Genomic DNA, 72,089 nt, shown 5'->3' on the forward strand with positions numbered 1-72,089 from the left:
GAGCAAGAGCGTATGGACTTCGTTAGGGCAGGGACTTCCATGGATTTACTTCACACAAACTAGAACAGTGCCCGATACATGGAAGACATATTTGTGAACTGAATTAATAAGGATTTCAGGCAGAGGGGACAGCAAGTGCAAGCATCCTGAGGCAGAAAGGCCAGTGTGGCTGGAAAAGAGTACATGAAAGGGTCCAAGGAGAGGCCCCTGAAGGGGCAGGTGAGGGGTCTGCTTTTCCACATTGGCTTCTGTTCTATTTGTAATGTCGTGGGATGACTCGCTAAGGGAGAGGTGGATGGAAGCTCTGACTCGGGAGGGCTCACCAGATGCCATGAGATTCTTCACAAGGTAGGCATCCCAGTGTCGCTCAGGCCTCCCTGGAACCCATGGAATTGGAGGATGCCCGGGTCACGAGGAGCTCGGGGTCAGGAGTGAGGCCGGGGTGTGTGGGGTGGCACCCAGGAGTGACTGCAGTGAAAGGATCTGAAAAGGTGAGGAGGAGGAGGGATGAGAAAAGCAGGCCAGCCGATCAGTTGCAAGGAGAGCCCAAATACCCGATTGCATTGGAGAACCAATCTGTTGCAGGCATGGTGTGGGCATGGCCTTCCTCATTCCTGATTAAGTTAAAGAATCAAACTTTGCTTTCAAATAGAGGTACATGATGTCTGTTTTTGCACTTGCCTTGATCTCTTAGGAGAAAAAAAACCCCTCCCATATCCGGACTCATTGTTCAAAATGAGTATCTTTCAGGAGAAAATTAATATAATCTTAAAAAAGTTTCTTTGTTATATAACTTTAAAAGTCTTCTTTCAGAAGTGAATAAATATGGTCATATAAAGCAGCTCTGCTATGAAATAAAAAAGACAAATTGATCAAAACAGGGCTTTAAAAATACAGCTCTGTAAAATGTTTGGATTTTCACTATTTTCCAAATCGCTATATTTAAATTTCTGCCAGTATTTTATTTTGCTTTTTCCCCTAAGTCCAGGATTTGCCTAGGCAGATTCTATTATTTTTGAATTCATAGGTATGTAGGAAATGCTACATTTATAAATGGTGAAAACCCAGCTGGAAGCCATAAAACTGTGACGACAGTTAAGCAGAAAACATGATCCCTTTAACAAAAGTGGCCAAATAAAGATGATTCGGCTGTGTTATTCTCATTTCACGTTTTCTTCAGCTTTGATGGGCTCATGTAATAACCGTCCTGTTCACTGTGGAATTAAAATAAATTCTACTTGGCTAATATTCATTGTATCTCTGGGCCTTACAACAGAGCTTCAGTTTAGTAATATGCAAGCAGAGAGTGTGTGAGTTGGCTTTTAGCATCTTTCTTTGGCTAATTGGGAGGGAGTGGTCGGGAGTGGGGGCGTGAGATGGGGTGGGTTGCTGAAATGGCTATATTTCTTCTTCGTGGATGCAGGCTCTGTGGCACCTCCCACTCTGACTCTGGGCCAGGCTAAGAAAATGAGGTGGAAGTGGCAGTATGGTCACTTGGAGCCAAGGCCTTCGGGGAACTGGAGTGCTCACGCTTGCCCTCGGAGTCCAGATTATTGTGACGTGCCAGGCAGAGTAACAGCTGCCCGAAGATGTTGACCGGGGGGGGGGGGGGGGGTTGCTTTACACGAGAAAGGAGACTTCGCAGATACAATTCTGTTAGGGATCTTGAGATGTGGAGGTTATTTTGGATGATCTGGGTGGGCCCAATTTAATCCCGTGAGTCCTCCAGAGCTCTTTCCTAGTCAGTCGGTGGGAGATGTGGCTACAGAAGAATTCTCAGAGAGATTCTGACTTTGAAGGAGGAAGGGGGCCATGGACCAAGGAATATGAGTGGCCTCCAGAATCCAGAAAAGGCAAGGAAATGGATTCTCTCCTGGAGCCTCTAGAAAGGAAGCAGCCCTGCTGACACCTTGATGTCAGCCCAGTGAGACCTGTGTCAGACTTGTGACCTCCAGAACCATAATAAATTTGTGCTGTTTAAGCCATAACTTTTTGACAGTTTATCACAGCAGCAACAGAAAATCCTGCGTGGCCATAGATAACTGATACAAATGCAAAAAGGCCAACAGATTTTCTCTCCCTTCTGGTTTAAATAATCTGTCTTATATGATTCAGTCCATATTATGGGATATTCAGTCAATTCAATTTCAGCTCCCCATTAAGGCCATCTTCCTGCTTCCATCTTGGATGGAAGTTGTGGTTGGATGGGGGGTGTGCAGCTCTTCCAGCACTGGAGTGGGTGGTGGGAAACCTGGGCTGTTTCCTTTGTAAGGGTGGTCTAGTTCCTGGATGGGTCTCGCTATATCCTCTGGGGGCTTTTTGCCGCGGTTCTGGCACTGGCTGCCTTTTGACATCCACTGCCGAAGTCCACGGCTTATGGATCTTGTGGTTTCTCTTCTTGTTACAGTCAGCCATCGCTCCTCCTTCCTGAGCTCCACCTTGACTTTCTCTGGCTTTGGGCACCCTTCGCAGTTTGACTCATTCATTCCTGTGTTCATCCACTGTCTGTATCCCTCAGATGCTAGGTTACTTTCCCCTCCACAGGCACCTTCCATGGCAAGTTCCCCCGAAGATTCTCAGCTTCATTCTGGTCCTTCCCTGGGGCATGTGGAAACTTCCAGATTCATTCCACATATGGGAAATTGGGGGTAGCACAAGAGTGTCCAATTAGGCTCATGCTATGAAATGTCCTTCCTCCCCACATGCCTGCCATCTCGGAGTTCCCAATTAGTAGAGAACCCCCGAAACCACTCCACTTTCAACTTCTCGGACCAGGTAACAGACTTCTCCACTGCAGGATTCAACCCAGAGCAGGGAGGCCAAGGCACATGTTCGCATGATTTCCTTCCTCGTGTCCTCCTCCTTCTTCCACACATCCTCCCCAGGGCACAAGGAGTGGACTCCTTCTTCCTGTCCATGAGGGATTTCCAATGCATCCCAGTCTCCTCCTAAACAAGGCAGTATTTTTCCTACCCTAGGCACGGAGTTTGTAATTGTAAATGAGATGCAGAGAGAAAAACGGCGTCGCTAATAATGCAAGATCAAGAAAGACATTTCCTGTTACATGCCAGGCACTAAGCTAGGTCCTTCAATGTGAAGTACAGCATTATTCACAAGGAGACTTCTGTTAAGTCTGATATGTGTGTGTGCGCATTTGCATATGGTTGTGAAAGAAAATATGGATGGTTTTGTCTAGTGTAATGAAAAGAAAATGATCTATACAATATTTTTGAGCAAGTTAAAGAATGGAGGAAACATTTTTTTAGAATGGCATGTAAAGCTAGGTGATAGATCAACTGAATCTGCCAAAAATTGTTCTCCCAAGAGATAACTGTGGTCAAGATTCTGAACTATTATAGCAAGTGCATTTGGTTCTGGAGCATATGACAAATCATGGGTATTAAAGCCAGGAATGAGATATGAATGGAGAAGTCGTTGCTAAGTTGTGATTCTTATAAAAGTTGTCCTTTTTGCATCCAATAGTATCAGATTTAAGGCTTGATTTTGATGTACTTATTCACAACTTCAGATTTGATCAAAATGAAGAGTAACTGTTTTAACTTGTTGGACAAACTCCCAAGTCAGATTCTCAGCTTCATCCTGGTACTTGTTTTTAAAAATTATCCATTGAAAATCTGATGGGTGGCTCAGTTGCTTAAGCATCTGACTTTGGCTCAGGTTGTGATCTGGGGGTCCTGGGATCGAGTCCCATGTCCAGTTCCTCACTCAATGGGGAGTCTCCTTCTCCCTCTGTCCCTCCACCCGCTCATGCTTTCTCTTTCTCTCAAATAAATTTTAAAAAAATCTTTAAAAAATCTGATATGGAAGAAAGGACAATAAAAGCCCACAGTGGGTAACAGCCAGCGCGGCCCATGTAAGAACACTTTGCAAATGGTAGCATGCTGTCCTGGGTTGGGTTCTTTGGAAAAGACCCCGAGGCAAGGATTCCTGTGTACATGGTATATTCAGGATGTGCTCCTAGGGAAGACTGGTCAGGGAAGGGGAGAAGCAGGGCAGGAAAGAAAGGATGTCATGAAAGCTTGCAATCTTGGGCAAATTTCCCCAAAAGTTAGCTTCAGTCTGATCCTGCAGGGGTGATCTGGGACAGAAGTTATGCTCCAGGTTTTGTCTCAACTTGGAGGAAAGAAGCTAGGCTTTCAAACTCTGGCATCTATTAGTCATTGGTTCAGGGCTGCCAGGAAAACAGGGAGCAGGGTGTGTGGGGAGCATCAACCTCTGGCACCCCATGCTGGAGACTGCAACTCTGGTTACCTGTGTGGTGACCTTCAAAGAGATTTGCAGGTACAAGGACAAGAAACCAAGGCCACAGGGATGCCTGGGTGGCTCAGCGGTTAGGTGCCTGTCTTGGGCTCAGGTCATGACCCTGGAATCAGGGATCGAGTCCTGCACTGGGCTCCCTGCGAGGAGCCTGCTTCTCCCTCTGCCTAGGTCTCTGCCTCTCTCTCTGTCTGTGTCTCTCATGAATAAATAAATAAATCTAAAAAAAAAAAAAAGAAACCAAGGCCACAGTAACTGGAGGAGGCGGCATGGACATGCTAAAAGGGATCAGAAGGGATCTAGGCAGAGCACTGAGGGCGTTCACTACATGCGTCAGCTAAACTAATGTGAGGTCATCTGATGAAAAAAGACTGAGTTTCCCCAACATAGTCTTCCTGTTTTCTGAGGATTTTGTGACAATTAGTAACAGTTGATACATGATTGTGAGGTTGCTTAAACTCCAAGTTACTGTCCTGTCTTTCCTCATTCCAAGATAAAAGATTTGCTAGGTCCAGAGCTAAGCTCCCAACACCAAGCTCAAATGCTTTTCAATTCAGGAGTATTAGTTTCCCAAAGATGGCAGCATCTTCATCTTGACAGAAGACCAAGGACATCCCTTTCACTGTCCTTCCAATGGCATTGTGCTATCAGCTTAGGCTCCTTTGCCTGGCTTTTGAGGCCCTTTTTAATCTGACCCACTCTTTCTTATCCAAACCTGTGCCCTGCATCCCACTTTCCAGCCTTCATACTCCGTTCCTGCCAGGATTCCTCCTTTCTTTTCTTTCATCTGTGCAAATTCTATTTATTATTCTAAGTCTCACCTCCCTGATCATCCCTCTCTGGACAACTCCAAGCCATGCTGCTGTCACCCTTCTTTGAATTCTTATGAGTAGTTAAGTTGTCACTAGAGCATTCTCTGTGCTTTTATATCGGGCTTTCTCTGTTCACTGTGGAAGTGTTCCATGAATTATGCTCAACTGCAGTGCTATGGCTTGGGCCAGTCTTCTTGTTGGCAGCCCTAGTTGCCTTTAGAATTACCGGAAAGGTCTACAAAATACTGATGCCTGGATTCCAGCCAAACCAATTCTATCAGAATCTCTGGAAATGGAGCCCTGCATATGATTTTTGAAGAACCATGAGTGATACTAATGTACAGCCAGAGTTGAGAATCTGCTTGCAGATTGAATAGATTAAATGAATAGAATCACTATTGTAAGTACTCAACTCCCAAAAGCAGATTCATATATTGTGGCAATGGGAAATACCCAACTCCGGAAAGAGCTTCCCACGAGCATATGATATCGCTTATGGTCACAGGGCTCCCTCGAGATGACTAAATTATGCTCAGGTACACGATACCAAGGTCCGCTAAACCTGTGCAGGGAGCAGCAGTTGTTTGGAGCCATTCTGCAACCATCCTACATCAGCCCCACATCATCCTTAGCTTATAAATATGACAGAAAATAAGGAGGGAATGCCCATCTATCTCTCCAACTTCAGATCCATGTATTTGGCTTTTTAAGTCTCATTTTTGCTAACAACAATTCACAATGGCACTGCAGCTAGGCTTTCCGTAGTGTTCCCTAGAAGAAAACCCTAGGAATTTCAAGCAGAGAGAAACTTCATATAAGGAATCAGTTGCTTATGGAACTATTGGAAGGGTTAGAGGGATCTGAATCAGGAGGCTGTCTCCAGGCTGAGGTCATTCAAGGTCATTTGCCAACACGATGGCAATGCAACCAGGAAACTAACCACAGAGACTATGAAATTGAGCAGCGTCATACTTGCTGGGCCCTATCTTTATGCCAAAGAACATGGAAAAGAACAGCCTCTATCTCTTTCCCACTTTCCGTATCTCCTCTGAGTATATACAGTTGGCACAACATACAGCACATCTGAGATCTAGTGTCAAGAGAGTCTGGTAAATGTAGGTTTTTTTGACCGCAAGCCTTTTAGATACTGTGGGTGGATATGGACATGGATGCTGAATGCAGGAGACAAGATTTTGTATACATTCTTGAGCACGCTCATGTGCCAACAACCTATACAGCTCTGGTGAAAAATAATGTTTCATATCAATAGTTGTTTCCTTGTGTCAGGGTTACAAAGATGAAATGGACCCAGATCTTGAGATAGCAAGTTTCTTTCCAGGAGTTCTTACCTCCTGGGCTCCATCTGTGGCCACAGCTCCTTGGAAGGTTTGCCTTGTTATGTCAATCCCTCCTGAAGCCTTTCTTAAATTAGGTGAACTCAGGGTGCCTGAGTGGCTTAGTGGTTGAGAGTCTGCCTTGGGCTCAGGGCATGATCCTGGGGTCCCAGGATTGAGTCCTGTATCGGGTTCCCTGCAGGGAGTCTTCTTCTCTCTCTGCCTGTGTCTCTGTCTCTCATGAATAAATAAAGTCTCTTAAAAATATTAGGTGAAATCATGTCAGTTGTGTGTGCCTGGGATCATGGCTTGATCTCCCTAAGTAAAATTAGCACATGAAAAATTGGCATTTCTGAGGGCAACAGCTAAGTGCTGTTTTTCCAAAGACAACTCAAAGTTGAGGAGAAATTTTAAACACAGAAATGGTTCAATGTGAAGAGCTTTGCAAGTTTTCAGTTTGTAGTACATGTGGAACACCTAGTTAAATGTTTTTATTTTTTATTGTTTAGGCAGAAACTGCACAATAGATGACAGTTTGAAATGTCAGTGCTAAAGTAGAATAATATACCCTGAGAAGTTCAGTTTGTCCCTTATCTGCTTGTCTTATATTTATTTCTGTTCATACTAAAATTTAAACATCAGTGGGAATTTTCCAGTTAGGGGAGCTGTAACATTTTGGGCAAATTAATAACTTCTGTGAACCCTAATCTTGTAAAGTAAAGTAAAGTAGGGAACATCACACATTTGTTAGAAGTGAATAGAGGAAAGACCACTCAAATTTCTCCACTGATGTTCCTCTAATGGCAGAGAAAGTGTAAGGTACTTACAGAAAATTCAAAGCTTTCTTCTTCTTCTTCTTCTTCTTCTTCTTCTTCTTCTTCTTCTTCTTCTTCTTCTTTTTAGAGGGGAGAGGCAGAAGGAGGAGAGAGAGAATTTTTTTTTTAAGAGAGGGGGAGATAGAGATCAAGAGAGAGAAAGACTCTCAAGTAGGCCCCAAGCCCAACATGAAGCCCAATGTGGGACTCGATCTCACAACCCTGAGATCATGACTTGAGCCAAAATCAAGTCAGAAGCTTAATCGATTGAGCCACCCAGGCACCCCTCAAACCTTTTATGAAATATTTTGTTTTACCATAAAATGTCAAGCAAATTCTACATATGAACCCACATTATATTCTTTACAATTTTATTACAGAAATATCTTACATATTTTTATCAAGTAAAATGGACCTTTTAGAAGGATGTACAGTTTTATCTCATGGCTTCCAGTAGATTCTAGCATGGTCTCTTGAGAACCAAGGTTACAACAGGAAGTGTTTCACCAGTGTCTGCATGTAGAAAGCCCCTAATAACTCTTAGTTGAATTCTGACTATGTTTTCAGATATAGGGAATTTAGGACATTAACATATTGAAGAGTAGGTAGCCATTTCTAAATTTTGAAGGTTCCTGTTTTTTGTCTTGTTTTTACAACTTTGCCAGAGAATTTTTATTCTATCAGACGTGTTGAGGTATGCTCGAGCCTGCTTTTTCTATCTCATTCAGTTACAGATACTGGCCATTTTTACCTAGTGAGGTCTTCTCTGTCTAGCCACGAATTAATCCAGACCAAGACTGCTTATATGCCTTTATATTAGGAGTCCTTTCCTTACCAGATGGTGGAGTCTGGGGATGGTCCCACTGCTAAGCCCAGAAGTCTCACATATGTTGAGTGTAATCCAAGAGCTTAAATACTACAAAGGCAGCTGGGACGCCTGGGTGGCTCAGTTGGTTAAGCGTCTACCTTTGGCTCAGGTCCTGATCCCAGGGTCCTGGGATGGAGCCCCACATCCCATTGAGCTCCTTGCTTGGTGGGGAGCTTCCTTCTCCCTCCCCCTCTGCCCCTCCCCCTATTTGTGCTCTCTTTCTTTCTCATGAATAAATAAAATCATTAAAAAAATAAATATTACAAAGGCATGCGGACTATTCCCTCCACCATATTGCCAGTCAATACCAGAATTGAGCTTACTCTCCGTTTCCCTGAACGATTTCTAGGTCCTCCAACAAGGCAGAATTTTCTTGATTGACAGACTGTTCTCTTGGGGGTGCATCATGGGAACGCAAAACCGAATTTATTTTAGCTTGCAAACATGCCCCTCCTGCTCTGCTCTCCCTGCGCTGGCTAGCCAGATATAGGGGACCTGTATACTTATTAATCTTGGATAAACCAGAATTTCTCCGTTTTTGCCCACTATGCTTCCAAACCTTCATTACCCTGCTTGTGGGGTTTCCCTTGACCTGCAAAAGTTCATTTCTCCTTTGTACTTGGAAAAATTCTGCTTTTCATGTAGGACAAAATTCAAGGGGCAAATGTCTTAACTTTTCCCTTCCTTGATGTCCACTGCTTCATCTACCAGCCCCTTTCCATTCCCTAGGATCTGATATTCAAATCTAGTTTAGCATTTGTCACATCGTGTTGGCAGTTGTTACATGTTGTCCCCGTCTAAGGCTGGCTGGCCTGTGAGCTTCACAAAGGAGGGAGACCTACCTCAGCTACTCTGGCATGCCCAAAGCCTGCCAAAGGAAGGCAAATGAAGATATTTCATTTGCAAATTAAACATATACTCAGCCATTAGAAACGACAAATACCCACCATTTGCTTCGACCATGGATGGAACTGGAGGGTATTATGCTGAGTGAATAAGTCAATCAGAAAAGGACAAACATTATATGGTCTCATTCATTTGGGGAATATTAAAAATAGTGAAAGGGAATAAAGGGGGAAGGAGAGAAGATGAGTGGGAAATATCAGAGAGGGTGACAAACCATGAGAAACTCCTAACTCTGGGAAACAAACAGGGGGTAGTGGAAAGGGAGGTGGGTGGGGGGTTGGGGTGACTGGGTGACAGGCACTGAGGGGGGCACTTGGTGGGATGAGCACTGGGTGATATGCTATATGTTGGCAAATTGAACTCCAATAAAAAATAAGTTAATTAAAAAAACATACAGGAGGCATTGACTTAATACCTTAAAGTGCTTAAAAATACTTAAAAATGCTTTAGGAGGAGAGTTATTTCTGAATAAAACCCATTAGAAAGATGACTACGCTCCCCCTCCACCTCTGTCCCACTTCCGTTATAAATTGTGAAGAAACTAGAGTCTGCATATCTGAAAGTCACTAACATATTGCTTGAGTTTGTGAACTCGCATTGTATCTATGCTGTTGCTTTGTTATTTTTGAAGTGAGTGGATTAATTAGTGGTTAACCACTAAGTGACAACAATGCCCAAGCCGCTTTTCCCAATATTAAATTTAATATTTAATACCTAATTCACAGATTATTTATATGAGTAAAAGTCTCATGGAACCTCCTTTCTCAAGAAAGTGTAAAAAAAAAAAAAAAACCTTCCATTTTTAATTTAGCACTGAGATTGCTGTTTCTTTGTCATAGTAATTACGGGCCTTCCTGCCAGGGCCCCATTTTGGCTTCTCCTCTTTATAACATGGTCATGGTTGAATAGCTTTCATCAGGCACCAATTAGTCCCAAATCTATAACTCATTTAGGTCTGGGTCTTTGGTGGTTGTGCTTTCTCCTTTCAAACTGGGAGGGATATGTTAGAAAGTTTGAGCAAATGATCTCAATCCCTGATGAATAGTTTGTAGAGAGATATTTCTGTAACCTGCCCAATAAACTGGTTATCATATTAAACTCATTTTTAGCAGCTTATATTCACTTAAGCACTGCTCCAGATGGTGGCTGTCAAAATGTTTTTTATAATTAGCATCAGTAAACTTCTCCTGGGCCTTTAAAATTCATTGCAAATCACATGTTGTCTATAATCATAATAAGATTGGAAATGTTATTAATATCCTGCTCAGTATTCTGCTATACTAGTTTCTATAAAACTAACGGATCAACAGAGCCAACTCTTTTCTACTGTGCTGTCTCAAAGGCTGTTAAGTGGTAAATGTGACTATATCTAGATGCTGTTAAAATTAAATATAAAATGGAGACCGGACTTGAGAATTCCCTGAGCAGACAAAACCATTTAAGCCACATAAGCAAAACCAAATCTAGCTTATTTCATGAACATAAATGAAACTTAGGTTATTTCTTGTAAATGCCTCTGACAATCATAAAATAAAGTCATCTCCCTAAAAATGCTATGAGATAATCACTTTTAACCAATCCCCTGCCATCCGGAAACCCCCACTGTAATAACCAATCATTGTCGAGATTAAATAACTTCCTCATTCTCGCTTTATAAGCCATGCCATAACGTCATACCCCTGAGCTTCATATCAGTTCTTATTTCTGGAGGCTCCTTGTTCGTGAACTGTCCTTCTGTGCACAATAAACTCTTACTAAATACGATTTATTGATTTAGTGGTTTTAATTTTGCTCTTTCTGAATTTTTGACAATCTACAAATTGCTCTGATCATTTTTATGGAGTTGACTAATCAACTCTGAAATATAAAGACCTGCCAAACCATTTGTTTAGTCAAGCACATAACGGTTCTGTTTGTATTAACAGATTCTATAAACTAACATTTGGATCACACCATCTCCCATTGAATTGGGTGTCTCAGTTGTTGAATTAATCAGGTCTCTTTTGGTTGCAAGCGACAGAACCCCTATTCGAGCCAGTTTACGAAGAGGAAATGGGACTGGAAGAGCACCAGGCATCTGAGGAACCGAATTTCGGAGGGCTACTGAACAGTCCTAGGAATGATCGGGGCCAGGGACTCACCTGAACACCGTACTGGTTTCTGTTTCTTGTGCTCTTTGGAGAAGCCAGGAAGGGGGCATGAGAAGCAGGACAGGAAGTTGTAGAAGCCAAACAAGGATGCTATGCCAAGCCTAGTCCCGGCTTCAGGCTAATCCTGCAGGGTAGCCCAAAGTATAAACTATAACTCAGAGTTTGGTGCAATTGGAGACAAGGGAGCTTGACTTTCACATGCATGCACCAGTCAGCCACTGACTCAAGTCCCCAGCCCCCACCCCCGGGAAACATAACCCCAGGCACTTCCTGCTCCACAAGTCAGGATAAAGCTCTAGTAGCCAGAAGGATGGCGGCTTGAAGAGTCACAGGTGTGGAACATTAGAAGCAAAAGCCCACAGAAGCTGATGGAGGGCTGCGCAGAAATGGTTAAAGGGATTCTCAGAGGGATGTGGGTGGGATGCTGACCGTGTCCACTAACATGGGAAGTATTTTTTGTCTTTTAGCTTGGCTTGTTGGGAAGGAAGCACCAGCTGCCTTCAGGAGTCAGGGAACACGGGTGCTGACTGCTCTTAAGTATCGTATCCTGTAGCCTTCACTACCAAACTGGGAGCTTTGTACTTAGTGCCAACTAGAAAAGTCCTGAGGAAGAATGTGTATTGTCCTGGTTTGGGCCGAGTGCTTACTTTCAAACCAATCAACTCTGGCCTTGGGGACTGGCTGATATAAGAGTGGTGGCCCTACAAGAGCTGCACTTGATGGAAGAAGCAGTTCCTAAGAGGGGCTGTGATGTTACTGAAGAAGGTGAATATGCTAGAGAGACCAGAGAACATTTGGTTGGATGATGGTTGTCATGGCCAACATCATGTGTTTACTCCCCGAGGGACTTATCAATGCTCTACATAGACATCCTATTTCAGATCATCCTTACTATGGCTGGGGGTGGCAGGTGGCAGTCTCTGGCACAAAACTAAAAGTGAAAGAAGAGATCATAGATTGTTTTGAAAAAACTCTCAAAGGCCACCCTATTGGGACAGATATAAACATGAGTTCATATTAATAGAGAATAGATATTACACGAACATAAATTCAGTGTTCAGTAACTTATTCTTTTGGCTCCTTATGCATGGACTTCCCTCTTAGATACAAAAGGGACTTCAAATGTAGGAAATATACAGCTGGAAGGGAATTGGACCATTTAGACCATCTAAATTTATCTCTTAGCCTGATTCTTCTTTGTGAGGCTACAGATGCTTAATTGTTTAATTTGAATAGAGCTCCACCACTAGTATCTCAGAGGTGAGATACCTACTTTTATTTCTCCAGTTTTAAAAGATGCCATCTTTGCTCATTTAACATCCTCTTCAACCTATACCCCCACTTCTGTTTATCAAGCATTTTTAGTGTAATATGCTCCGATATTAGCACAGCCTCGTGTGAATATTTCAGTGTGCAGAGGAACGGCGTTGTTATCAAGCATCAGCAGCTGCTCTTTATTGGTGATAAATGAGTTTTTTCCATTAAGAGCAATTTCTCTGGCTTTTAGTCTATTATCTAGGTAGAAATGAAGGATATAATATCTGCTTAAAGTGGTATTCACGCAGTTATCCAGTTAATGAAGCATTGAGGAGGGGGTAGTGGAGAGAGACACGGTGGGGGCAGGGGGTAGAGAGACACACGCGCCCCCACACACACAGAGGTTATAGAGAGGGGGGAGAGCACAAAACAGAGGCAGAATCTCAAACTGCTCTGGATCCCCACTGTGCATCTATCTCCAGGGTTTTGCTGTGCTCTATTTTGTAAAGAAATATTATCTCGCAGGGCAAGGTAGCGAATCATTAGTATTTATGGTGAACAAGTTTCCAGCATTGTATTTCATAGTAATATGGTGCTGTTTGGAGCATCTCTAGTATTGAAAGCAGAGGCTTAATTCTATGAGTAAATCTGAGTAAATTCCTAGCTATACATTAGTGGAGGCAGCACTGTGTGTCCCTCTGCAGAACATGGAATCGAGAGAATTAGGTGGAAACGGTTTGTCGGCCTGGGCATTTGGATCCACCGCGTGCAGGGCAGGAAGGCCAAACCAGCTGAAGGAAAATGGAAATCTGGCTGCTAGGAGTCGTTCTACGATTTTAGGTCTTATTTAAGGAACGGCACTGATTCAGATCAATTCAACACACATTTCTTGAGCATGTACCAGAATGCCAGACCCCGTGCTACCTGCTAGGGATTCCAAGGTAAATCGTAGTTTCTGCTTTCAGCAATGTTAATAGATTATTTCAGATCATTGTGGTGCATGCCGTGGTAGGAATGAACTCATGATGTCATGGAAATACAAAAGAGAGTGACCTCATGCCTTCTGAGTGTTGAATGTAGGCAAGGAACATTTGTAGTTCAAAACATAGCAAACATGGGGAGGTTGACTGGGCTGCATGGAGACCACAAACCCAAGATCTGAGTTGTCTGGCCTGAAGGCAGATCCTGTATGGTTATCCTTAGTTGTTACCCTCAGTGATGGTCCAGGTAAAGTGTATCCTTAGTGGGTATCATTAATGTGGGCTCACGTGGTTATCCTAATGCTGGTTAATATAATGCTTAGCCTGAAAACACTGGCCAATAGTAGTTACCCTTACTACTGGTCAACATAATGGTTATACTTATGGCTATTCTAAATGTTGGTCAAAAATGGTTATCCTTAGTGGTGGTGAACGATGTTTATCATCAATTTTGGCCAACAACAGTTATCCTTAATGCCTACCCTTAATGATTATATTTAATGCTGGTCAACAACTGTTTATGACTTCTTCTACTTTCTGATCACATGATAGGTCTGCATTTCCTGGCTTCCTAATAGATGGGTGGTCTCACATGACAAATTCTGGCCAAGGCATTATGACAAGAGGTGATGTGTGCCACTTTCAGACCAGAGGAACATTCAATCCCTGGAGCAAGAGCCTTCCCTCTTGGACAATGCCCAGCAGCATCTGGGGTGGGAGCTGCTCCATTACCATGAATAGGATGAGCAGAGTCACCCTGTAGCCTGGCAATACATATGCAACATGAAGCAGAAATAAACACGTTTAATTTTAAGCCACTGAGATTTGAGTGCTATTTATTTCTGAAGCAGAACATAACCCATCTTGACTGATCTGAGCACAATGACTCTCACTGGACTCTCCAAGGGAGCCTTGAGAAGATGTGAATATCCATGTTTCACTGCAACTCAGCTGGAATAGAATCAATAGGTCTGAGTCCTGGATGTCATTATTTTTTAAATTGAGTTTTAATGAAATTAAAAAAAAACTCAGATAATGAGTGACTAGAATGTAAACTTCACAAGGGCAAGGTCACATTGTCTTTGTTGCTGCTCTATACCCAGTGCATGGAATACTATCTGACACGTGGCAGACATGAAGTAAATAGTTGTTAAATGAATTAATAAGTGAATAAATGAATAAATACAATCAAGCTTAGTTTAATTTTCTGCATCCTGCTCCCTATGCCATCTACTCAAACCAAAGGCGTTACCTAGGGTCCTCTTCCAGATGCTTTGCCCCGGTTGCTTCACCTCCTTTCTACCTAGATTTCTGCATCTGTGTCATCCCCCTCCCCCCATTCTGAGTCTTGTTTATATGGAAGGCCAGAATTTTAAAAAATGCTTTCTTTTATCCCATTGTTAGCTCTCATCATCTTATTCATCTTGACTGCTGATCCATCTCTGATCACAGGTGTGAGAAAGGAAAAGAAAATGATCCTTGTAACAATCTTCAATGCCTAGCTGAGCTTCCCCTTCCACCAAACCTTTCCCCAGGCTTCCCAAATCACAGTGACCTTTTAATTTTCTGTATTCTCAAGAACCTTCTGTGACCTTAACTAATCATCTTGGCACATGGGTTATGTCTGATTGTGTGTCTGGATGTGTGGATAAGTTCACTGAAAAATTAAAGAGTTTCCTAGTAATTACTGCATATCCTCCATAGTGCTTGGCAGTAAAGGAGAGTTGATATTCAATACTTTATTTTACTCAATAAATACTTGAATGAGTATATATTATTATATTAAAGTATATATTATGATACTTGACTGGTAGATTGAATAAGAAAATAAATTATATGTGTATATATGTATACATATGAGTACACACAGATATGCCTTAATTACATTCATCAATTGGAAATTTATGGCTTATATTAAGACCATAATTATAGTGAAATGATTCTAAATCTTGAAGCTCATATTAGAGTATTTAGTAACTTAAAAAATTAAGAGTTTCCAAATTCACACATCTATCATATTCTGTAGCATCTCACCATAGCTGTTGGTTATGAATTTTAAGCAATGCTCCTAGCAAGACTAAAGCCTGAAGTGTCAAACATAATCAAATATTGCCTAGTTGCATAGCTCTGCTAAACACTTAAAGGAAAGAGCTGCAGGTGCAGTTCTATTAGAGAATGGTTAGTGTTAATGACTTTTCCACCAGAAATATAAGTGCACGGCCCACAGCCAATCACTTCTTTCTTTTTTTTTTTCAATCACTTCTTTCATTCGTAAAGGATATTGTGCTCTAAACCAAGTGAGGGAAACTGTATAGGATTATTGGTTTTAAGATCTTTGGTAAAACTTATTTTTGCCATTTAATATAGCAGTTGTATTAATATATTTTAAATATATTTTTAATTTAAATTCAATTAGCCAACATATAGTACATCATTAGTTTTAGATAGAGAGTTCAGTAATTCATCAGTTGCATATAACACCCCGTGCTTCTGTTGGTGGGAATGTGAGCTGGTGCAGCCACTCTAGAAAACTGTGTGGAGGTTCCTCAAAGAGTTAAAAATAGATCTGCCCTACGACCCAGCAAATGCACTACTGAGGATTTACCGCAAAGATACAGATGCAATGAAAAGCCGAGACACTTGCACCCCAATGTTTATAGCAGCAATGTCCACAATAGCCAAACCGTGGAAGGAGCCTCGGTGTCCATCGAAAGATGAATGGATGAAGAAGCTGTGGTCTATGGATACAATGGGATATTCCTCAGCCATTAGAAATGACAAATACCCACCATTTGCTTCGACGTGGATGGAACTGGAGGGTATTATGCTGAGTGAAGTAAGTCAATCGCAGAAGGACAATCATTATATGGTTTCACTCATATGGGGAATATAAAAAATAGTGAAAGGGATCATAGGGGAAAGGAGAGAAAATGAGTGGGAAATATCAGAGAGGGAGACAGAACAGGAGAGACTCCTAACTCTGGGAAATGAACAAGGGGTAGTGGAAGGGGATGTGGGCGGGGGGACGGGGTGACTGGGTGACGGGCACTGAGGGGGGCACTGGACGGGATGAGCACTGGGTATTATACTCTATGTTGGCAAATCAAACTCCAATAAAAAAATATAAAAAACAAAAATGAGGAAGCTGTGACCTCCTTGCCCTGGGGGTTCCTGCAATATATTCTTAATTTTAAAAAATATTATCTTTCTGAGTAAATTGTAAACTTCTTGAGAGAAAAAGCAGTAAATTCATTGCGAGTAAGGATAAAATTGTCTTAATCACATAGAACAATACTTTAAGAAGTATGTTTATTCTTTGTTGATCTGATAATTTATTGAATTAAATAATTAAATAAGGTTAAATGTGTGTGCAGCATTGATTATACATTATGTATTATAAAACAGAGATTCATTAAATCAGATTGTTTTTTCTCATATCATGGACTTCTTTAACAATCTGGTGAAATCTTCTCAGAATCAATGTTTTTAAATGCGTGAGATAAAATCCATAGAATTTTATGGTATCAAGTTTATGGATGCTTTGAATTCTGTCCATGGATCCCCTAGTTGATGGACTTCAGGTTATGAATCCCTCCACTGGGGGCATGAAAGTCCAATAAAATGTATGGATCATAATTGATAAATAACTGTTGCTACCATGTGTACACATTCCATGGAAAATTCTAGGTAATTTACTTGTGATAAAAATCTTAGAGTGGAATAAGCTTTTCTAAAAGTGTCAATAATATTAAAGACCTTTATAATGAAATATACATGTTTGACACAAGTAAATGAGAGTATGACCAATGAACAAATGATTTGCATAGATTTTTATGGGAAAAGGAAAACTCACCATAGATATTCTTCCCTGAAGACATATTCAGTCTTTTTATGTGTCACACAAAATAAACAGAAAAGATAAAAATACTACTGATTCATAATTGATATTTTTATTATATGGAGTTTCTATTTGTCCATGTGTTCGCAAAGATTCCCTGGTAACTCAGTGGATATATTGGCATGACTCAAACTAAAAACTGATAATAATTGTAACTGGTTACAATTCATTATTGCTTGCTTAAGTTAGCCATTATTTATAGTAATCATCATTTAACAGTATAGAGCATGATACTGGTATGGCTTATATGGGTGTGTACATACACACACACAGGTACACATGCACTGGAGACAATGTTGCATAACAGAATGAAGTTGGGTTTGAAATCAGATGGATATGGCTTTGAATCCTGTCTCTTCCATTTAGTATTTTTGTGACCTTCAGGGCCTCCCTTTCTCATTTCTTTCCTTTTTGCTTCATTCAGAAATATTTAAAAATAGTAGCTGGGTATGTCGTGAGCAAACAAAGTTAGGTGAAATCTGTCTCTCTTGGCCCCAATCTGTTCATCTTTAAAACAGACAGCATTTATTTTATAAGATTGAGAGGAGGAATATAATTAGAGTACAAACTGAGAAAATTTTATGGAATTTTGGACACATAAACAGGCTCTCCAAGGAAAACCTTTACGGGATGGGTTAACTGGGTGATGGGTTAAGGAAGGCAAGTGATGTGATTAGCACTGGGTGTTATATGCAACTGATGAGATATTGAAAACTACATCTGAAACTAATGATGTACTATATGTTGGCTAATCGAATTTAAATAAAAAAAAGAAAACCTTTATGGAAAAAAGAGTCATTAAAAGGAAATTGGGAGGGTGGCATTGGGGGAACAAGAGGGTGTCAAAGGCACAAACCTCTAGTTATAAGAGAAGTAACTTCTGGGGATGTTATAATATATGGCGTGTGATCATACAGATAACTACTGTATGATATAGAGGAAAGTTGTTAAGAGAGTAAATCCTAGGAGTTCTCATTACAAGGAGAAAATTTCCCCCCTTTTTTTCTTTCTTTTTTTTTTCTTTTTCTTAGATCTATATGAGAAACTGAGTGTTAGCTGAAGCTACTGTGGTAGTCATTTCACAATTATGTAAATCAAATCCTCATACTATATGCCTTAAACTTACACAATGATGTACGTCAATTATTTCTAATAAAACTGGAAAAATTTAAATAAAATAATATGTTAAAAAAAGAAATTAGATGCAATATGAAATAGCTTTCCCATAAGATCATGGTGTATTTTGATTGCATTGCTCTAGCAAAAGAGTTCAAGGCCTACTCACCTAATACTTGCATCTTTGCTATAGCTGGTAAAGCTTACTAGAACTAAGAAGATGTAACTAACACTGATGTTAAAATAATGAAGGCTAACATAAATAATACATATGAAAAATGTAAGTCTCAACCAAGGATTCCCAGACTTAAGCATGAATCACCACGTGATTGCTGGGCCACATTCCCAGAGCTTCGGCTCTTGCCCAGAAATTTGTATTTCTAACAAGTCCTGGGTAATGCCGATCTGCTTTTCCATACATCGAGGACCACACTTTGAGGTCTAGACTTTGCTTTGCTACAAATAGCAGTGTAACAGAAGTTCTACCAGAGTTCAGAGTCTTGTGGTTTGCCAAGGGGCCACAGAACATTGCTTGAGACCCCCAGTTTTTAAAAGGAATGAGGAAGAAAGACAGGAATTATGGTAGACAGGATAATGGCCCCCAAAGAGGCCCATGTCCTTTTTTTTTTTTTTTTGAGGCCCATGTCCTAATCTTTGGAGCCTATAAATAAGCCCCATGCTATCTTAAATGACAAAAGGGACTTTGTAGATGTGATTAATTTAAGGACTATGACATGAGAATATTATCATGGATTATCTGGGTGGACCCAGTGGAGTCATAAGGGTTCTTATAAGGAAAAGAGAGAGACAAAAGAATCAGAGATAGGGAAGGAGACGTGATTACAGAAGCAGAGAAGGAGAAAGAAATGTAACAATGAAGAACAGGTTGGAAAAATGTGAGGAAGGGGCCATGATCTAAGGAATACAAGTAATCTCCAGACACTGGAAAAAGCAAAGAAAACAAATATTCCCCTAGAACCTCCAAAAGAAATTCAGCCCTGTTGACACCTTATTTTAACCCACCGGGGCCCATTTCAGACTTGTGATCCCCAAAACTGTGAGATAATAAATTTGTGTTCTTTATAGGAACTAAGTTTGCGGTAACCTGTTAGAGCATCAATAGGAAACAAATAGAGCGAGTAAGAGACAACCTAACTCCATACTCAATTTACCCTGTCAAGAGATTATTGTCAGTGCTTCAGAGTGCAATTATTTATTATCTCCTTTAAGGAAGTTGGTAAAAAAGTTTAAAAAATGAAGTTTCTAGACATGGGTCTTGAGATATGGTACCAACCACCACTCCATTCAGTAGTACCCGTCCTTATCATCTTTACTTCATCTACTTCTGTACCAAGTCAGCTGACTGTAGGCTCTTGACTCAAGCATAGCCATGTGAGCCTCAATGTAAAATCAGGTTTGTTCTGATTCACCAACAGGAACTTCACATGTGTTGGTCTTACTACTCCCAAACTACTAAGATAAATGAAACCCAAATGTATTGTATATAGTCAGCCAAAGAGATTGAATAAACTGTCCTTGGTTAAGTTTACAGAGACTTCTCTACCTATTTCTAAACGTAGATTGTACAGATCGCTGTGAAAACTAAGGAAAAACAAATGTACATATATTCTTCTATCATCGTTTGGTTCACTATAATGTGTCTGGACACCTGGACCAGTGAAGTGTAGGCTTTCATAATTTTTGTATGGTACCCACATCCTTCGTATTTACAAACATTGGTAGGTATTCCTTTCTCTTAGCAAATGCAAATTCTCATAATTCACATTTATCAAACAGATGACATTGCCTTCATACTAAGTCATATGCCCCCCACTAATATTTTTATGGTTTTTTTTATTTTTATTTTTATTTTTTTAATTTATTTATGATAGGCACACAGTGAGAGAGAGAGAGAGGCAGAGACACAGGCAGAGGGAGAAGCAGGCTCCATGCACCGGGAGCCCGACGTGGGATTCGATCCCGGGTCTCCAGGATCGCGCCCTGGGCCAAAGGCAGGCGCCAAACCGCTGCGCCACCCAGGGATCCCTATTTTTATGGTTTTGAAGTAATTATATACAATCAATATAATACTCTATTTTTCTGCCAAAAAGTTGTTATTGACTCAATGATAAGGTTTACAATTCATGGTGTCCTAGATGAACAGAAATACAGGAGTGTTGTTATTTTTTTGCTTGGCAAAAAGATTTATAATATTTTTAAACATGCATTTGGAATCTCCTGTGAACTTTTAGAACAAACCTAAACTAATAAAATATATATGTGGGCTTTTAATATTCATAGTGAAGATGCACTTTACAAACATTGGAAAGCTTTCCTGGGTCATACAATTGTTGAAGATGGTCTGGAGGTTTTTACTTCTGGGGCCACTGCTGATCTAGAATGACAAATGTGCCTGCGGTCAAGAGTGCAGATCAGAATCTGAGCGAATTCCTTATGGAGACAAGATTTATTGGGGGTGGGAATGTTGCCGGTAAAGCAGGAGAAAAAATACAGAATTTTTTATTTCCTATATATTGATTCTGTAGGTTTCTTTCTGTCGGGATACATAAGAACAAATGACTTCATTAAGTTCTTCGAGTCTGCAATCTTCACGTGGTGTATAGCCACCCCGACAGTTGAGAACATATTACAATTATCTGAATTCCTCAGATTAAACTTTGGTGGGAATAAAGAGTGGGGTTCATTGTTTTCAGTATTAAGATACTGAAGACATGACTTTGGTTGAGCTCTTGCATTTAATGGGATGTAGTGTGGTATAATGTGTTCTGTCATTTGACACCAGCTGCCATTGGGCCTGCTCTAAGAATTAAGTTAAATCAATGTTATGTACTCATTTTATCATTACTTGTTCAAGTGTGGGTAATATTCTATGAAAATTGATTTAATATTCTCTATTTTGAGTCTTTTTCTAATACAGCATAGAGAAGACTTCTCACTTGGTATTGTAAGAAATATCATGAAAATTAATAGGTAAGCTGGTGATACCCTTAATTTAGGGATAATACTGATTTCACCATTACTCTAACTTGCCATTTATTTCTATTGGAATAGTAATTTAGGCCAATACAGAATTTACATTAAATGAATGTCTGTTGACAGAATGATTCCTATGAAAACATATTTGATAGAACTGTTCCTCATTGGAGATTTACCCATAAACATATGTTCTTTATGGATATGCATTTGGCCTGAGAGGCTCGTGAAGGCAAGACTAAGTATGCGAATTTGGATTTTGAAAAATTTTATTTTGCTTCCCATTATTTTCCTTTGAATGGGTTTAGAATTATTTTCTCCTATTACATGAATGACACTTTGAAATTTTAAGGCTTCATTCCTTGCCCCTTTGTGTTGACATGTGTTCATGCCTCCTTTCATGAGACCTATATTTTCCTTCTATTTTCATATTTTCTGTCTTTATTGGGAAGCCTATTACAGATCCATTCTGACACAAGGATCTTTTCATTTTCCACTGTAATGTCAGCATCAACACCTAACAGTTAATGTCCCTTGGTTGTCAGATTTTTTGAGAACCATAATTAACTAGATGCATGCATCATTGATGTTTACATGCAACAGATGGCTTAGCTGGGAGAGATAGATAAATTTAGCTTCTGTTGGGCATGTATGAGTAATATACTGGAAGGAAAAATGTGTAGAAAAAAGTGACTTGAATTTTCCTATATTTTGAGAGTTTTGTACATTCAGCTTTGGAGAACTGTATCTTTTTATAAAATCAAAGTTCCTTGAAGGTAGAGGTCTGGTGAATGTTTGTCTTGGTGAAGAGATGGCATGAACAAAGGGAAGTTCATGGCTCTGGATCCTGGAGTGGAACACTCAGCTAATCATGGACTCTCAAGGAATAGGCACATAGCTGATCCCAAAGGACAGAAGCTTTTCATTATTCATTGTAGTTAGAACATGTGCTAGGTTCCCAGTAAATGACTGCTGGCAGATAAATGAATGAGTGAATGAGTGAATGAATGATGCTAAGGATAATTACCAAGGGCTAGTAAAGTCACAGTTTACGAAATCCTTTCAGATACATTTTATTTGAACTTCATGACAAGTCCATGTGGTGGTTATTATTGTCCATGTGGCAGATATTATTTTATAGCCAAGAAAGCAAAGTTCAGAAAAGTACAGTGACTTACCCAAAATTCTTCGCTGGCAAATGGTGAAGGTGGAACTTAACCAGAACTTCTGTCTCTAAATACCCTTCTCCTTTGGTTACACTCTGCCATTCCAATTATCTACATTCAATCTAACTTGGATGTCTAGGAGGATAACACAAGGATTTTGGGTGGGATATTTGTTGGGTTGTAAATTCTCTTGAGGGCCTAACCTAGGTCTCCCTTTATTTATGGTTTTTGAGAGAGGATACTGAATGTTCCCTGACCTGAGAAAAATGCACCTGATCCCTCTGAAGGTGGCAAGCTTCCAACACAGAAACCAGAAGCTAGTTAGCTAGCTAGTTCTCTCTCTCTCTCTCTCTCTCATTCTCTCTAAGGTATAACTGACAAAAAAGTAAGTTATTTAGATCATCCAACATGATGATTTGATATATGTATGCACTGTATACAACTTCAGGCAGATAGAACCATATCTCTGGAAAATAAAAAATTGATTTCTACCATCTTCCCAGATTAACTGCAAACTCCAAGAAGCCAGGAACACCACTGGTCTGTTCCATGACTTTCCCCTCAGTGCTTAACACAATTTCTAAAACACAGGCGTTCATACCCTAACCCTATCCCTACCCTGACCCCAAGCCCTTAACATGCAACCCTAACCCTAAACTGAACCCTCTGGAGAGGTCTCTGAACTGCAGGATAAGAGGGACATACCCTAACCCTTACTCTTGCCCTAACCCTAACCCCAATCCTAACCCTAGATATAAGAAAGTAGGTTCCTGAACACAGGATAAGAAAAGCTGAGAAGCAGCCTACTTATTCTGAAGAAGACCCCAAACATTCAAGAATTGGTAATATCTCTTAAAATGAGTGCAAAGGTAGAAATTAAAACAGAAGGAACTATTGAGTATCTATTTAAAGAGTATTTAGAGCCCCCAATCCCCTCCTTCCCTCACCTCCGTAGATGGCTGCCATGCCTACTCTCACTCAGAAGAAATCTGGGGTTTTATTCTCCGGAGAAGTCTCTGAACTGCAGGATACCAGGCACAGACCCTAACCCTAACCCTCATCATCATTGTGTCTTAACCCTAACCCTAGAACCCTAATTCTAGATCTGAGAGAAAAAAAAAAAGATGTGTGATACACACACACACACACACACACACACACACACAGAGGAATATTACTCAGCCATAAAAAGAATGAAATCTTGTCATTTGCAATGACATGGATGGAGCTAGAGAGTATGATGCTAAGTGAAATAAGTCAGAGAAAGACAAATGCCATATGATTTCACTCATATGTGAAATTTAGAAACAAAACAAATGAGCAAAGGGGAAAAAAAGAGAGAGAGGCAAACCATGAAACAGACTCTTAACTACAAAGAACAAACTGATGGTCATCAGAGGGGAGGAGGATGGGGGGATGAGGAAACAGGTGATGGGGATGAAGGAGGGCACTTGTGATGAGCACTGGGTGATGCACGGAAGTGTTGGATCACTATATTGTACACCTGAAACTAATATTATACTATCTGGTAACTAATTGGAATTTAAATTGAAACTCATAAAAACATAGTAGTTCCTCAACAAACAAACTTAGCCCTCACTTAAAAATATTTTATTTATTTATTCATGAGAGATATAGAGAAAGATAGAGACACAGGCAGAAGGAGAAGCAGGCTCCTTACGGGGGGCCCAATGTGGGACTCCATCCTGGGACCCCGGGTCATGCCCTGAGCTAAAGGCAGACGCTCAACCACTGAGCCACCCAGGCGTCCCAGCCCTCACTTTTTGACTTTAAATTTTACCTGAAAACCTGACGGCAAAGTGAGAAGTCATTAAATAATAAAACATTTCCATTAATATTAATGGGAAAGATTATGCCGCATCCCATCCCAACCCAAGACCCCTCATTAATTTTTTACAGGTAGAAAAATATTCACTGAACAATGAAAATAAGCTTTTATAAATAATAAACAACAACCTGAAAATAAAGGAATACTATTTGACATGAAATATAAGAAAAGTTGGGACGCCTGGATGGCTCAGTGGTTGAGCATCTGCCTTCAACTCAGGGTGTGATCCTGGGGTTCTGGGATCGAGTCCTGCATCGGGCTCCCTGCAGGGAGCCTGCTTCTCCCTCTGCCTGTGTCTCTGCCTCTCTCTGTGTGTCTCTCATGAATAAATAAATAAAATCTTTTTAAAAAAGAAATGTAAGAGAAGTTTGTTACACTTGACAAAGGCAGAAGACAAGTCTTGAGAGTGGCTGGCGGTGGTGGAGAAGAGGTATCAGGGAATCTTCTCTACAATGTGTATTTTTCTTTCAGCCTCATTTCATCCACTGATTTTTCACCCTTTAGGGAGATTATGATTATTTTGCACTTACACTGGCCTTTTAAATATTATAGCACAGGAAACCATTTATAGGTCAAAATAAAGGCTCATTTATGAGAGGGGCTTGAAACGTGGAAATATTTCATGCACTCAACAGCTTGAAGATCTATAAACAATTTCTGTTGCTGGCTGTATGAACTCAAAGCAAAGCATTTGGGTTTATTCCAATAAGTCACACAATTCAAATATGTTCCATATGATTTTCTCTGACTAGGAAATTATTGTTTCAAGTAAATCGTGGAGCGTGTCTTTTTCTGAAACGGTAATGTTGGTATATTATTTCTTTAGTGTATTTCTTTAGTGCCTTTTGAGGTGAAAACAAAAAAAGAATCATTTCAAAAGTGGAATAACTTTCTAAGAACGCCTAGGAAAACAACTATTAACATCAGTGACTATGTAAAGTACGCATGTATTTAGTGATTGAGCAATGGATTTAATCCTGATTCTGAGCAAACCAGAAGCTCTAAATTGACTTGGATGGTGCTGACCTCTGTTGATGAACATGCATAGCTCTGTCAAGAACTTGCTAACTTTGCTTTTGTTGGAACAAAGCCCAAAACCAGTTGATCTGCTGCTCAAAGAGGGAAATGAGGGCACGGTAGGGAGAAGTGTTGGCTCCAAAGACCTCCACAGCCTAGTCTTTCCCCCCTCAGGTCCCATCTGTCTACCCAGATGCCTTTCTCCTTACTTCCTTGCACCCCTGTGATTCATAGCATTTTTAGTTTTCAAAGTCTCAAAAACGGTTTGAAAAGGCAACTTGGATTTCACATCTTGGTTTAGAGGTATTTAAATCTTTCAAACGTTGGTAAAAAATGCACTCGGCTCTTCAATTAGAATTTAAAGGTAGATAGATACTCCTGTAGGACTTTTAGTCGATTTGTAGTTTTACTCTACGCAATGATTATTAGTTTAAGTGTCTTTTCTTCCAGAGTACACGCAACTCCTCATGGGAGAGACCTTATTCTTTTTCACTACATTATCTCCATGTCTCACGTATACAAGGCACCTGTGTCTCTTGAAAATATGATTGCCACACTGAGAGAATGAAAGAAGGCTACTTTAAAGATCTCCCACATATTCGCTTAGAAAGTCATGCACTTATATGCTTGTTGATCTCCCAAAGAAGAATCCAGGTATGTAGCCAGTATCCTAGATTATCTGATTGACAGGCTGCTAAAAGTAATGTTAGGGTTTTAGTTTTAAACATAGCCTATTGTCTGCAGTATCAGGACTCTAAGATGCATCCTGTAGCCATGGTTATCTATATTCTATCTAATGCAGTGATTTTACAATCTCTGTGTTCATTTCTGTATATATGTACTTTGAAACTCTTCCTGGAATTTCATGAAGATATATTAGTTTTTAGGATCCCTTATCTTTGCTTTGGGTGGTTACAGCTCACCCTGGGATTCTGGCACATTTGTCATCTGGGATTATTCTTGAACATAGCATGTGATAAATTGACCTTTAGCTTTCCATTTTTTGTGGCCCAATTGAAATGGACCCAATTATATTCCTGGTTTCAAGTCTTACCCATTGATTAGTTTCCATCCTGAAATACAGGAATTGGAGAATCAACGTAGTAACATAAAAATTCTTAGGAATCTGAAATTAGCAAAGTACTAACCTCAAGATATGTATTCTTTTTTTTTTTAAAGATTTTATTTATTTATTCATGAGAGACACACAGAGAGAGAGGCAGAGACACAGGCAGAGGGAGAAGCAGGCTCCCTGCAGGGAGCCTGATGCCGGACTCGATCCCAGGTCTTCAAGATCACGCCCTGGGCCGAAGGCAGATGCTCAACCGCTGAGCCGCCCAGGCGTTCCCTCAAGTTATGCATTCTTAAATGTTACTTGAATGTTTGGAAGTTGTAGAACACATTCAATATTCATGTTTGTTTTGTTTCTAATAAGAAAGAGTTGGTTTCATCACACACATGATAATGGGTTATATGAACAAACAATGGAGAAGCTGAATTTACAACAGACTTCAAGTATCAGAAAGATAGGCTGAGATCTAAATAAAAATGAAACATCCTTTGGTATTTGAAGAGGAAGATAGAAATCCAGAGATTGTTTTCCTCATCAAATGAGAGCTAATAAGAACTGATGACTGAGACAGGTGGTGGAATTAACTAGGCCAACCATCCAATCATACAAGCTGACACAAATCACTTGAATGTACTTTTCAGGCTGAAAACATGGGCTCTGAAACCCATCAAAATAAATTTTACAGATGGTTTGACAAAATGTCATCACGTAGGATGCAAATCATTTTCTGTACTCTTTTAATACATATTTGTTTTTTGTTTTTTGTTTTTTTTTAAAGTTCCATCCTAAAGGTTTCTTGTAGCTTATAGCTCTACTAGCAGGAGTTATAAAAATAAATCTAGCTTATGTATTCCATGATAGCACTCAAAAAACACACATATACACACCCCCATGCTTCTTTCCTTGTTAGAAAGAATGTGTATTCATGAAATTGTATTTTAAGGTGTTTTTGATACTGTAATATTTTAATGACAGGTCCTAAGGATGCTCTTTCCCGGGGTGAGGTGGGAAATGAGAGAGTATTGGCTATACTTTACCATTGCTGATCTAATCTAGGCCACTGTCCTTCCCTGCAATTAGGGTATGATAACATTCCTGGCTGGTCTCATATGTTACCAGGGAGAAGGTTAAGTACCGACCTTAGAAGGATCAAATATCTCACCAAATTACATAGTAGTTACAACCCAAATGGACCTGGACTGCTTTAGGCACAGCCTGGTCAACTGTCCTACCTAGACACAGTTGGGCAAGCTAATTCCCTAGATATGAGATGGGGATGGATTCCCATGGGGCTATGTGAGTAGAGTTTTCGACACACATTGTTTTGGGAGAAGGGTATCAATATACTGTCTCATAGGCACTCAAGAGACATTTAGTGACTTGTTCAGGGTTGGTTGCTCTGTCAGTAAAGAATGGAACTGAGGCTCCAACTTAGTGCCTTAACCCATGATATTTGCTTTTATGACACTACACATACCCAACAGCAACGGTGGTCCTGGTAGGTGTTTAACAATTGGGTCTCCAAGGGAAAATGAATAAAGTCTGATTTGTAGTAAATTCTCTCACAATGGCCTATTTAAGGCTACCATGTCATATGATGTCATCGTATGCAGAATAGGGAAGTGATGCACAAATAGCCCATCATTAGATAGTATTTTCACAGATATATTAGACACAAATAACTGCAAGCATATAGATAATAGTAAAATAATCAGGAAGTGATGAATTTGAGTGTTACCTTTGTTTTTGATAATTCCATTGCAAATCTGTATAATTTAATTTTTAATAGCTAATGTGTGGCCGCTGGATTGCAAAATTTCTAAATATCTAATAATTGGCTCTCACAAGCCAGGACACACTGGCTTCAGCACACCATTGCCTGATACTTGCATGAGGCGAGGGATAATGAGTATCAGCATTTTTAAAGATTTCATGGTAAGTCTACAACTTACTCACTGTTTGCTACTTCTCATTTATTTCTGTGCTATAATAGGAATACTTGGATGACCAAAAAAAAAAAAAAAAAGAATAAAAGGAGAATGTGAGCTTCTTTTTGAAACTCTGTGAAGGAGAATATGTGGAAAACTGAGCCAGGCTTTGAAGCCAGGGCTGGAGAGAAGAAATAGGCAGGAACTGAGAGCTACCCCGACATTAGGAAGGAAATTTAGAACCTGAAGCAACAAGCAAGAAGGCCTTGTGGTCCTGGAATGATTCCCAGAATAATGTTTCTTATTGCCAATCACCAATGTGTTTTTCCTAGACAACTCACAGAAATATATACTGTTTTTATTTTAGTGCTATAAATTGCTACAGGCCTATTAAAACTTTATTTCCTCTTTTCCCACTTCCCTAGATGACGCAGAATTTTTAATTTCCACCATGTAAGATCCTTTGAGCTTTGTTTCTGGATCACGACCAACTCTTCTCTCTAGCATACAACTCTTTCTTGATACAAATTCTGAATCCTTACTTGCCCATCAGAACATCTCTGCCAGGGCGGCCCTAACAATTTGGCCACAGTAACCTCTTCATCCTTTTCCCAAGCAAGCTGAGCCCGCCCGACTTCCGAGCTTGTACTGGTGGCCCACTGTTCACCTAGTCATTCACACGCAAAACTTCTGAGTTCGGACTTGACACTTGACCTCAGTGGCCAAGTCCAGTCCATTCCATCGTTGAAGGGCTTTTCTAATATGTCTTTTCTAAGGAACTTTTTCTGTCTTTTGTTTAAAACACTTTTCCCCAGCATTTATTGAGATATAATTGACATATAGCATGGTGTAAGGTTAAGGTGTGCAACATGTTGACTTGATATACTTACACAGTGCAAAGTGATTACCGCCGCAGCATTAGCTAACACCTCCATCACATCGCATAATTTGTTTTGTGGTGAGAATGTTTAAGATCTACTCACTTAGCAACTTTCAAGGATAAAATACATTATTATTAAGTATAATCACCATGCTGTGCGTGAGCTTCCCGGAACCTATTCATCTTATAACTGGTAGTTTGTACCCTTTGACCAGCATCTCTCCATCCCCCCTGACCCCTGGCCCACAGCCCCTGGTAACCACCATTCTATTCTCTGTTTCTATGAGTTTGGCTTTTTTAGATTTCTCATATATGATACCATACAGTATAAGTCTTTCTCTTTCTGACTTATGTCACAATGCCCTCTTTCTATGGAACTCCTCTTTTCTATGCAAAAGCCCCACACTAACCAGACTAACAAGGCTTCTGTGTCCTAACTGCACACTGCAATAATTTCCCCTTACCTCTTTACTTCTGATTTCTCTACTCTGCTCAGTTTTTCAGGGTTATCTTCCTTGATTGTCTACCTAAAAGCTGTCATTGCCTCCTGAACCTCACCCAGATGTCTACTCCTGGCTCCATAGTTGTACATTCCAATTGTCTGTCCCATGACTCTAATCTGTACCCTACACTAGTCAGCCTTTTTTTTCTTTTCGAAAGATTTACTTATCTTAGAGAGAGCAGGGGGAGAGAATCTTTCAAGCAGACTCCCTGCTGAGTGTGGAGCCCAATGCGGGGCTTGATCTCATGACCCATGAGATCATGACCTGAGCCAAAACCAAGAATCGGTGCTTTAACCGACTGAGCCACCCAGCCGTGTAGAGTCATTGTTGTCTGAGCATGCCTTTCCCTTTTCCAACTCGCAGCTTTTACCCATTCTACTAGTTCTGCTTGGAATTAACCTTTTCACCAATTATATCACTTTTTTTCCTGACCTCAGTGCTCCATCCAGATTCTATCCTTCCTCTCTGCAAACCTCTGTGGAATCATTCGTTGTCTGTCTTCCTCCTTTTATAAGTCATTTGGGTAATTATTTTCAACTTCCTACTAGAAAAGAAAGACCACATCTTACATTTATTTTGCATTTTTGCAGTGTTCAGAATAGAGACATTTGCTGACTTAAAAGATGAGCAGCCAGCCACATTTTAGAGGGTTTCTTCCAGACTAACTCTGTTAGGGCCATGAGGGAAAAAAATGCTGTGGAATGTCATTTGTCATGGTGAGAAAAATCAACAATAACAATAAGGTAATAATATTAATAGTTATAAATTATAAGTGTCTGCTCTGTTATCAGATCCTTGCTAAGTGATATATATATATATATATATATCTCCCAATCTTTACTACTCACCAAGGGATGCATTATATATGAGTAAACTGCATCTCAAGGAAGCAAAGTGATCTTTGCTAGAATTTCACCTCAGGACTCCTTTTAACTAAAGCTCATATATGACTAGTCTCTATTCGGGAAGGATGTCACTACAGCACATAAATGCCTGGGAATGGGAGGATGGCCCCGGCACTCCCTTTGTGGCCTCTGCCAATCCTCTGTTGAGTCTTCTGCACAAACATTTACAATCTGCCTAAGTTTTACACCACATCTCACTTGATTTCAGGGATGATATACTTTTGACTTCCTACTATGCAAGGCCTAAAACCTGCCGGGTACGCCTAAGGTTGGTTCTTCTAGCTTGACCCTTTTCACATCCTCTTTCATATGTACATGGTACTGGCATCACATCAGAGAAAGTTCTTTATACTCAGAAATGTGATAAAAGACAAATGTTAAAGGCTAAGAGACATGAAATATCAAATATAATAAAATCAAGTCATCCTACATGTGAAAAATTCTACTAGGGTGAAGAACATGAATCTATAAATTAAATTCCAGAGTGTGACACCAAAAGGTGTCTTTCAGGGGATGTTTTACTCAATATTAGACTACTGGATAACCAGATTCTGGGCTAGAAACAGGCGTCGGGGCTCAAATGATAGCACTTTCTGATGTTGACTTCCAAGTAGCATGGATTTGTGCTGAAGGAGGTTTGACATCATGTAGAAGTTGTGAGCTCTAAATTTTCTATTTATTTATGTACCATTTCTGCAGTTGATCACATGACCACTTTGAGAAATTGTATTTTAAAAAACTGAGCACATGCATTCCTTTGACCCAGCATTCCTAGATATATGCCTAAAGAATGTATTCATATAAGCTAAAAATATATGTACTGGAATGTTCATAGCAGCCTCATTCATAATAGCTTCAAACTGTAAACTACTCAAATGCCTATTAGCTTGCCTATTTAAAATAGATAAATAAATACATTGTAGTATCTTCACACCATGGAATACTATGTGCAATGAAAATGAACAAACTATAACTACATGCAATAATAATACAGATGGATCTCACAAGCATGATGCTGAAAGAAAAAAAGACACAGACAAGTATATATTTTCTGGTTCCATTTACAAAGACTTCAAAACCAGGCAAAATCTATTTATTCTATTAGAAATCATGATAGTGGTTACCTTTGGGATAAAAGGATTAAAAATGAGCCCAAGGCAGAGGGGGGGATCTTAAGGGTGCTGGTCATGTTGTCATGTTTTCTTTCTTTCTTTCTTTCTTTCTTTCTTTCTTTCTTTCTTTCTTTCTTCTTTCTTTCTTTCTTTCTTTCTTTCTTTCTTTTTCTTCTTCTTCTTTCTTTCTTTCTTTCTCTTTCTTTCTTTCTTTCTTTCTTTCTCTCTCTGTTTCTCTCTCTTTATCTCTTTCTTCCTTTCCCTCCTCCTTTCTCTTTTTCTTTCTTTTCTCTTTTTTCTTTCTTTCTTTAGCTCTAGGTCTAACATGGGGCTTGAACTCGCAACCTTGAGATCAAGAGTCATATGCTGTACTGACTGAGCCAGCCAGGTGCCCTGACCATGTTCTGTTTCTTGACCTGGCTGCTGATTAAACAGATGTTTCAGTTTGTGAAAATTCATTGGGCTGCATTCGCATGAATTAAGCACTGTTTTTGTATGCATATTTTACATCAATTAAAAAGTTGATAAAAAATGACATATTTGAAAATACCTATTTATATCAAGCTTTCAAACATTTATCATTCCTTTTCACATTCCAAAAAGAGACTATGTGTGTAGTAACAATTTCCACTATCATATGTTTAGCATGAAACAATCAATCATTTATGTAAATGTAAACAAGATACGCAAAGATGGTTGAAACAAGGGGCACATTGAAACCTTATGCTTTTAAAATACCCCTACTGCCTGAGATATGATGTTGGCATTCAAAGAACTGAATCTGTTATTATGGTTGGGTTGTAGTCTGTCTGGACAGAGTGTCTCAGCTGTGTTCAATTTTTTTCCACATGTTCAGATCAGTGAACTCAGGGTTATATCCAGTTTTAAGGTCAGCAGCCTCATCTCCATTCCTTTTTTCCCCACTCAAAAAAAAAAACATATTGGGATGTAAGAAACCAAGCATAATTTTATTACAGAGACAACTGTGCATTCTCTCTAATTTATAGCAAAGGAGAAAATCATTCCAAACTCTGGAGATACAATGGGGAACTACACAGATTATATCCCTATTCTAAAAGAACTTTACATCATTCATAGTGATAAAATACTTGCAAGATATCCACAGTTAATGGGGATAACCAGTGTATTATGACAGGAAACTAACAACCACTAAATCAGAGCACAGTACTAATATAGTGTTAACTTGGATAGGTTTGAGTTTTGCTGTGGCAAAAATTACCTCCCCAAATCAGAAGAATAAAACAATGAAGGTTTGTTTCTTGCTTTCACTGCATGTTCATTGAGGATTAGCTGGGTATTTCACTCTGCTTTACTCTCAACCTGTGACCAATGTCAGTCTGGAATGCTGCATAGCATCATGGTATATAGGGATAGAAAACATAACAAAGCACACGCTTACTCTTAAAGTTTCCACTTGAAAGTGACATATGTTATTGTTGCTCACATTTCACTGGCCAAAGCTAGTCATGAGGCCACACCTAATTACAGATGGGTAGTAGAGTTTGAAACTATCATTTACTCAGAAGGAGAGAGGGAACTATTGGGGAACAATCTTAATGATTACCATATATCGTGAATTTGCAGGTCTTAAGATAGCTTTCTTTCACTCTTGGTCACAGAATGACCTTGATTCCTACCCTTACTACCCAAAATATATCTTGATAATCACAAGAAGGAATGACTGAGAACTTGAACGTGAATTAGCATAAATCTATCCTGGTATCATTCATAAGATGTTAGAGCTGTAAGAGACCTTTCATAGCATCTAGTTCAATCCCCTTACATTAAAGTTGGAGAAACTGTAACTCAGAGGTGACTTGCTTCAAGTCAAAGAGCTATTCATGATAAAGCCAGAACTCAAACCGAATTTAATGCTTTATTTCCAAGTGTCAGCCTTGTATGTAAAGTAAAGAAGCTGCATATTGCAATTATATATCAAACGTTTAAAATTTTGGCCAAGTTCAGCCTTCGTTCATTCAATAAATATTTATTCAGCACTTACAGGCAATGAACTAGATACTGTAGGAAATAAAAGACGAAATAGCCACAGAATCTACATGTAAAGAGGTGGAGTCTGATAGAATTAGCCAAGTAATGAGATAAGTATGGTAAGAGTTGCAAAGGAAATAGCAAAGATCATTTTTTGCCCTCTACAGGATTAACTGTTAATGATAGCTGGTCAAGAATTGGTATGCAACAGTCAATTGATCTTTGACAAAGTGTCAAGAATACATAAGGGCAAAAGGACAGCCTCTTCAACAAATGGTATTGGGAAAACTGGATATCACACATGCAAAAGAATAAAACTGGACTCTTATTTCACACCATACATGACTATCACTCAAAATGGATTGAAGACTTAAACACAAGACCTGAAATGTAAAACTCCTAGGAGAAAATGGTGGGCAAGAGACTTCATGGCATTGGCCTTGGCAATAATTTCATGGATATGACACCAAAAGCACAGACAACAGAAACAAAAACAGAAACAGCGGGACTGCATCAAATTAAAAAGCTTCTGCACAGCAAAGGAAATAATCAACAGTGAGAAGTCAACCTACAAGATGAGAGAAAATATTTTCAAACTGTATATCTGATAAGGGGTTAATTCTTAAAATAAAAAGAATTCCTACAACTCAATTAAAAAAAACCCAAACCCTAGTAACTCAATTTAAAAAATGAGCTCAGAACTTGGATAGACATTTTTTTTCTCAACGGAGACATACAAATGGCCAAATGGGTACATTAAAAGATATATTCAGCTTTACTAATCGTCATGGAAATGCAAATTAAGACCACAATGAGATATCACTTCACACCTATTAGGATGACTATTTTAAAAAAAGACAACACACAATGGCAAGGATGTAGAGATTGTGGAACTTTTGCACATTGTTGGTGGGAATGCAAGATGATGCAGCTGCTATGAAAGACTGTGTGAAGGTTCCTTAAAAGATTAAAAAAAGGTACTACCATGGGGCAGCCTGGCTGGCTCAGCGGTTTAGCGCTGCCTTCAGCCCAGGGCCTGATCCTGGAGACCTGGGGTCAAGTCTCACATCGGGCTCCCTGCATGGAGCCTGCTTCTCCCTCTGCCTGTGTCTCTGCCTCTCTCTCTCTCTCTCTCTCTTTCTCGCTCTCTGTGTCTCTCATGAATAAATAATTAAAATCTTAAAAAAATAAAAAGGTATGACCATATCACCCGGCAATCTCACTTCTGAGTATTCACCCAAAAGAATTGAAATAAAGATTTCAAAAATACATTAACATTCCTATGTGCACTGCAGCACTATTCATGGTAGCCAAAATGTAGAAACAAACTAGATGTCCAGTGACAGATGAGTGGATAAAGAAAATGTGGTGTATACATATAATGAAATACTACTCAGCCTTCAAAAAGAAGGGAATTCTGCAATATGCAACAACATGGATAAACCTTGAGGACATTTTTCTAAGTGAAATAAGCCAGTCATAGAAAAACAAAAACTGCATGATTCCATTTATACAAAGTATTTAAGATGGTCAGATTCATAGAATCAGATGAGTAGAATGGTGGTTTCCAGAGGCTGGAGGAGGGGGGAAATGAGAAGTTACTAATACATGGGCATAAAGTTTTATTTAAGCAAGATGAATACGCTCTAGAGATCTGCGGTACAACATTGTACCTGTAGCCAACAATGATGTACTGTACACTTGAAAATTTGTTAAGAGAGAGGGTAAATTTCCTGTTAAGTGTTCTTACTCATTCACAATGATACAATTTAAAAAAGGAATTGATAAGCAATAAAATCTAGAAATAGTAGTTATTATTAGTTGATTCCTTTCTGTGCACCACATACTCTTTTGAGGACTTCCATTTTTCAGACTGATTCAGGAATAACTGGCATATATATTATGTTGCTCTTCTGTCATTTTTCATGTCTTTTATGCCATTCTATGACATTTTGTAAATTCATCCAAAAGGGACTTGTGTATACATTACTAAATGTGTTCCTAGGAATCTTTCAGTACTTTTTTTTTTTGTCATTGATTGAAACATTTATATGCACTCTCTAATTGGACATTGCTAATGTGTAGGAGGTATGTGGATTTAGGTACGGTGAGCCTGTACCAGTAATCCTGCTGAATTCTCTTACTAGTTCTAACAATGGTTTTTTGGTTATTCTGCATTTCTCAAGATGGTTATATCATCTACAAATTAGTTTTCTCTCTATTTCTCATTCTCGTATCTCCTTTATTCCCTTTTGTAGTATTATTTTATGGTGTAAGCCCCCCATTAAATATTCAATGATAGTAAGGGGAGCAGGGTAGCTGGTATTTTCCTTGACTTTAATGGGTAATTCTTAAGATCTTACCAATAAATATGATATAATATAGGTGTTTCTAGAAGATATTATTTTTGTTAACAAAAGTCCTTTTTCTTTCAAGTTTTCTAAGAATTTTATCTTGAATGGATATTGAATTTTATCGTGTTTTCTTTTTGTTTCCACTGAGATAGCCAAATAACTTTTCTCTTGTAGCTTGTTTATGCGGTAGATTACATCAGTGTATTTTGTTTTACCAATTTTGCATTCTAAGTGTAAACACACTCTACTAAGTTCAATGTATTAATTTAAAAAACCACTGTTGGATTTTATTTGCTAATATTTTATTTGGAATTCTTTAAAAAAATCTATGTGCATCTGAAATTCCTTTTTCTTGTATTGTTGTTGGCTGGTTTTGATATTAAGTTCACACTAATTTTATAAAATGAGTTTGACAGTTTTCTTACAGATAAACTGAAAGCATTAATGCATATATATATGCACATACATATATATAACATATGGAAATATAACATATATAACATGGAAATATAACATATATAACATATGGAAATACATACATATATATATACTGTTTGGGAAATTATTATGGGCCAGTCCATTGACCAGAACTCAAACTCAATGGCTATCCACATGTAATCACAAGGGAGCCTGGGAAACACAGTCCAGCTGTGTGCCCAGTAAGAAAAGAAGAACACAGATACTGATTAACACTAGTAGTTGCTACAGTAGTTTAGTACTGTTCTAGTGAATTTCCATTGCATCTACATTTTCATGTTTATTGGCATAAATGTATTCATTAAATTCTTTATGATTTTTCTAAATTTCTATTATAGCTTTGGTTATGTGGTTATGATAGTGTTTGTTAGCATATCCTCTCTTTATTCATTTATCAGTCTTGCTAGTAGCTTATTATTAATTTCTTTATTAAAGCTAGGTTCTTGTTTTGTTGAATCTTTCTATTGCTTCTGTTTTCTGAATTTCTGTGCCATCATTGCCATGTTTTTCCTTTTATTTTCTTGCATTTACTCTATCATTTATTTTCTAGTTTCTTGAGTTTTTCCATTGATTTTTCAGTCCTCAATGTTTCAAAAAGTTCTCTCTCTCTCTTTTTTTCCCATAGATCCCACCACACTCTTCTCCCCATTTGTATCACCAGTGGTACTAAAGAAAGTTCCCGACCTGTCATAGCAGGGATTTATCCTTGCCTAACACAAGGCAGACATTCCAGGGGGTAACCTATGATAGCAATGATAGTAAGAGGCCTATGGTTCCCAAACTTACTGTACCCTAATCGTAGAACTTTATTAGTTTAGACAGCTAAAACAGCAAGATTAAATGAGAGATTAAAAGCAACCCAAAGCATATGATCTTAATTCCATCACATAGTTTGTTCCTTTTACTATACTTTTTAAGTATAGTAAAGATTTTATTTATTTATTTATTCATGAGAGATACAGAGAGAGAGGCAGAGACATAGGCAGAGGGAGAAGCAAGCATCCTGTGGGGAGCCCGATATGGGACTCGATCTCAGGACTCCGGGATCATGACCTGAGCTAAAGGCAGACACTCAACCATTGAGTCACCCAGGCGGTCCTCCTTTTACTCTACTTAACAGGAATGTTACCCAAGGCAATGGGTTCCTAGCTATTATTTCTTCTTGTTCTACATCAACATCAAACAGTCACATGCCCGAGTCCCAATTACCCTTTCCAACTAGGTTGTGCATATAGGGTGTCCACATCCACAAACATTTAGAAGAAGGGTTTAAACTGTTTTGCCAAAGCACAAGATAGAAAAACAACACATCAGAGAACAACTCCAGCTGTAGAAATATACAACAGATGTACTGAGTCATTACCCCCGGGGAAAAAGTAAGACATTTAAAAGATGTCACACAACATGGGATTGGTCTGGTAGGGATTAATGGAGGAGAGAAGGATGTGCATATTGACCAAGAGTATGCGGGAATGAATTCCTAGTTTGGAGTGGGAGGTGCTTTGTGAGATTTTTGGCGGTAGAGAACATGGTGTTACTCACAGTTGCGTTTTTTCCATCGTGGTCTTGGCTCTTAGAAGATAGTCTGAGTGGTTTTTTGTGGTTGATTAATAATCAGAACTGAGGAGAGGGGAAACATCGCTGTGGTCAACTCTGCAATAGCTTGGAAGGTTAACAGGCATGGCCAGGGCTTTGCGGTTACAGAATTGGAGGGCGTTACACATGGTAGACTGGAAGAGAATCTAGGAATTGTTGGGTCAAACCCCTTATTTCATAAATGAGGAAACTGCAGCTCATGAATATAAAGCATGGTTCTCAAGGTACCAGGAATATAACTGATTAAAATTAATAATTATAGGGGAATTCGGGCCTTTGGGGCCATTTTGTGGTTGTGGGAACTTTGTATACGTCCAGATTTGATGTATCTTTGGAAAGCTTACTCTGGGTCAGCTGTTGGCAAAGGATGGCCTGTGGGCCAAATCCAGCTGGATACGTGTTTTTGTAAATAAAGTTTTATCAGAACACATGCGAATTGCCTAGGGCTGCCTTTCTACCAGGAAGGCAGAGTTGAGGAGTGGCAGGCACTTCATGGCCCGCAAAGACTCAAATATACACTGACTGGGTCCTTTACTGAAAGGGTTGGCGGACTGCTCTTCCAGGTAGTTGCATTAGCCAAGCTCTCTTTTATCCCCCGGCTGATCCAGGGGGCCTGTCTTGATTGCTTCGCGGGAGCTAAATTAATTGGACAATCGATTATAATGTAAAGAACGACCTGTCGTGCTATTTTTGAGACACAAAGGCGTTGATGTAACACTGAGAAGAGCAACCAAAGTGCCTGCTGGCAAGAAAAGCTTTCGCAGACGGGCCTTGGGGTTTCCTCTGGAGGAGGGAGATGCACGTGGCTGAACCCGCCACTAGGACAGTGATTGCCGGCGATCCCGTGACACTTCGAGCTCACTTCCTCAGGACAGCATCGCCGCGATGCACGTGTAGACGCTGCTCACCCGCCAGCACACGCTTTTGCAAGGCCCCGGAGCTGGCCCTTGGGAATGCGACCCTCGGTGGCGCCCGGGGAGGGGGGGGGGGCGCGGAGCTTGTTGCGGGTGACGGCCTGGCCGGAAGGTTTGCCTGGGACCCGGTGGCAGGGGTGCTGCTAGCTCGCAGGAGAGAGGACGGGAGCTGAGCCCCGGCCGGTTTGGAAATGCAGCCTCATTAGTGGCAATTAGCGCTCAGCCATGCCTGGGGGACTGTCCCCATAAAGCAGGTCAAATCAATTACCGCCTGCCTCTCAGACGAAGGAGGGGGCTCTTGCTGACTGCCCGGCCACTTCGGGGCTCTGCGTCTGAGACCAGGGGCGGTTCTGACGGCCCTTTAAAGCCTCCTCCCCCGAGCAGGGCTCCCCCCTTCCCTAGGCTCCGGGGGCGGACAGGAGCTCGGGGCAAGGGGCGGTCAGCGGCTTCCAGGCCTCGGTCCCCGGAGAACGGGGCCGACGTCGGGGGCTGGGAGCGCCGTGACTTTGTGAGTGGCTGCGGGCACCTGGCGGGGCTCACTCACGGCCAGACCCGCTGAAAGAGAACGAGGTTCACACGCGACGTGCATGCTAACTCCTGTCGCCGACACACACGCACACGCACAGCAGCTTTAAAGAAAATCAAGGAATTGATCGTGTTCCTGCTAACGGCGAAACTGGTGACAGGGTTTTTGTCCTTTTAGGAGGTGATGGAGGAGGGCGGGCCAAGGTGCTTTAGGAGCTTCTGGGGGAAAGGTCTGCAAGTGCCGGCCGGGGCCCCGGTGAGGGTCCCTAACAGCGGGTGACTGTGCCCGGGGCGCTTTGTCCTCCTGCTGGAGCCCAGAGAACCGCAGAGCAGGCTCCTTGGACGACGGCTGGAGCTTCTGCCTTTCACGTGACGTCTTCTGTCCACCGCGCTGTGGGTGATTCGCAGGTGGTGTCCAGGATGCGGCTTCGCCACCGATCGCACTTTGCGTCGCCACGGCTCCTTTTCTCTGATGCTGCGCACGCTCCCCAGGTGTCAGGAGCTGCTCTCCCGCAGAGCGGCCGCGTCCTCCTCACCCGGGCCCTCCCACAGCACCCTCGGAGGCCTCTGGGCTGCCGGCAGAAGGAGGGGGGCAGCGCAGAGGCCGAGCCGCCCTGGGGCGTGGCTGGGGTTCTGCATCGCCTCCCCAGCCTCCGAACACCGAACGTCCTCCAAAAAGCGTGCCACCCCGGCCAAGAGCCAGGCTTCCGACTCTGCTGAGCTTTGCGGCCAGGCCTTTCTCCTGGACCAGACTGCCGCCCCTCAGCCTCTTTGAAACTGGAATTTGCCGGCAAAAAGCTTAGAGTGGCCTTTCTCAAAATATCTGAGGCTGCCTTCATGACAGTCGCTTGCCAGAACGCAGGTGACCGGGCCGCCAAAGCCTGCGCATCCGAACCTGAGAGCGGGGTGTTCACACAATTCTTACATCCACTAAGGTTTGAGAAGAGCTTGTTTGGCTTCCTAATGGCATGAAGTTTTACTTGTGCTTAGTCTACCGGGGATATGAGACTTCATACACGCTGTGTGTGATTCCTTAATTCAGGGTCTTCCAAATCTGTACTCTTTAGCATGAACCATTCTCCGATTTAGCCATTTCTTTGGCCAGTGTTGCCCGGATGGGAGAGTTGCCAGCCCAGGTCAGGGCTCTGGGTGGCTACGAGACCAGAGGAGTTCTTAAGGCTTCCGGTTCACCAAAAATTGTAGAGGTTTCCATGGGAAGGAGAATCGAAATTGAGACAGGCAAGGTAGAGGGTAGTGGGCTAGGAGCTGCGGTCAGGAATCCGGTCAGTTAAGCCTAGACACCAGCATCCAGAATGCAGTGACATGAAAATGACTCTGAGCTTTTCAACAGGGTTCCCTCAACGAAGACTTCCCAACATGGATGGGGCTGGACACACTTCATCGGTCACACTTGCTCTGTGTTTGCTTCCACCCCTGTCCTGTCAACACCTCTGGCCGCTTTAATACCCGCATCGTTCCCTGTTTATCCACACAGCTGTTTCACCCATGCACCCATCACATATTCTGATGGTCCCGCTATGTTCCAGACACAAGCTCTGAGCCAAGAACTCAAAGATGAAGAGACAAGGTTCCTGCACTTGAAGGACGTCAGAAGAGACTAGTTGGGTGAGTGAGTAAACGAGGAAATGTGCAAACTGCTCCTTTCAGCAGCTTTACTTTCCTTCCATTATAGTCATTCCCAAGTGTATTCCTGATCTGAATCTCACCATCCATCAGAACAGCCCATGTGCATGACCTTCAGTCTACGCTTCACCTCCTTAGACCCCGATGTCTTTATCAGCCGTATCTCTAACTCTCTCTCACCTATTCCCCAACATCATGCTGGCACTTGTTCTCTTCCCTTTATTTTTCATGACTGGTCTGGACTTTGCTAGTCCTTTACCCCTTTTCGCTCTTGGGTGTACCCTTTTAATGCTTTCTTCTTGATATTTAGAATTTCTTTTCTCCTTGAACTTACACAGACTTTGTCATGTCACTTCAAGTCCCTGGGTTCTCTTTGTCTTTGCTTTCTCCACTCCTGTGCAGTGGTCATCGGTGTGGAGAAAGTCATGAAAATGTATCGTTAGAGACTGCTTCGAGTCCATTCTCTGTGGCCCCTGCCTGGCCCTTGCAGTGGCTTTTCTGTCCTTTTATTTGTGTTTCCTTTCTTGCTTTTGCAGACATCTTCTCCACCTCTCAAAGCCTGTCTCACTCCCATCTCTCTCACTATGAGCAGATGAACTTGTCTCTTGTGTTCCATAGAATATCCAGAAGACTCAGGCAAACTTGCTAATTCTCCCTCTTCCAGATCATTATATCCTCACTGCTCCAAATTTATATTTTTAGTTCACTCACCTCTTTTGTCCCAAGAACTCATCTCACCCTTTCAAGGCTAACTCTTGCATGTAGGTTCAAGGAAAGAAAATTCCATAATCAAATACTTTTTGGAAATCCAGTATATTATATTTCTCCTTTTGGGTATTTACATGGCATGTTAGCATATTTAAAGCTTTGAGAAGTTGTGCAGTAATAAAAAATGTTTAACTTTGTTTAAACCAGTGTTTGTCATTAACTGTAGAACACTTTTTTTGGCAACACATATTAATATTCTGGGCAACTCATTTTGGAAAACATTACTTGAACATCTAGAAGGTTGAGAACTTATATTAAGAATCTTTTCATCCTATCTCCCAGTATAAACCCCTTTCCTTATGGCCTGGTGTCTTTTTGCAAATAACTGATCTTTAGTAAATTGATCTTTAGTGAACAAGGAAATGAATGAGTCCATATACTCAATAATGAGTATCTGGGGTGCCTGGGTGCCGCAGTCAGTTAAGCATCCAGCTCTGGGTTTTGGCTCAGGTCATGATCTTAGGGTTATGATCTCAAGGTCGTGAGATGGAGCCATGTGACAGGCTCTGTGCTGGGCATGGGGCCTGCTTAAGATTTTCTCTCCCTCTGCCTCTTCCCCCCCATGCTCGCATTTTCTCTCTCTTTTTCTAAAAAAATAATGAGCATTTATTGAGTTATTAGTGTGTTCTAGGCACTGGAGATACGATGATGAATAAGACACAAAATCCCTTGTCCCCAAAGAGCTTCCTTTTTAGTGGAGGGAGCCAATTAGAGATAGATGAATACAGATAGATGAATAATGTCAGGCGATGACAGGGACTCAGATACTATTTTTGCTGGAAGCAGGGTATCAAGAAAGAACTCTGTATAGTGGTCACATTTCAGCTGAGGCCTAAATAAAGTAGAGGATTGAGATACTGAAATATTTATAGAAGGAGGAATGCAGATAAAGGGAAAAGCAAGTGTGTGTTGGTTTTAAAATATGTCCAGAAATTTCTTCGGTAACCTCTCTTCAAGAGATGGAATTTCCTACCCATTCTCATGAGTATGGGCCAACCTAGTGACTTCTTTCTTACAAACATTATATGGCAGAAGAGACGTGTGCTTTCTGAGGCTAGGTCATAAACGGCACTGCAGCTTCCTCTTTGACTTTTCTCTTGGATCGCACGCCCTGGAGAAAGCCAACTGCCATGTTGTAAGGACACTCAAGCAGCCTGGTGGTAAGAGCTCTTCCATTCTCGTCCGGCTTGATTTACATATAATCTTGAGCAAGCCGAGATTATTTAGCCCTTCCAAACTCCACTTGGTTGGCACAAACTCTTGTGTTGAGCCTACTTCAGCCTGTGAAATAAAATCAGCCCAAATCCAAAGTCCTTTCAAAGCTAAAGAGATAAATCTGTGTGGTGTTGGCAGAATCTGAATTGAAGGGTAAGCAAACAGCAGCAAGGGATTATAAATCCCCACTCGCTTCAACTATAAACCAATCTGTCCACAGCAAGAAAGCATTTAATAAAGTGTTTCATTGTACTGGAGGAAATGGAAAATTATACTCCATGAGTGAATGGTCTGCCAGCAACAGCCTGGAACCAGCAGCATGGACGCCTTTTAATAGTTTTAAAAAATCAATAACTTTAGTCTTTTTAATTAAATTGCTATAAGTGGGAAGAACACTTAATTACAGCTTCTATTCCTTCATAAAATGTTCTCCATACAGAACTAGTATAATCATATTTGGATTCTTCCCAGACCACATACATATGTATTTTTCATTGCGTTAGTGGGCTGAATTCTGTTTTTGGTGGCCTAGAAACAAAAATTAGAATAAATGGGAAAAAATAACAAAATGGAAGCCTACCTAGACAGCATCTGTGACATCATAAATCCCAACTTGGGCACTAAGGAAAGGATTGTGGGGGGGAATCAAGATTTCAAATAGCAGACACAGCACATCCTGTTCCTATTCTGAGCAAGAGCAGGCAAGAATTGGCCAATGTCCAATCTTGAGAAGGCACCTAGAGATTTTTAATATATTGGTGAGAGCAGTGGGTGTTTTCAGGGATAAAATGCTAGTGTGGTGCTTCTAAAAATATCCAAATGCAATGGAAGTCACCTCTTCAGTTACTCTATTTTAATTAGAGTCTCTCCTCTGTTTATTTCTTATTTGTGCTGCTTCCTTTTTCTTTTTCTCCTCCTCTTGCTGTCCTGGGGGCTCTTCTACGTTAACACAGGCGGTGATGCTCAGTGGTACTGACAGGCTGCCAGGCCAATGCTGCCACTCTCCCCGGGAGCCCAGCTTACACCAGCCCCCTGCTCTGATTCATGATCTAGAAAATTCCCTCTGCTCAGGTATGACAGAGTTTACCCTGCACAGATGCTGGCCACAGCGCAAAGACCCCCACCTTCCTTATTCTTCATGACTCATTTCCCGAAGCTACAGACCTGAATGTAAAGTAAATGAAACCTTCAAACTTAAAAAAAAAAAAAAAGCCTTTAACTTACACACGAGCAAGATCAATTTAAAAGTCACCTTGCCATGCTATAGGCGATGACATAGCATACGTGGTGGGAAGCCATCCCCCTTTCTTGACTGCCACGCCAAGAGATGTGCCTGTGTCACGTGTGTTGTGAGAAGCCCAGGAAGCTAATGCAGGTTCACCGTGTTCAGTCAGAGTTGAGGCAGACTCTAGCAGTTTTATATAAAGTCGTGGCGTGTCGTAGATGAGCTGAGGAACATGGGTCGAGTATCTATCTAGCTATATATAAAGCTGCGGCATCGTCAACCAGAAATAGCACATAGGACATGGCAGGTAACCCTTGCTGCTACCTCAGTGCTCTTCATTCCGGAAGATGCACTTCACTGCGCAAAAGGCAGGGCCAATTCTCTTGTCTTATTTTACTATTTTAGGCCCAGTCTTCCCAGCCTAAAAGCCCATAAGTAGGCTCATAGGAAAAGCACCAAGATGAACAGATCACAAAATGAGACCTAGAACTAAGGCCCATAGAAATGAAAACTAGAGCCTGGAAAAGAGCAACCTTATAACAACCTGGGGGAGCTCATTTTTCCCACCCCACACGTATAAGAGGCAGGCTCTCTGGTCACGAAGGACTGTTTCGTGAGGCGGAGACCTCCTCCGAGTGTGTCTACACTTGGCAGCAGGAGGAGGGCCCCGTTTGCCAGCAAAGTTTGCCTCGTGGCAGATGGTCAGAGGAGGCCAGTGCTGGCCTGACCTTTCTGTCCTCAGCCTTCTGCGGCACACCCCCCCCCCCCACCGTAGTTTTGCCTCTTGAGGTTGAGTTGGGACCAGTCTCTTGCTTTTATACATCCTTTGAAAGAATTATTGTTTATAGAATTAACGAGGAGTATTTCTTGTGATGAAATTTGGATTGTCTTTACTGGCATCTCTCTATCAGTTTTCCCTAGGAAATTCCCCAAGAGAGAGGTCACGTCCCCTTGACCTGGTGACCCTCCCGAAGACAGTGATCTGAGGGAGAGGTCACCGTCTTAGCTAACTGCCCTTGAAGTTCGTCAAAATCTGGATTAGAGAGACTCGGGGTGGAGTGATACGGTGGACTCTGAAATGTTGGCAGCGCTCAGTTACCATTGACGCAATGGAAAGGGAAAGGCTCGTCTTTCCCAAAGCACAGATTAATGGAAGGGAATCCAATTGCCGCGGGAGATTTCTTTTTTTAATTAAGGGAAGAAGGCATACATTCAGCAGCAGGATCATCCTTGCAAAAGTCGGAGGAAGAAGGAAATACGAAAAGTATTGGCCTTTCCAAGAAATCGTACATGATGAAATTCAGAACGTGCCATCTGACACAAATCTATTTTAGATACCTTCTGTGATTTTGTGGTAGGTAGTTGGCTCTGCAGCCGACCTTGCCATTGCTAAGATGCACGTGCTGCCCCCCTTTCGTCCATGCCCCCATCAAAGGCACGCCCCTTAGAATAGTGGCTAGGGGGACCGACCTGTCCTAGAGCGCGGTGCCTTGAACTTTCCTGGTTTTAGCGCCGTAATTCTCGTATCCCAGGAGCCCCCTCAGTCCCAGGCAAACTGGGATGGTTGGTCCCCTATTCTGCCACACGACAGAGTCAGCTTGGGAGCTGTGAAAGATCCTGAGGCTCACGCCTCGCTCTGGACCAACTACATCCTAGACTCCAGGGGTAGGATCTGGGTGACTCCAGTGTGCAGTCAGGGTGGAGAACTTGTGCTAACTTTCTGTGCTGAAGTCAGAGCCTCCAAAGGTAAAATGACACAGATATATTGATCTTTCATATCTTATTTGTGATAAATGGTGCCGGCATTTTAACTAGATTAAATGTATCAGGAGCCTTTCCTTAGTCCCTGAGATTGAAGACCATCTTGTATGACAAAGCCATCCCTTGAGGGAACCCTGATTATAAACATGAGTAGTTCTCTAACAGTGAGCAGAACGTGTACAGAACTTTGGAATGCCACCCTCCCGTCCTAGTCTCATTTTCTCCGAGCTCACTGAGATAGGAGACTAGAAGGAGCTGTTTGGAGCTTCTCGTTTTAAGTATCTGTCACCATTTGTGTGTGTGTGTGTGTGTGTGTGTGTAGGGAGGGGTGTCTTAGAAGCTTGCTGCCCTTTCTCATCTTTGGGACCCTCACCAGTAACAATGTCACCTGTCCCACTTGGGCCATCTCATTTTCTTAGAACTTGGTCACCTACACTTATGCTGAAAAAATCTCCAAAAGGAAGATATTGATATAATTTTTCTTAACGCAAGGAGAAGGACAGGTGTGTAGGTGTCCTCAGCAGCTCTGTGCTCATTACCTCTCCTGGCTTTTAATGATGACCCGGTCTCTTAGGAACAGAGGTAATCTGGAAAACTCACTCATCACGAAGAGCTAAGATTCTCGTGGGTTGACATCGCAGGGCCATTTGCACATAGAGAGCAGAGCTTTCCATTCACTTAATACAACAGACAGTTGAGTCTTTCTGTGCCAGGCACTATGCCACTGACTACAAATACCCTGATGAACAAGGCATTGTATGGTGCCCGACTTCACAAAAGTGACATTCTGAGGACCTATCACGACAAAAAAGGATTAGATTATAAATCTCTGAATTTCAGGCACTTATAGGGAAATTTCTGAGTCATCTTGGATTTCCTTATATCGTTGTATCTAAGACACTGAGCACTGCTGTCAGTAAGCTTGGCCCCGTAGCTCTCTTTTGCACAATCTGAGTGGCATTTATATAAATATATTTGTGTGCACACAATCGGGTTTGAATATTATTTGAATTGCAGGCTAAATACTTACTGAAAGCTTATAAACCAGGTACTACTTGAGCAGACGCGGTAAAATGACTTTTAAGACAAAGAACATCTCGTTTAAAAAATTACTACCAGTACCTTCAGCTCTCATTCTCTCATATTTTCTGTCACTCTGGTATTTAGTTGGGCCTGTAGAAAAAGGAATCCTTGAGGCCCCTGCCTATATTTGCTTTCAAAAGAGCCTTAAGGCATTGAACCTCTGGCGATCAGCACACTCCAGGCAGTTTGACTCAAGAGATAGTTGATAAGCTTTTGAAGAAAACAAATCTTAGCAGGTTACAGAAGGGAAAAAAATGAGAGACAACATGCAAAGCATCACTGGAGTGGCTTGGCGCACCCCGGGCCGGTTCCGGTTGCAGGGTTGAGCACTGACAAGAGTCACTCATGTTTATCATTTAGTAGGATTATTGCTTGGCATTTCAAGACTCTTTCTATTGTATAAACTGTATTCTTTCCTTCTTTCCCCTGCATTGTTTGTTTTTCTTAATCTTTGAGAAGATGAAGTTTCACTAAATACATTTCTTTTTTATGTTGTGCTTGGTTTTAACTCTCAGCGTGAAAGCTATCTAAAATCACAGCACTTAAGATAGATTATACTGTGTTACTAAGGAGAAAATTTTAATAAAACGGAAATCATTTGGGAGGATGAAAACAGTCATTAGGTAGTTTTAGGACCTTAATAATTTCATCTGTCTATTTTTATTTATCTATTATCATCTATCAGGCAGCTTATTTCCCTTAGCATATATGCCTTTATGCTTCATATAACCAGGAATTTTGTAGGAATATGAAGGTCACAAAGATGAATGACCTTCTTCCCTAGTCTTCATTTTGGTATAGTCTTGTGTTTTATCTAATAACGACCAGAACTGTGCGGGTGATGGTGACCTAAAGGCCACTCCTGACACGGAGGATGCCCCCAATAGAAGGGGATGACAACTCCGAGGGCTCTTTCCTAAAGCCAACAAAGGTATGGGTGCCAGGGACAGCCCTTATAGGTCCCTATGGATAGTGGTGATCAATGAAACCATAATTACTAATTAGCTGCTTTGGGCAAGGCTCTTGACAAGTATATTTTAAAGGATGGATGGATGATACTCCTCCTCACTTCTACAAGAATCTAAGATCCAGGTGGAGACAAATGGATAGTAGAGGAGACGATGGGTGTGACCCTAACCACACTTAGCCAGGGGAGTCTGAACGACACAAAGGAAGGCACACAGGATCAGAAGACGAGTAGGGGATAGACAGGTGCAGAGGAGCTGTAGGGCATCCAGTCTGAGCACACGGCTGCCAGGGAAAGCTTGAGAACCAGAATGTCCCTTGGGCTCTGTGGCTGACAACCTAATGGCTGGCACCGTGCCATCTTGTAATGACACATACCTGCTCCTCCTCTCCGTCGAGGTCAACAAACTTCTTCTGCAAGAGGCCAGAGAGTCAAGATTTCTGGCTTTGTAGAACATGCAGTTTCTTTCTTTTCTTTCTTTCTTTCTTTCTTTCTTTCTTTCTTTCTTTCTTTCTTTCTTTCCTTTCTTTCGTTTTTATTTGTCTCTTCATGAGAGACACAGAGAGAGAGGCAGAGACACAAGCAGAGGGAGAATCAGGCTCCCTGCGGGGGGAGCCTGGTGTGGGACTCAATCCCAGGGTCCCAGATCATGCCCTGAGCTGAAGCAAACACTCAACCACTGAACCACCCGCCCAGACGTCCCTGGAACATGAGGTTTCTGTTGCAACTACTCAATTCTGCTGTGTTAGTGAGAAGCAGCAAGAGACAATCTGTAAACAAATGGGCGTGGCTGTGTTCCAATAAAGCTTTATTCACAGAAACAGGTGGCAAGCCAGATTTGGGTTGTCGGTTTTCATTTGCTGAGCCTTTTTCTATTCTAAAAATCTAATATTTCGTTGTCCCCTTTTTTCTTTGTATTCGATGGTAGTGAAGCAGCTGTTTTTGAAAAGGAAACTTAGCTAAGAAATGAAAACAAACTAGCCTATAGAAGTTAGCTTAGAAGATGAATGTTAGAGCGGTGCCTCGGCAGCACAGTTGGTTAAGCATCTGACTCTTGGTTTGGGCTCAGGTCGTGATCTCAGGGTGGTGAGACTGAGACCTGTGTGGGGCTCTGCACTCAGTGGGGAGTCTGCTTGAGACTCTCCTTCCTCCCTGTGCCCCTCTCCCCTGCACATGCATAACTGTGCGAGCTCTCTCGCTCTCTAAAAAAAGAAACCAATCTTTTTTTTTTTTTTTTAAAGTAGATGAATGTTAGAGAACAAATAATGGACCAAATAGAATCTATCAATGAGCTGATCTCTGTTCACTTGGCCTTTTTTGGCTCCAATTCCATTGTAACAAATTCCAGTTTTCTGCTTACTTACAAGGATAACCTGTTAGATTTGGGGCTCAGTCAACGGATGGATAGAAGTTATTTGATTTACCCATGTTCTATCTGAGCCTCATCTTTTGGGCATGACCAAACTAGGCTGGAATGTCCCCTAGAGTCACCAAATTGCATCCTGGCAGCATATACTACTGTAAACATGCAGTTAATTCTTATTCATTAATTCCCAGCAAGAGTAAAAGAAGCATTTCCTCAGAAGTCATGATCCATATTATGTACAGTGACAAAGCCCATTCTTTTATGTAGTGTATAAATAAGACATTATTAATGATACATAGGTAGATTATATTAGAGAGCGCATAATATCTTGAAGTTTAGCATTATATTTCCCACACAACAGTATGAATCCATCAATCTTTATGGAATACAGGGTACGATGATAATTTATTATTCCTAAGCCCTTAATAGACAATAGCTCTTTCTCGCACAGGAGATCGAAACAGCACCAGTAATATTAACAGAGAGAATTTAATATAAATAATATTCCCAGTCACTGGAAAACTAAAAAGGCAAAAAGGAAACATGTATCACAGAGGTGGCAACTGTGGGAAGTACTATCGCCTCTATGGCTCAGTAAAAAAAAAAAAAAAAAAGGAGGAGGAGGAGGAGGAAGAGATGGAAGAGAAAGCAGGAGAAGGAAGAGGAGGACAGGAGAAGGAAGAGAAGAGGTTGACATTACTACAACCTAGATGCTTTAAGGAGGGGGCCCACAGAGTGGAACTCAGGCCTGTGGGGGGATGGCATGCATGGCTGGTGTTGGTGTCTCTGAGCTCAAAGAAGGGGCACATGGAGCTGGGACCTAGACTTCCAGGAAAAGTGAGTGATATCTCCAAGAGGACACTCTGAGGCTGGTTCTGAGAGTGTCAGCACAATTTCAAAGTAGAATCAACTGGTGCTATTGGGATGACCTACCACTGCTAGGATAAAGAAACATTGCTAGGATGACGCTGACAAATGAAAGCAAATCCCTCCTTCCTCTTCCAGGCTTGAAATGTTCCCCTAGTGCCCCCTATCGGCGGAGCCTAACAGAGCGGCTGGTAAACTGCAGTGTTTCCAGAGTCCCAACTCCAGCACCACAGGGCGCCAAACGGAAGGGTGGGTTTGAAGTTGACAGTCTAGGCCTTACAACTGGTGTACCCTGTAAGACCGTGCTTCTGAAAAGTCGCATGTGAATACGATTTTATTAAATACAATAAACTCTTTTCACCAACTGTCAGAATGATTTCAATAGCTGCTTTATCTATCTATATTCTGCGGGGGGGAAGGGGTAGCTGTAAACACTTGATTGTTAGACATTTTGAGTTTTCCATGTCTCTCCTTTCTTCAGACCAGGGGACCACAAACCTTTTCCGTAAAGAGCCAGATAGCAAATATTTTCAGCAATGTGGGCCATATGGTCTCTGTCACACTACTCAACTATGTGTTTGTTGCAACTAAATACTCAACTCTGCCTTTGTTGTGTGAAATCAGACATAGACATACATGGAAATGGCTGTGTTTCAATAAAACTTTATTAACAGAGACAAGTGGACAGTAGGCTTTGGCCTTCTCTTGCTCAAGCACAGTGATTCTCAACTCTGAATGCACATTCAGATTAATCCTGGAAAGCTTAAAAATACTAATGCCCAATTCCAACTTCCAGAGATTGTTATTCAATTGGTTTGAAATGTGACCTGGGCATTAGCATGTTTTAAAAACTGCCTAAGAGATTCAAATGTGCAACCAGAGTTGAGAACCACTGCTTTAGACTCCCTGTAATCCCTTAATCAAGTGATCAATCATCAAAAATTCTTAAATGTCCTGAGGGGATTCACTATTTGAAAGAACCCAGAGGTGAATTATTTCATGAAATTTTTTTGGAAACCAGAAACATCACATTCTCATTTATCTTTCATAAGTTCAGATCTCCATATATTAATTTTTAAAAAGTAGGAAGCAAGTGTATATATACAAATAGGGCTCTTATGCATTTGTTGGTTTGGAGTAATAAGATCTATAACAAAACACTGGTGTCTTACTCATCTTTGTGTGCCTGGCATGCAGTGATGGTTAAAAAATATTTGTTGATGGAATCAATAAACAAGTGAAGAAAGGAGGGAAGGAAGAAGTTACCATAGAAATCCTAATTATTATTCAACCGAAATTGTGCCAAGGCTTAAGTGACAACTATTATGAGGCCGCCATTAAAAATCTGTCATGGATATAATGGCTTTTACCTCTGTACATGGATTAATTTCTTTCAGGATACTGGTAAAAGCAAGTGACACAACACCCCTATGTCAGGGCAAGACCCAATGGCCATTTCATTTCCGTAGGCCACACTTGTAAAATTCTCACTATTTTTATTCACAGTCTCACATGGAGAGTCCTCAAAAACCCAACATGGGGGATCCCTGGGTGGCGCAGCGGTTTGGCGCCTGCCTTTGGCCCAGGGCGCGATCCTGGAGACCCGGGATCGAATCCCCCGTCAGGCTCCCGGTGCATGGAGCCTGCTTCTCCCTCTGCCTGTATCTCTGCCTCTCTCTCTCTCTCTGTGACTATCATAAATAAATAAAAATTAAAAAAATTTTTAAAAAAACCCAACATGTTTTGGATGGTACTGCACTTTCCATGGTAATGTGTTTATGGTAACTCTTGTGGTATTAGTAGGGTAAAAGAGAAGATATAAATATCAAGATGGTAATACTGTTTTCCTATGTCTTCTTGGACTGCTCGAGGCACCAAGACTGATGGCTTGGTAAAATGGAGAATAGTGGCTGTGACTGCAGTGGGGATTACACCTGGATGTCATTTTTAAGAAATTAGCACTGCCAAAGCTTTATAGTCCCAGGCTTCCCTATTATCTTACACTGAATGCCTTAAATACCAACAAGATCCCCTCTTTTAGAAACACTTAGCTATCTAGTCCCCACTTTGAATAACAAGATTTTAAAGTATTTTGAGTAGTTTAGATATTTTAAAGTTGGAGTCAAAAGTGGAAAGAAACCATTATAACTTCCTAATGTATTTTCCCCGTTAAAATAATTCTGTAGGTATTTTTTTTTAAAGATTTTATTTATTTATTCATGAGAAACACACGCAGAGAGAGGCAGAGACACAGGCAGAGGGAGAAGCAGGCTCCATGCAGGGAGCCCAAGGTAGGACTCAAACCCGGGACTGCAGGATCAGGCCCTGGGCTGAAGGCGGTGCTAAACTGCTGAGCCACCCGGGCTGCCCAATTCTGCAGGTATTCTCAGATCATAGAACAGCTGCCCAATAAGATGCCAGTTTCTGTGAATATTGTATGTTTTACATACACGTATATTTGTACAGCTAAGTAAGGGCTCCTAGAGACATTTTTTATTCTTCTCTGGATTTCGAGACCTCTAGTCTCTTAGCCAGCCCTGACATTAGTTAGAAAGTTAAGGATGTAGAACTTCGCACCCACTACTCATCTGTCCTCAGGTTTGCCTTAATGTTGGAAACACCTGGGGAGCTTGACCAATCACTGGCCATGAGGCTCCACCCACAGATGATTTAATTGGTCTAGGGGTCTGTTGGTAAGTTTCCCCAGCTAATTTTATTATTTTTTATTTTTTAAAGATTTATTTATTTATGATAGACATAGAGAGGCAGAGACACAGGAGGAGAGAGGCCCATGCTGGGAGCCCGACGTGGGACTCGATCCCGGGACCCCAGGATCGCACCCTGGGCCAAAGGCAGACGCCAAACCGCTGAACCACCCAGGGATCCCCCCCCAGCTAATTTTAATGTGTAGTCAATGCTGAGAACTTTTGTTGTGTCCTGTGCTGATAACCTGCTTTTCTAATTCAAACCATTTTGCTTCCCCTCCCCCACCCACCCCCACTTCAACGGTCTTTCTGGAACTGGGATCTTGCCTTTTCTGAAGAGCAGAGAACTATCTTTGAGTGGTCTTGTAGCTAGGCTGTTTACTTGCTTGTTGACCTTTATTCTATCTGCTTACAATTTGGGCTCTTTGTGGAGTCTTTGCTGGCCTTCCTGTTAAAATGCACTCTACGCTGGACTGCTAAGTGCTGCATGCTTGGCTGGGTGGCATTTATTATTTTGTCTATTATCAGCACACACAGGCTTTCACACTCTGCCTCCCAGCCCTGGCCTATCTTCCCAGGACCTTTTGCACCCCAGAGGACAGATTTCATTTATTCTGAGCGTCTGCATTTCTCAGGCTATCTCATTACGTTGCAGCTTCCTGGGCTGTGTCTGATTGTGTCCAAAGATATGAAAAACCATAAATAATTTACATAAGCCTATATATTTCATATAAAAATACTTTTGCTCCAGGAACTCAGGTATGTGTAAATGATGTCAGAATTCTTAAGTCTCTTCAAGTCACATGGCTTGAAAAAGAAGTAAAAGTTTTCCTCAAGTTCTTTAGAAAGAAGAAAGGGAATTCACTTGAAAGAAATATACAAGATTCAGTCCTGAATCAAAGCAATCAGAAATATTATAAAGAACTTTATTTTATTGTTGTCTTTCTTTTCCTTACTTTCCATTCCTGTAGCAGAGACAAGACGATCTGTTCAACAAACTGTTTTATTTTTCTTCTTCCTGGGCAGAAAGGAAGACTCATTTCCCTGGCTTTGTCATAGTTGAGACTACAAAACTGGGTTCTGTCCACTGGTTGTTGGTGGAAGCTATCTAAACCATTCCCGGGATGCCTGGGTGGCTCAGCGGTTGAGCGTCTGCCTTTGGCTTGGGGTGTGATCCCAGATTCCCGGGATCGAGTCCCACATCGGGCTCCTTGTGTGGAGCCTGCTTCTCCCTCTGTTTCTCTGCCTCTCTCTCTGTGTCTCTTATGAATAAATAAAATCTTAAAAAAAAATTCCCAAAGCAAGCCCTTAAAAGCATCCACCCATTTGTTCAGTCTTCTCTTCTGCTGCTGTAGACTCGGAGGCCAGATGCAGCTACCAATAGTGGGGTCTCCACCATCATGTATCCCTAAATGAGATGACAAGACCTTCTTTGACCAACCATATTGGATTTTTAGTGAGAGAGAAATATACCTTGGGTAAACCACTGAGTGTTTTAATCACCATACAATAGCCTGTCTACCCAACTAATACATTTCATTTCTATTTTTCCTTATATTCTGCTGCAAGATATAACTGAGAGAACAATACAAAGTTTGATATGGAACCACCTGTTGAAGACAAATGGTCAAAATCTTTCACCATGGCAGAAAGATAATAATAACCTATGAAATATTCCCATTACCACAGCAATATATTGTATTTATTTATAATATCTCTACGGGAAGTGAGTAATTGACCTATTTTATGCCATACACAAACATAGCAAAATCTTATGAAAACAAATTCACACAGAACAGAGATCTAACTGCTTCTTGTATGCTTCCATACATCCATAGTGACCCGAGGCCCTGAGACGGAAGATGCCACAATGTTAATCACACCCTGTCCTTGAAACTTTTTTTCACTTGGTTTCTATGACACCACATACTTCTGCTTTTCCTCCAATCTCAATATCCATTCATTGTAAGTCTCTTTTACTGGTTTCTTCTTGTCTCTTTGAATTCTGAAGGTCTTGCTGCCTGCCCCAGGCCTTGGTCTTTGAATTTGTTCTTTTTCTACATAAAATCCTCACTTAATCTTCTGGATTATTTCCATGGCTATAAATATTAGACATACATCAGGAACTTCCAAAATCATATTTCCAGTTTTGATTCTCCCCTAAACTTCAGATGTGTATATACAACTAACTTCTTGACATCTCCATTTGGATGGCTAACAGAGATGCCAAACTTAGCATAAGCAAAACTGAACTCACGGTTTCTCCTGGAGACCTACACGTCCTCCATTTTTTCTTGTTTTGATAATAGGCAATTCATTTTTCCAAGTGCTCAGACTAAAATTTTGGGAGTCATCTTTGACTTCTCTCTCATCTCACACATTTCCAGACTGACTGTATAGAGAGGAGCTTCCCTGACCAGTGATGGTAGAACCAGTTGCACTCTGTCAACAAATACAGAATCCAACTACTTATTTCACCATTGTTTTCACTATATTCTTTGTTCAGATTATTGCCTTCTAGCTGCATTACCATAATCTATTCTCAACACAGAAGCTCGAGTAATCTTGTTAAAATGTAAGACAAGTCATGTTATTTCCTCATTAAAATTCTTCCACTGGCTTCCCACCACACGCAGAGTCAAAGCCCACGTCTCTATAATGGCATGCAAGGTGTTATCGGATGGATCCTACATTGCCTCTCTGACCTTCTTTCCTCCAGCTTTCCCCCTGGAGTCAAGTCAGCCAGGTAGGTCTCCTTCCTGTTCCTTGAACAAACCAGGCATCTACCCAACTCAAGGCCTTGAACAGGAAGCCTTGCTATTTTTCTGCCTGGAATGCTTCCCCCCGACCCCCCATACACAGATAATCACATGCTTTCTTCTTCATCTCCTTTGGGAGTTTGTTGACATGCTACTCTTACATGGAGGCCTTTCCTGACCAGCCTATTAAAAGATGTACCCCCAAACCTAGCCCTCTTTATCTTCTTTCCATTCTTTAAATTTCTCCATATCACTATCCACCATCTGACACTTACATTTATACTTACTTGTTTACTTCCACTAAAATATAAGCTCTATGATTATTAAGATTTTCATATATCTTATTTACTGCTACAACAATAAAATAAATTTCTTTATAATATTTCTGATTGCTTTGGTTTAGAACTGAATCTTGTATGTTTCTTTCAAGTGAATTCCTTTTCTTCTTTCTAAAGAACTATATCAGCAGTGCCCAGAATAGTGCCAGGTATAAATTAAGTGATAAAGAAATAATTACTAAATGAATAAAGACATTTATTGAAGGAAGGGAGAGAAGAGAAGAGAAGAAATGAGGGCATGGATTTTCCTCAAGGATTTATTTATTTATTTTATTTATTCATGAAAGACACAGAGGAGAGAGAAGGGGAGAGACACAGACAGACGGAGAAGCAGGCTTCATGCAGGGAGCCTGATGTGGGAATCGATCCCAGGACTCCAGGATCACACCCTGGGCCAAAGGCAGGAGCTAAACCACTGAGCCACCCAGGGATTCCCTTTCCTTGAGGATTTAAGTGGTACCAGCTTTAAACCATTTCAGAAAAATGCTTAAAATATTATCACAGGGTGGCCACTCACTCAGTGGATTCCAATTGAATCCTGTTACTAACAGGACATATATGCTGATGTCACAGCTTTCACTGTGTGTTATTTACATCTGAACTGTTGAGGTTTAAAGAGATTTCTATTTCTTGCTCAGTGAAGATGGATAAACTGATTATAATGCTTCACATGATTATATCATCCAGGGTCTAGTAAAAAAAACAGAAATCAGACTAGGTAGTTCAACTGAAAAAACATAATGTGGGAAACTGATTGCATAGTATTAGAGGTCAGAAAGAATGAAAGGGAACACTGAGGTCATCTAGTGATTATAATTGAAGGAAGGAGCTGCTACTCCTGGGGTTGTGGGAATACAATAAAGAGATAGAGATGATCAGAATTAAGAAGCTTGGAAAATATCAAATGACCTGATACTGCCACTCTTAGATATATACCCAAGAGAAATGGACACAGAGGCCTACACAACATTTGTATGTTAATGCTCATAGTATAAGTATTCACAGCAGCAAAAAAGTAGAAGCACCCAAATATCTACTGATCGATGACCAGCTGAGCAAAATGTGATATATTCATACAATGGACTACTATTCAGCCATAAGGAATGAAGTACATGCTACACCATGAATGAACTCTAAAAAAATTACGCTAAGTGAAGAAAAGGCTGTAAGTTGTATGAATTCATTTATATGAAATGCCCCAAATAGGCAAATCCATAGAGACAGTAAGTAGATTAATGGTTGCTTTGGGGTAGAGAAGGACAGGAAAGTGACTACCAATAGATACTGGGTTTCTTCCGGGGATGGTAAAAATGTTCTAAAATCACATTGTGTTGATGGTTGCACTACTCTGTGAATATTCTAAAAACCACTGAAAGGTATACTTTAAATGGGCAAGTTTTATTATATGTGAATTGTATCCCAATAAAGCTGTTAAAAAAAAAAAGCTTGGGAGAGAGGCTCTGTGGATGTTGGGCTCAGACCCAATCTGACCGCTTCTGGTATCTCTGAGGTAACATGATAAAGCTGGTTTGGGGACAGAAATGAAAGGTGGAGGCTGGAACCAATGGTACTGCTGTGAGAAAGGTCTACTACTGTTGGGATGACACAGAAATAGCAAGGAGAAAGGTATTCTTTTTTTTTTTCTCCGAAAGGTATTCTTTTTTTTTTTTCTCCTCCAGTCTTTTAATTGCAGTCTAGCTCCCCCTACAACCCCAACCTCACAGGAAGCCGGCTGGCAAAGGAGAAATGAAGTTTGCTGAGATCCAGTCCCAAAGCAGCATAGAGGAGGGTGCACTGGAGAGATCATGGCCCAATAATTGACAGAATCCAGACCTGTGGTAGCGTAGGACCCATACACGCTCTTGCACATATTTTATATTCTATTGAAGTAACAATTTTATTATTGTGCCTAACAATATACAACCATCCTTTGCATAAGCAAAGATGCCCTCATATTCTCTTCAAAAAGGGGAAAGACTATGTCCCAACTATCATGATTGGGGTTGGCAGTCACTATTTCTCTTTCTGGGTAATTTTATCCCTCCTCGAGTTTAGTCACAATCACACTTGAATATTCTGGAAGCTAAAGGCTAAACTATGACAATTTTTGCAATTTCTAAGTGAATCTAAAATTACTTCAAAGTAAAAGAAAGACTAAAATTTGAAGTTAACTACCATGAACAATACTTACATAAAATAAAGATGGAAAAGGAGAAGAGAGGGAAATGGTCTTGTATATACACACATACACGCACACACACACAGCCAGAGACAAGGAAGAAAATATAACTGAAGACTTCATTTCTATAACCAAAGACCTATAACTGTTTGCAATGCCATCACTGATATTTATAACTGCCTTCTTCCAATAGCCATTTCATATTCCTTTTTTCCTGGGCCAGCTAATTGCTATTGTATTCTTTTGCCTGGTTGGGTGGTTCTGCCTTTTTTTTTTTGGAGGGGTTTGGGGAGGGAGGTTGCTGTTACCATTAGCTTTTACTCTTGGACATAGAAAGTACCAGAAGGATTCCCAGAGAATCCTTTGGATTCCAGGCATAATCTATTCTAATTGCACTGGGAAGCGGCAACTCGATCTCCTTTGGTAATCCAGATCAATTGTCTAAACCAGGGCAGGTCGTTACCCTTCTTTGCCCGTGGATTCAGGAGCACCAGGTGTACCAAATGGCTGGTGTCAATCTAAACTGCCAATTTAATGAACTCATGGTCGTGACCCCTGCTGGGAACTAAGTACTCCAAAGTATATCTCAAGTAATGGGTTTTAAATCAAACCCATTTGTAAGATATTAGGTGTAATGGCTAGAGGAGCCACTCGCCCTTCCATCTCTTGATTCCTGGGCCTATGATTCCTGCCTTGGGAGCTAGGCATAGGTATTTGTTGCTGATTCAAAGCATATGCTACCTCCTGTGAGCTAGCTCCCAATCTTCTTTGTTTTACTCACCTCCTAACTGGTCATAACTAAACCTTTAGTCAGGCTTTCCTTTCTTCCATTAGACCAGCTGCTTCTGGGTGATGAGGTATGTGGTAAGAGCAGTGAATTCCATGGGCATGCAGTCATTGCCACACTTTTTTCCCTATGACCTGAGCTTTTGGTCAGAAGTGATGATTTGTGGGCCATCATGAGGGTGAATAAAGCATTCCATGTGTGCACAGATGGTGGTGCTGGCAGAAGCATTATTGGCAAGGAAGGCAAATCAATATCCAGAAAACATGTTGCTCAAGCAAAGAGAGAACACTACTCCATGGGTGACAGAAGGGGTCCAGTGTAATTAACCTGCCACCAGGTGGCTGGTGTGTCCCCTCGGGGACTGTTGCCATATTGGAGACTTAGAGTCAGTTTCTGCTACTAGTAGTTTAGGCACTCAGCAGTGGCAGTCGCTGGATCAGCTGGAACAGGAAGAGCTAGTTTATAGGAAGAAGGAACTCCCTCTTTCTTCCTCCAGCCTGTCGACTTTTCTCTAGTGCCCCCTATTGGCAAACCCAAACAGGATGCTAACTGGTAAAGGAGAAATGTCATTTAACAGAGTCCCAACCACAACTTCATGAGGCCGAATAAAGACTGATAGATTTTGTTGGGAGAGACAATAGCTTAATAACCATCTGTGCTTGGTAAATGTAATTGTCCCCTTCCTGGGCAGAAGAGACAGCCTGATGACGCTGAGCCTTTTCGATCTGAACTGAGAATCATGAATGAGTATGAACTTGGTTGTCAAATCTCCACTCCACTACAGAACAGTTAGGAGGCAAGTCGGGCAAACCACCTGATTCCCATGAGTCTCTGTTTTCCCATCCATGAATGGGTAATAAAAGCTATCTCATAGACCTGTTGTGAAAATTACATGAAGTATGTGAGGTAACATCTGTCAGAGCACTTATTGCTCAATAAATATTGTTTCCCATCTCCTATATACTCCCATTTTGAATCTCCGATCACTTACCTTGAGTATGGAATTACTCATGACCTTTGAGGGTGGTTCTCAACAGAAGTGATGTGGCCACCCAGGGTTCACTTGGGAATGCCTGGAGGCATTTTTGATGGCTCCAACTAGGGTAGGGATGCTAATGGCACCTTAGGGGATTGAGGGCGGGGATGCTGCAAAACATCCGACAATGTACAAGCCTCTACGATAACAACGATGACAATCAGGCTTCAGATATCAGTAGTGCTGTGGTTGGGAGACTCTGCCCTGGAGCCAGGCTACCTTCTCAGATGGGAAGCCCAAAGGGAAATAACTAACTGCAAAAGTGGCTGAGTGAACGGACTCTTGCCACATTGCCTTGATTTAGCTCCAAGCCTTGCTCCCAAATGTGTTCGCAATGGCATTTTCAGATTATATTGCAATGGAATAGCACAAGAGCACTTACAGAAGGTAAACAGCTGCCAAACTGGCCAGACAGCAGCCATCTTCCTTTCGAAATTGATAGCGGTCTGATCTTTTGCCTCATGGAGCAGGGGACGAGCCAGCCACAAGTTCTCGTCCCCAGGTTAAACAACGAGGACAACTTCAGCAGCAGCAAGAGCTAAAATTTATGGAGTGTTCACTGTGTCCCAGCCACTATGCTAACCACTTTCTGTGCATTATCCATTTTGCTTTTCTTCGGGGGTTCGACTTTGTTGGTTCTTCTTTCAAATTCAGCCATCCTATTGGAGCAGATCGAAGTGTTAACCCTTTAAATGGAACTGCAGGGACAATCACACAGAGCACAGGCATTAATTACCCAAAATGGTAAGTGCTACTGTTGGTGCCAATGCAAATGGGTGCAGCCACTGTGGAAAGCAGTATGGAGGTTCCTCAAAAAGTTAAAAATAGAACTACCCTATGATCCAGTAATTGTGCTACAGAGTACTTACCCAAAAAATACAAAAGCACTAATTCAAAGGGATAACATGCATCCCCTATGTTTAGAGTACCATTATTTACAATGACCAAATTACAGAAGCAGTTCAAGTGTTCGATAGATGATTGGATAAAAAAGGTGTGGTGTACTCACACAATGGAACATCATTCCATTCCATCCCATAAAGGAGAATGAAATCTTGACATTTACAAACACATGGGTGGAGCTACAGAGTATAATGCTAAGTGACATAAGTCAGTCCTCTTAAGTGGGACTTAGGAAACAAAACAAATGAGCAAAGGGAAAAAAAGAGAGGGAGAGAGAGAGAGAAGCCAAGAAACAGACTCTTAACTCTAGAGAACACACTGATGGCCACCAGAGGGGACGTGGGTGGGGGGATGAGGGAAACAGGTGATGGGGATTAAGGAGTACACTTATTGTGATGAGCACTGGGTGTTTTATCGAAGCTTTAAATCACTGTATTATACACCTGAACCTAATATAAACAATGTATGTTAATTATACTGGAATTAAATTTTTAAAAAACCAAACTGGTAAGTGCTATGTAGATATTACACTTTTAGTGTTTTCCTTACCCGGGAGACGAACTATCTGAAGACAGAAATAAATCACTGACTTTCAGACAATCAGTTTGATGCAAGTATTGTCTACATATAACTCAGGGGAAAAACAACATCTCACCATTTGCAGTTTAGGAAATTATTTTGCACTTGTCTTTTGGCTGCTAGATTAAAATAAACTGAAAGAAAATAACCTCACAAATGTTGCAGAGGAAGGTTCAAAGGCACTGTGATTTTGTGTTAAGATGGAGAAATTTTCCATAAACTTTGATCACTGAATATTTGGCTTCATAATCAATGACAAGGCACTATTTTGGAACGTGTGGCTTGACAGATCTCTTCCTTGAGGAAAACAAAATTGAGAATCAAACTCTAGAAGAGTAGCAACTCATACCTGCATGTACTTGGCTTTGCTGTTAATGGCTTCCCATGTTAAAGAGATCCTCATCCAGTGCTGGGATGAGCCCTGGTTTTGGAGTCAGATCTTTTATGACTTTGGGTGAACTACAGGATTTTATTTTTTTAAAGATTTATTTATTTATTCATGAAATACACACACATACACAGAGAGAGGTAGAGACATAGGCAGAGGGAGAAGCAGGCTCCCCACAGGGAGCCCAATGTGGGACTCGATTCCGGATCCCAGGATCATGCCCTGAGCGGAAGGCAGATGCTCAACTGCTGAGCCACCCAGGTGTCCCGAGCTACAGGGTTTTAAAGAGACTCAGTAAAATATGATAATGAGATTTACTTTAGAGTCTTTCAGAGTATGGGAAGAACAAAGGCAGTTGCCTAGTATATAGTTGATGCTCTCCAGTACTACTTGCACTTTCCTTCTGAAGCATTAAAATGGCATTTCCAAGAGATCAAGGTGAACATCGCCGAGTAGTAAGACTATCAACATCACGAAACCCTTGATATAATATCCTCTTGCCAAAAACACATAACTTCACTCCGACTGTTAGAAATATCAAACAAACCCCAAAGGAGGGATATTATTCAAAATATCGATCAGTACTTTTCAGAAGTTTCAAGGTCACAAAAGATAAGGAAAAACTAAGAAGCTGTTACAGATTGGAGGAGACCAAGGGGAAATAATAACTACATACAAAGTGGGATTTTGGCTAAGATCCTGAAATAGAAAAAGTATATTAGGGTAATAACCAGTGCAGCTTGAATAAGTTCTGCAGTTTGGTTGCTAATACACTAACGCTAATTTCCTGTTCTCTGTAATTGTGCTATGATAGGTTGTCAACATCAGGAAAAGTGGGCGAGGGATAAATGGAGTCTCTGTATTATTTCTGAACTTTTATGTAAGTCTAAAATTAGTTTAGAGTAAAAGAAGGCATATCCAATAATTTGTTGGGGTTAAATAAATACATGTATAACTTGTGTTAGTTATACTATATTAATTTCCCCAAATTGTGAAGAAGTTTCAAAAACAAGTTTTCTTCTCCTCCAAGGACTAAATGCACACTCGCTTTCACATACTTGCATACACAAATGTACAAATGCACATGTTTGCAGGATAATTTGGAAATATATACTAAATGCTTTAAAATATGCATACAACTCTGACTCTGCTATTCCACATCTAGAAATTCATCCCAAGGAGATCATACTACTCTTTTGTAATAGGTGCTCAATAAATATTAGTTAAATAATTAAATGGATTGAAGTATATAAATGAAGATGTCTTTTTAAAAAGATATTTATTTATTCATGAGAGACACACAGAGAGAGGCAGAGACATAGGCAGAGGGAGAAGCAGGCTCCATGCTGGGAGCCAGATGTGGGACTCGATCCTGGAACTCCGGGATCATGACCTGAGCTGAAGGCAGACACTCAACTACTGAGCCACCCAGGTGCCCCTGAAGATGTCTTTCACAGGGTCGTCTATCAAAATAGAAAGAAGAAACAGCTTCAATCTATGTCAAGAAGGAATTGATTACATAATGGTAGCCTCCATACAACGGAATAGCTTTTCGTTGTTAGAAATGTTGAGGTAGAGATTTACTGACATGGGAAGATGCTTAGAATATATTGCTGATTGAAAAAAATTCAGATTACCAAATAACCTCAGGTTTGTTAAGAAAAATATACTTTATATATAGAAAAGCATATATATCCAAATATTTTCAGTGATTGTCTCTGGGTGATGGAAGTTTGCATGTGTAACTAACGGTGTTAAGATGAAAGTCTCAGGCCAGACAAGAAATCACAACAGAAATTACAATAGACACAGAAGTACCAAATGAGTCAGTGCAAGCACCACAAATGTGATTTTAAAGGAAATGAGTCCAAGATCTCGTTCTAGGACCCCTGGACCCCACAGCCAAGTGGAGGCTATAAAGAGGCATCAGAGAGAGGACTTAGTAAAGGAGATTGCAGAAGCAATTTCTCTGCAGAGGACCGCTGCTGAACTATGGGGTGTCACTGCCTTTAGAGGTGGGCTGGGAAGGGGTTGCCTTCTAGTCCTACCCTAGACAGCGGGCCATGGGGGAAAGCACCTCAAGAGTCTGAACTGTGTCACCTGCTGTTGGGAGATCCAGGGACTGGTGTCTGACTCTTGCCTCAGAAAGCTTCAGAGGCCTAAGGACTGAAGTCAGACTCCTGCTCAAGAAATGAAAAGGACAGGGCACTTGGGGGGGGTGCTCAGTGGGTTAAGGGTCTGCCTTTGGCTCAGGTCATGATCCTTGGATCCTGGGGTAGAGCTGGAATATGGCTCCCTGCTCAGCAGGGAGCCTGCTTCTCTCTCTCCCTCTGCCTGCTGCTCCCCCTGCTTGTGCGCGTGCACGCTCTCTCTGTCAAATCAATCAATCCTAAAAAAAAAAAAAAAAAAAAAAAAGAAAAGAAATGAAAAGGAGGTTCAGGAAGGGCCAAGAATCACCTTTGTTTCCAGAGTCAAGAGAGGGCTTCTGTATTTGGATGGCCTGAATTTTCAGTGTGTGGATGTCATATAGGCAAACAGGAGTATTCCCTGGTCAGGAGAGGGCGTTGGGAAGGCGGGTAACAGAGGTGCATCATGAACTATCCAAGGTCTAAGGGAGAAATCAGATGTATCCTGTAGTCAAGGGAACTCAGTACAGAGTAGACCAGCAGGGAAACGCTGAAGAGGATCTCACATGTCCCAGGAGACAGCTGTAAACATCTTTGAAGATCAAGAGCACAACGAATGATAGCTTCAGGTGTTATAAGATGACATATGAGCATCGTTCCCCTCTCCTCCTCTCTCCTTGCGTCCAGCTAGTCTAAAGGAGTCACAGGGTGCAGTGAGGCCCTCGGGGATTATAATGTGCATTTATCCAAAGAGTGACAACAGTCCAAAGCACAAACTGAATATCAGATTTTCCCAAAAGATCAAATATGAATTGAGGCCCCAATCAGGAGCTCGGGTGTTCAAGTGTTTGACAGTCCTTTTCTTGTCAATTATCTTGGGTTATGTTAGTACTAAGGACATGTGAAATAGGATGATCCATCCCTTCAGGAAAAAATGGGCATAGCGTCCATCCCATTTAAGGTTCAGCGGGAATGTATGGCATGTACTGAAATGGAGGCTAAAAGCCACTTTATTTTTCTTCATGAGAATCGAGTAAACAAATATTAATTACAGAGGAAGTTCATATTCTACTGGAGAGACCTACGAAGATGTATACAAATAATCCAAATATATGAATTAGTTTTTCACCAATACTGTGCTCGCTCATTGGAGAAGATAAAAGCATTGGAATTTAATTGCTGAAGAGATGACACATTTATTTTGGGAAACATGGTGATCGTTTCGCTGAGACTACCCTTCTTTTCCTTCTCTCCTAATTCCCTTTTGGCTGTCACCACTACATTTTGACTATGTTTTCACGATGATTGTGTTGTAATCAACCCGACCCTCTTTCAACAGCTGTACTAACTTCCATCCACAAAACTCGCTCACTGCACTCCTGTTCCAAGCAGAGCATGCCCTGTGCGTGCTGGAGCCCTGGCCCCTCCTGGGACAATTCAACATGTACCTCTTAGACGGTGGGCGAACTCATTTGAACTGGGCTTTCATCCTTGTCGAGGAAGAAAAGAACAACCACATTTCTTTGAGGCATTCTCTCACTTTAAACAGAGGAAAAGCAATCCCACTAACTGCTTCTTATACAAAGATGTAAAATCCTGGTATTACTCCTCCCCCACCCCCATCCAGTTTGAGCACCGGAAGAGCACGGACAGAAAGCAGGATATACCACTCAAGTGATTGTTAGATTCACGTTAACAGACACTACCTTCCTTCTATGGAAGGTGGAGACTGGTGTCCACTGCCCAGGGGACACTTCCATATGGAAGGCTGGTCTCATTTACACCCTCTTGACACACACACACACACACACAGAGAGAGACACACACACACAATTGTTCCCACCATTAAGTTCTGTGATTACCAAGTGTTCATTGCATTTGCTTTTAAACCTGTTGATGCCACTTGCCTTTGTCATAGCAATTACACAATGTAATAAGGAAGAAAATTGCTATTTTAAGATTGGGTGCTTTGGAAAAACACTTGCAAAGGCAAGTTCCTTAAATACTGCTGTCAAAAATTGTGGGGGGAGGCACAAACTCTAAAAGACTGGGGAGGTTTGTAAAAACTAGAAACGCTCTGCACCTCGGATGAATTTGTAAACAGCTGCAGATTCTCACTCCTCTAAAGACTAAAACGAACTAGAAACATTAGCTAAGGACTAAAGAAGGCGTCTGCAATCTAACTGGCAGACTTCTGCTAAAATAAAAAGTCATGGTCCTACATGGAAAGAACTGGTAAGTGCGTATACATTGGTCTGTTATTTGTTTATTTTTAATTTTTTAAATGGGGGGGGGGGGCAGAGGGAGAGAGAGAATCTTAAGCAGCTCCATACCTCACGTGGAGCCTGACCCGGGGTTCGATCAACCCTGAGATCATGACCTGAATGGAAATCAAGAGTCAGATGCTAAACCGACTGAGTCACCTGGGTGCCCCTGGTCTGTTATTATTTAAAGTTGTTTGCTAAGAGTAAGTATCATTATTTTTATGATTCTTTACTTTAACTGACTTTTTCCACTTAACCACTAACTTCCAGTCCTGAATGAATTGGAGAAGTTCTACCCTATGACTTAGAGCAGGGATTGGCAGACTACAGTCTGTGGGCTAAATCCAGCCCGCTTCCTGTTTTTAGATGACCCATGAGCTAAGGATATTTTTACATTCCTACATGGTTGAAAAATATTAAAAAATATTTAAATGTATATGAAATTATATACAATTCAAATTTCTATGTCTGTTAATAAAGTTTTCATGGAACTGGACATGCCCATTCTTTCAAGTATTGTCTATGGCCGCTTGCAAGCTATAATGGCAAAACAGAGTAGTTGCTACAGACATAGTATGGCTCGCAAAGATGAAAATATTTACTATCTGGTGTTTACAGAAAATGTTTGCTGACCTCCATCCTGGGGCATCACTGAGCACTTTCTTTCTTACCTCCCTCTGCTTTCCTGTGGTCTGGTGGGAGGCCTTCGGGGCTGCCCTCGCCCCTCAAGGCTGTCTGGATTAATGCTGCCTTTCTGTGGTCTAGGATTCACACTAGGACAAAATGCTCTTCTTGGCAATCAGACATTTTTCTGTGTCAGAACTGAGTGAAAAGAATCAAGAGTGACCTTTTAATGAACATTATTTACTCACAGGAAGGCTTTATTTAAGTACAGACAACTCTGAGTTCATCTTTTCTCTTCTGCTTCCTTTGGGCCAGGTTGTCTGAAAGAACAAAGCAATTCTTTTGCTTTGTTTCTATTCTCAAGGAATGATGTAGGTGAATGACCTGGAGAAAATTGATTTTTTTTCCTGCTTGTGCATCTTGGTTTGATTTTCCTTTCAGAGTTGACAGATAATCCTCTTTTCTGATTTACTGGAAAATGCTGGTATTCAGAGTTAGGTATTGGACAGCCAAATATATGATTTAAAAGGGAAGAAAAAATAAAAATAAAAACCCCATCGATTTCTCCCTTTTTTTGGAAGGATGCAATCAGAGACAAAAGAGAAAATAGGGAGGATCTAGAATTGCAAGCTTTTTTGTTTTTTGTTTTTTGGGGGTTTTTGTTTGTTTGTTTTGTTTTGAGGCAAAGCAATACCTTACTATTAAATAGCGTTCTAGGGGACTTCATCACTGTTCCAGCAGAAGAGGGCTAGGATAACACAGGGTAATCAGCTTCTGGTGTCACTGAAGTTTTGACTGAGGAACGAAGGTACAACATACAGCTACTGCATTTCCTAGAAACAGAGCCCGCACCATGGAGTTTTACGTAAAAGAATGCTGAGAGGACAAGTTTGTGAAGGAGTGGAGAAAGCAGGAGAAGGAATGGGAGGGATTGGGCAAGAAAGTGGTTTCAGGTGAAGTACAGCAGTGGCTTGAACCTTTGGGGAGCTTTGGAGCATGGACAGTACCTGGGGTCTGCTTTGCCCCCGGGGGCAGAGAAGCAGGGCTTCTGTTCCCTGTCATCACACAGTCCTGAGGCATCCTGGGATGGCACCTCCAGCAAGGCCACTCTACTTGCCAAGGGCAATCCTCCACAGATGGAGAAGGCTGCAGGGGAATGAGCAGAGACCAAAGCAGCTGGTCAAGGGAGCCAAGGGACCCATGCCAAAGGCTATGGGATTTCACTCCAAATTGGGTGGTGAGGGCCACAGTGCTTGCAAAGAGGAAACTGCTTTTAAGCCTCTCAGCCTCACCAAGGGGTTAAAGGTGTTGGGGTGACTCTTTATCTGCAGGAGAGAGCCAGTGAGGTGCTGTCTTTTATTTTCTTGTATAATGGGCCAGACTCAGGAGAGGGGAACAAGGACCTTCAAATGAAGATTGAAGGGTTCATTATTATCCGGGACTGAACACTGATTAGAGACTGTGTTCTGAGATTTAAAGTGACCACAGACTTTGTATTACCTCGGAATACGTCGAAAAATAATTGCCTTTCCCTGTTTGAATCCTGGGGTAAGCAAAGAGCGAGCCCCACCTGGGGGAATCTAAAGAGGGCACTTGCTTTGTGACAGCGTCCTGCAAGTCTTGTGGAGACAGGGTATTGCTTTATGTAGAAGACATTCAAATTATCTACTTAAAATTCGTGGCCTAGAATTGTATCTAGAATTGATCAGAACTGTCAAACCCGAGGAAAACGATTTTTCATGTTTTTCTTTTAAGTTTGTGTCTACGGATCCTCTTTTGATTTTAAAACATCAAATTTAGAGATATACAGGTAGAAGGAGGCAGAAGGAAGAAGTGCTGCTGGCAGTTTTCCAGTTCCCAATTTTGATCTTCAGTGGGCCCCAAGAGATAACACTAGGATCCTTCTAAGAAACTTTTGTTTTGCTGGCTTGAATGGACTTCTGTAGCTTACAACCATAATCTTTCAACTACATCTTGTTACATGGGAAGGGCTCGGAAGGGGTGATCTAGTTCTCTGTGGGCTGCATGAAGGAAATGAGAAGACTTTAAGGATTTAGCTTGAAGCTTTGTTTTCAGGGTAATCACACTTATTTTAGTTCACCTTTACCTGTGGTGGCTCTGGGGATGGGGGGTTAATGGAAATCATGGAAATCCTCAGGGTGGACTTCCCCAGCCACCGCTGGGATGGTGCCCCTATATATAAGACAGTATCATTTACCTCCTTTTCACAGGTGAGGAATAAGAGATCCAGAAGCTTAAATCAATTGCCAGAGATCACCCAGTGGCCAAGTGGCAAAGCCTGGAAGCCTAGCCTGTCTGCTTCCAATGACCTTGCTCCTTTACTCCTGCCCAGCCCGGTGGAAAAGGCCCAGCTTTGGGAGAGAAGTCACTTTGAGTGTGTCTGCTGTGTGCATCATGGAAGGAGGCTTTTGTTTGGGAAGATTTGAAAGGCTTTGGAAGACGGTTATTTGTTTCTGTTCATGTAATGCAATTAGCCTGTTGAATGCAAGATGAGAATAAAATGTTTTTCTCTGCTCAGTCTATCCATTTTAAAAGAGAACCAAATCTACCGATGCTGACACTAATGTGCGTGGGGAAGCTCAACAGGAATGAAAACACTAATTTATCTCAGTCTAGTTATTACTTTGGTTCTTTCCTTCCCTCGGAGTGGAAATTGCTAAGAATGTGAGACTGTGTCCTGAATGGAGGTTTGTTATCATTTTGCTTAATTAAATAACATTCTCCAAGGCATGGAGTTGTAATTATTTTCTCCCTTTCTTATGCCCATTAGTTGAAATCATCACATTTATTTGTAAAACATGGTAGGTTTTTCTTCTTCTAGCTGCTGCTGCTAGCATGGCAGATATTTCTTGCTCTTTGATTTTTACCGTATTGGAACAGATTTTCATTAAACTTTATGGCAATTACTTGTACAACATTTCAGGACTCATCTTCTCTCTATAGATGGCAAGATTCTCATCTTGGGCAATTTTCTCTGGAAGAGATTTTGATCATGTAATTTTAAAATTCTATAAAATGAAAAGAAATTATTATAAAGGGCCTTTTTAAAAAAACCAAGCAGCTAGTTTCATTATCATTTTTCCTCCTGTCTGTTGATGTAAATAGTAAGCTTTTGCATTCAAGAAAGTAATAGTTTTACATATATGGTTCATCAGAGAAACTAAGCATAATAGGATTACTATCATGAGCATATACACCTTTTAGTCCCAGGGGAGACGAGGGTAGGAGCTCCTAATTAACCCTATACAGATATTTTATTCCACTTGAGATAATTTTCTTTGGACAAATGTGACATCAAAATCTTGGGCAATGAAATCCCTTCTGCTAAGTTTTTTTTTTTAATTTTTAAAATTTATTTATTCATGAGAGACACAGAGAGAAAGGCAGAGACACAGGCAGAGGGAGAAGCAGGTTCCATGCAAGGATCCCAATGTGGGACTCGATCCCGGGACCCTGGGGCCACGCCCTGAGCCAAAGGCAGATGCTCAACTGCTGAACCACCCAGGTATCCCTGTTAAGTTTTTTTTTTAAAATAAAGCATCAAAGTTATTTTTTCAAGGTAGAAAATACAAAAAATAACACCTAATGATAGTAGTAAATACTTATGGCTGACCCTGTGCCAAGTGTTTTATGTGCACTATTCAATTTCTTATTTATATTTTTAAAACTACCTAATTGAGGTATAATTGACACATCAAAAGTCATATTTAATGTAAACAACTCGATGAATTTGGGGAAAAGTACACACTTAGAAAGCCATCATCACCATCGAGGACATAAATGTATCCGTCACTTTCCAAAGTTTCTTCTTGCTCCAATTATTATTATTATTTTGACATGTACTATTCTAACTTCTATTTAATCTGTCTAAAAATCCGTATGGGGTTCCTGGGTGGCTCAGTTGGATAAGCCTCTGAGTCTTGGTTTGAGCTCAGGTGGCGATCTCAGGGGTAATGAGATTGAGCCCTGCGTTGTGCCCTGGGCTCAGCGGGGAGTCTGCATGAGATTCTTTCCCTCTGCCCCCTCCCTGATTGTGCATGCATGTGCTCTCTCTCATTCTCACTGACATAAATAAATAAATAAATAAATAAATAAATAAATAAATAAAATCTTTAAAAATACCCCTACGACTGAAGTATTATTATATGTGCTGCCAGAGCACGCACTCCCTACGATTGAGGTATTACTATTATTGTCTCCATTTTATAGTTGAGGGAACTGATGCTTGCAGATTGCTCTAAATCCCATGCCTTTTAATAGGCAGAATTGGGATTTATACTTTTACCTGTCCAATTTCAGATCTTAATTTTTTCTTACACTACCTCTCATCCCAGAATAAGAGAGGGGATTCTGGGGAGTTAATTAAACTTGGAACCAGAAACCTTTCCTATGATGTTTTCCAATTGGAAAGAGAGCTAAAAGGAAGCTCTTTATTCTTTGCCTTTCTTTTTTTTCCTCTGCATTTACTTACTTTCTTTTTTTTAAAGTTTTTATTTTAATTCCAGTTAGTTAACAGTGTAATATTAGTTTCAGGTATACAACATAGTGATTCAGCACTTCCATATAACACCTGGTGCTCATCACCACAAGTGTGCTCCTTCCTTCCCATCATTGTTTCACCCATCCCCTACCCACCTCCCCTCTGGTGACCATCATATGTTTTCTACAATTAAAAGTCTGTTTCTTGGTTTGCCTCTCTCTCTCTTTTTCCCCTTTGCTTGTTTGTTTCTTAAATTCCACATATGAGTGAGATCATATGGTATTTGTC

This window comes from Vulpes vulpes, chromosome X, assembly GCF_048418805.1.
Source record: "Vulpes vulpes isolate BD-2025 chromosome X, VulVul3, whole genome shotgun sequence".
Lineage (NCBI taxonomy): Eukaryota > Metazoa > Chordata > Mammalia > Carnivora > Canidae > Vulpes > Vulpes vulpes.